The sequence below is a fragment of the Parus major genome, chromosome 5 (assembly GCF_001522545.3).
Source record: "Parus major isolate Abel chromosome 5, Parus_major1.1, whole genome shotgun sequence".
Lineage (NCBI taxonomy): Eukaryota > Metazoa > Chordata > Aves > Passeriformes > Paridae > Parus > Parus major.
Genome location: NC_031774.1, coordinates 37,383,927 through 37,456,015, shown reverse-complemented (window position 1 = coordinate 37,456,015; position 72,089 = coordinate 37,383,927). Strand labels below are relative to the sequence as shown.

General features: G+C 37.6%; 1 protein-coding gene and 1 long non-coding RNA gene across 5 annotated transcripts; one reads left to right on the top strand and one right to left on the bottom strand.

Annotated features, from left to right (window-relative positions):
* Positions 1-23,052: 23,052 nt before the first annotated feature.
* On the bottom strand, positions 23,053-33,056 carry LOC117244560. 2 transcript variants are annotated; one of them, XR_004497910.1, is made up of 4 exons: positions 32,763-33,056; positions 31,647-31,827; positions 26,251-26,303; positions 23,053-23,318 (listed from the first exon to the last, which is right to left on the bottom strand). It is a non-coding gene; the product is annotated as an uncharacterized LOC117244560 (long non-coding RNA). The 2 variants fall into 2 exon arrangements; XR_004497909.1 differs by having other exon boundaries at positions 32,962-33,056.
* Positions 33,057-33,194: 138 nt separating this feature from the next.
* MBIP (MAP3K12 binding inhibitory protein 1) lies at positions 33,195-49,400 on the top strand. 3 transcript variants are annotated; one of them, XM_019007071.2, is made up of 10 exons: positions 33,195-33,339; positions 34,467-34,523; positions 37,723-37,842; positions 39,513-39,725; positions 39,831-39,927; positions 41,415-41,480; positions 43,149-43,301; positions 45,856-45,953; positions 47,293-47,331; positions 48,466-49,400. In XM_019007071.2, the coding sequence occupies exons 1-10, from the start codon at positions 33,217-33,219 to the stop codon at positions 48,571-48,573; spliced, it is 1,074 nt and encodes a 357-aa protein (XP_018862616.1). In that variant the 5' UTR covers positions 33,195-33,216; the 3' UTR covers positions 48,574-49,400. The 3 variants fall into 3 exon arrangements, with proteins under 3 accessions (XP_018862616.1, XP_018862615.1, XP_015486932.1); XM_019007070.2 differs by having other exon boundaries at positions 48,463-49,400; XM_015631446.3 differs by lacking the exon at positions 34,467-34,523 and having other exon boundaries at positions 48,463-49,400.
* Positions 49,401-72,089: the final 22,689 nt, after the last annotated feature.

The window sequence follows — 72,089 nt, the reverse complement described above, 5'->3', positions numbered from 1 at the left end:
GAAACCAGGCTGCTGTGAAACCGCTCCAGCAGAAGCATTTCGGTGTGGTTATGGAAGAGCAGGAGATCAGGCCATTGTCTCAAGTATCATTAACTGGCTTTTCTTGAGGAGTGATTGTAGTCCAGAGTGAGTATCCATTTAGCTTGTCACTGACTTTTGTCTCCTCATATCAGTTTCTTTTCTTATTCCAAATGACTTATGGAAGAATCTATTTGGAGAGAAGAGGTTCAGGTAGGAAGGAAAAAAAAATGCTTCAAAAATCACTTTCTCAACTACTTGCCCCCATCGTGGCTTTTTCAACAGATTTTTCTCTCTTCTGCTCATTGAAGCAGTAGAAGACAAGGAAGTATATTCATATTGATTATTAGCATTTGTTTAACAACTGCTAGCATTCATGAAAGGATTTCAGACCCAATTTCATCTTGCAATTATCTTACATCTATCATCTAGATATATTTCTATTAAGAATGTTTTTAGCAAGGTGCTTCATACAGGATAAATCCTTATATAAGCAAATAGTAGCAGACATTAGAGCGATTTGCTCAACTCTTATTTTTCATTCCACAAAAAATCATTATAAGGTCATAAGAATTTGCTTTAGGTATATATATTTTTTTATTTTATTACTAAATTTATCAGTTTCCTGAATTTTGTGTCTACTGTCTAATAATACATAAAGCAACATAATTATATTGCTTCTTTTTCTTATGAATAATTATATTGCTTCCTTTTCTTATGAATAAATGTACTCAAAGGTCAAAGTTGTTTTTTTCTTGAATACTAAGTAATTAACTCTTTGCTATGAGCTTAGTCAATTATTAAAAATAAACCCAAAAAGCTTTCCACAAAACAAATGACAATAGCAATAACAACAAAACTTTGAAAAGTGATGTTTTTCAGATATCTCAGGTAGCCTGTTGGAGCTATATATTCACACAATATCCACATAATATTCCCAGAAGTGTGCATTGTACCTATGCTGTGATTTCTGCATTTGCATGCTCCACAGTCAGTTGTTTTTCTTCTCTTTTGGAGACCAGATGAAGTGGGTGATATGCTCTGCTCAGTTCTCTTTAGTCCTCATCCCATGCCTTGACAAAAATCCTTTAGTGTGTCTTCAATTTGCCGTTTGACATGAAACACAAGTTACGTCAGTTATCGGCGATGAGCATCCCACACTCTTGCAGTAAAGGCTACGGCAGGAGAAGACAGCAATAGCTGCAATGGAGACTGTGAGCATGGCCTGCCATTCATATCCCCCTTGGCACAGCACCAAATAACAATTCTTCATTTCTAGTGAAATTAGGACTACTAGGGCAACAAAACAAACCAAGGGCAACGTCAGGGCAAAGACCAGTCTTCATCTCCTGCATGGTGAGGAAGTTTTGTTTCTTAGAAGAGGTTCAGTAATAGATCCTTTCAGTAGCAGTCATGATTCTTTCAACTTTTCTGCAAATGCAGAAAATGCAAATTTCACTGCTATTCGGGTTTTGTACTGACAAGTTCTGAAAAGACCGGAAAGTCAAACTCAGAATAATTTATTCTAAAGCCTGTGTTATGAGTTTAATTTTATAAAGTAAAAATAGTGATCCCAAAATGCTGGGAGCATTTTTGACGAAAGAGCTTCTTACTTCTGCACTTTTAACTAGACTCCTTTTTAAATTTCTGCTCAGATTTATTATTGCATGTGCTAATTTCTTTCTCCATTTATGACTGGTTTGACAGAAAAATTTATCACTTGCATTTGGCTTGATAATTTGTACTTTGGCAAAATTTTAGCAATTTATTTGCACTAATATCAGTAGAATAGCACCTGCCTCATGCTTGTCCCAGTCAAGAAAGTTCTGGCTTTATATTCCAGGACTTTTGGTAAGTGACAACTTTTTGTGGTGTTTGCTTGAAACTCTAGCAAGGATAATACTGAAGGAAAATTACTCTTTTACAGTTTTATATTAGGAAACAATGGCCACTGAGAAAGAATAGAGTTGGTCAGTAGGAAAATAACTTCCACCTAGTGGCTTTCGAGAAAACTGCCATAATAGTGAATTTCTTGAGAAACTCAAATTTCTATTTTTATGTAATTTGGAGGTAATTCTGCCACCACAACCCATTTTCAGTTTTCAGTGACCTCAGATACATTACCTACACATATATAGTGCTTAATATGTAGTTCATGGTAATTTTAGTAACACCATGCTTTTGGATTTATCATATCATCAACATCATTCTGAAAAACTTTAGACTAAAACTTCTTATGATTGCTCATGGCAGACTTTATTCCAGCTTTTCTATTTCATATTGATAACATATTTAAACACCAACTATACTAATATCCCCATACCCACTTCAGAAAAAGCTCTCTGTATTATCTCTGTACTTAAACTACTAGCTCATCAAAATTGTATACACAACCATTTGGGTAGTGTAGCTTAGTGGAATATAAATGACACATAAATCTGGTAAGATGTGAATCCACTGTTTAATTTAAAAAGGAATTATTCAAGAGTTTAGTATTATACACCTACCAGAGCTGAATAAAGAAAAACTCCTGGAAATGAAAACTCAATACATTATTTCTCATGCCATTGAAACAATAACTATTCTGGAGCAGTGATTTCAATATTAATTTGCATGAGCTAAAAACCTGCTACTAGGATACTCTGAACATTTTCTTTTCTCTTTAATGCAAGTAGTAAGAAATTATCTAGGCAGACAGAGGTAAGTTTCTGTACGGTGCAATTAGTGTCATATAAAATTAATGTTGATTATCAAGGATATATGTATTGGTTGAAAAGGGACATGGATAAATGGCATTGCCTGGTAATTAATTTCGATTCAATTAAAAAAAAAATTATATCTTTGGGCTAAATTCCAAAACATAATCCAAACATGACTTTGTAACAGTAATTTTTTCCAAACAAAATAAGCAGCAGAAATAGTATAACAAATGTATTTTTTCAAATCTAGGAAGAAAATAGAGAAGCCCATAATAAGCTGTAGTGAAATTAATTTTATAATTCTTAAATGTCTAAGATAAGATAAATGTGAAAAACTAAATAAGCAGAAAAAAATCATAGCAATTACAACAAATTTCAGATTATTTCCTTTTCTAGTAAGCTAAACACTACAGTATTTAGTAATATAAACAAGGGAGGTAACCATTTCCTGCTGCTGTCTTGTCCTTTATAGATTCATGTGTATAGAATGTATTTTTTTTTCAAAATTATTGGAAGGTGACCATGGCATATTCTTTGAATACCGTGGGAAATTATGCAAGATGCAGAAAAATGAGATTGTTCTTTTTAAGTTAACAACGATTCTCAAAACTATCAGCGCACATATTTAACTAATTTATGACAGTGTTCCTGTCAAGAAAATGCATAAATACTAATCTCTTAATATTATCAATATATGGGCACTTGAATTTGCAATATTCTCTTAAGACAGCTGATCACCTTGCATTTAACTATTGCATACTCTGATTACATACACTGTACCTGGGGTTTTGCCAAAAAAAAGAAATAAAAAAATAAAAGGAGCAGAGGAGCAGAGTCAGAACAGTCAAATTTGGTAAAAATGTTTCAACTGCCATTTAAAAAAATACTATTGTATTTTGTGCCCACAATGTTTATACTAGATAGAAAAAGTTAAGTTTATATTTAATTTTGTGTGAAATGGTATGAAAATGAGTTCAGAATCAACCAGCTCTGTGGAAACTTTGATTGACTAATCCAATCTGTTACTTGGAGTGACTTGGGAGTCAGGGGGATGGAAATATTTTAAACAAATTAATTAAAATAAACAGTTTTGAATCAGATAATTACTATGTGGCAATATTCATTAATATGTGACTTATCAGTGATGTTTTTAGCAATTTTTTCTTGCATCACAGCTCTTGACGTATAATATTTAAGCCATTATCTTTCAAGTGCGCACTATGTGGACAAAGTCAAACCTGTTACATGAAGTGTAGCAGCACCATGTGATGAGAATGAGGCTTTAAGTGTATGATGGAAAATCCACAAAGCCAGGCACCTTCCTGAACCCTGACTGTGGCTTCTTTGAAGCTGAATGACCTTTAAATGCAGTAGGAATTCTTCTTACTTTAAAGGGTGGTGAGATCCTATTACTCTCTTTCAAACCAGCAAGAAAGGGGAAGTTATCCCAGCAGAACCAGGAGTGATGGAGAGGACATGCAGGCCTCTGAAACAGCACCTCCCCTCGTCTCCTTCTTACCTCACCTGGGTGTAAACCCATGCAATAATATTTTCAAAATCTTCCATTTGGATGGTGTGTAATGAGATGTCAGGCACAGTTAGAGAACTGCAGTGCATCCATTTCTATCTGTCTTAAGTTTTCATTACAGCTCAGAAGTAGAATGTCAGTACTTGCTTATTTACTATAATGGGTATATATTTATTCAGGCTAGTGAATTGCAATTAATCTTGTTTATGGAAGAAAAAATTAAACAATTAAGCAATCAAACATACTGTACAAATTAATCAGAAAAGATTACAAGAAAAAAAATAAATAAAAGGCATATGATTCCTTGACTTTGTTCCAAAGATTTTAAATTCCATTTTGGAATAAGGAAAATCCAAACAACCGGAATACATAGAAGTTTTTAGACAAATAATTTTATAATTACGGGAGATTTTTCACATCATAAAATGGAATTAAAACTCTTTTAATAATTATAAGCAATATAAGCAATTCTCAGTACTGTAAACTGATAGATTTCATATCATGATTCTGGAGTACTTCAGTGAAAATAAAACCTGCACATTCCCACATCCTCCAAATTAGGCAAATAAAACACTCTATAAGCCATAAAAGCCTTATTAAGGTTGTCAAAAATACATCTGGAAGCATCTGGCTATAAAGCAGGAAACGACAAAGGCTGAATGCAAACAAATATCAGCAGTGAGAGAAATACATAACTGATAGAGTCTAACACCCAGCTGAGTTCTGCTGCCAAGCACTAATCTTAGCCAAGTCCTGCCTCTGGTCCAGGAAGACAGACAATATATAAAGAGCAAGAAGAAGAATATTTTTAAATATTTCTGGGATAGTTATTTTTACAATAGGTATTGAAGGAAGACGATTTTTGTTCCAATGGGAAAAGTGATGGAACTTGAAAAATTTTTTTGCTCTAAAAATAAATACATTTTCATAAGTTTTTGCATTTTATCAAAATCCAGACATATCCATCACCTTTATTTCCTCTCTTTTCAGACAGTAGAATACTAACATTGGTTGAGCTGGGGTAAAAAGAAAGAATTTTATTACTAACTGCTCCCCAAAAAGTTAAGCTTTCCATTTCTTCAAAAGAATCAATGCTACTGATTTTTCAGGAAGGCTACATTTTAACAACAACCCAACTGCAAAATAATTTTAATTGAAAAAATTTGACAGGAGACCTAAATATGCTTAGTTATTATTTTTCATATGATGCAAATAAACACCAACATCTCTGATCACCCAAAATCTGAACTTTGCTGACCGTCTCAGTGGAGGGAAGGGGGTTTTGTGGACGTGTGGTGCATGAGTGTGCGTGCGTGTGCGTGTACACACCTGTGCATGTATCAGGTGGGACTGGTGAATGTAAACATGTTCATACATATGCACACGGGGTGAAATAAGCAGCTTATGGTGAATTTTACAATGGAGAGATGTAGATGTTCTGTAATAAATTAGCAGAAGTATCTTACATCCACTACGACACTCCACTATGTGGTATCACCAGCCAGACTATAGAACAGATTTATAAATCCATTGCAGAAAAGTACACAGAGGCAGATGGTCTTCAAGAACCACGTAAGAGGAATGCCAGCCATGATGTTTGCTCTTTTCTCCAAAACCCAGTTTCTCCTGTTGTCACCAGTCAGGTTGAAGTACTTTATATTTACAGCTTAAAGCTCTAAAATGGATTATTTTATTACAGCATAGTATCATGGCACTAGGATATGAAGGCTAGATGATTTATTCACTTTGATGCAAGTAAGGAAAGCTTTTATTTTTAAATTTCTACCGCTCAGTGCAGTGCGTCAAACAATCAGTTTTAATATCTTTAGGGTTAAGTGCACTCTTGTAATTTAGAATTAAATGATTTTTATTAAGCACTTTTGCTGAATATCTACAAGCTTTACAACTCTGCTGATTAAGGATCTGACAGTGACTGGTAAAGCAGCCACCTCCATGAATTAGGGAAGCATTAGGGAATGCATTCTGTCTGTGTTCCTTAGTGCTTAGGGAGTATTTCAAAATAAGTGCAATTTCTGTAAAATGTAGTCATAAAACTACAAGTGAATCAATGTATGTGAGACCTAGTGCTTGCAATGCATAGTGATATCTTTAACAGATTAAAGGTATGTTTGTCTAGAGTGAGGACAGATAAAATACCCCATGGGTGAAACTTAAAGGGCAGAGTTTCTGAAATATTCCTCTGTAACACTAAAACATCTAAATGCAAAGCTAGCTTTGAATAGCCAAGGTCTAATGGCCAGATTGCCAGTGACAACCCAGATTTGAGGGAGGCCTGGCCCAACAGCCTGAGCACAGGTCTGGGACCAAGGAATGCCCACTGCATGCTGATATTAACTTCCTCTGCAAGCTTGCACGAGCTCCTTTATTTCCGGAGATGTTGCTCCCTCTGCACTCTCATTAACTTCAATGGGAGCCAAGAATGCACAGCACCTTTGAAAATCAAGCGGCTAAACTCACAGCTTCAGTTACCCATCTATAAAATGAGGCTAAACCTTTCTTACCAGTCTCATAGAGCTGTTGTGAAGATTAATTAGATAATGACTGCAAAGCCCTTTGAACATGAAAAGTGCTAAGAATTGTTGTTACCAAATGATGGCAAAGATTGGGCTATTCTTCATTGCTGTCAAATAATAATAAAGAGATGTGCTAGTCTAAGAAAAGGAGAGGTGGGAAATAAAGGGCAATAATGGCTGCTGTTGTTTGCGCATATGGTACTGAATAATCTTTGCAAGAAGAAGCCAATCTTGTGAAAAGCTATCTACTGTAATGGTGCTAGGGTTATTGACAGGTCTGGCTATAAGTGCAGGTTCCATTAGATACATCAGCCACAATGTATTCGCGGCAAATCTCACTGATGATTGCCCTCCTGCAGAGGGAGAGATAAGACAAACTATGATTGAAGTAAAAATGTAAACAGTTAAAAAAAGAAATAGAAGTCAACCACTGCTCTCCCACAGGGGCAAGGACCAAGGATTGTTGCACCTGCGAGGCAGTAATAACATGAAATGTTAATGTGATATACGATTGTAGCACAGATACTGCTTCAAGCTCTTGCTGAAGAATTTATGTTGTTTAGTATTTTTATATGTATATTAAGTGAAGTGCACTTTCCTAGTCTGGGGCAGTTCAGGGCACAATACTGGTAAACTGAAGGGGTTTCATATGAGTCAAGTTAACAAGAGCATTCTTTGGCAGCACAAGTTATAGCCTGTGGTTTTTACAGGTCTCCAGCAAAAGCCTCTGAACTAATACCGACCCTCTTAATCTCAGGGTTGTGTTATGAAGTATATGTGCTATGTTTTTCTCTTTTGTGTTTGAAGTTGATACTAGACCCATTACTGTAAAAATATACTATTAATTCATATCAACGCATGATATAAATTCTTCTGTTTGGCAACTGGAAAGAAACTGAGCGATATCTCAGTGCTAAAAAAGTACCTCCTATTTTCTCAGTGATAAGGAATGTTTACAGTAAACACTGACATTAAATGATGTTCAGATTTGAAGAATGGCACAACATTAAATGCAGAGTTTTAAAGCAATTGGTCAAAGAGGCATTCTAAGGTTGATTTATCTGTGTGGCTTAAGAAATAATGCAGTTTGTGTGGCTGGCCCATCATCTGGCCATTAGTTCTCCTTTCCATCCCCACACTTTACCTCAATGCCCAAATAATTTTCACCCTTTGGGTTAGTTGATATAACATTCAGCAGAGGCACAGAAGTGGCAAAGAGAATTAATTTCCTCCACATTTAATTAAAATAAAATACTGTCTGGGTAGAACAGAAAGCCTATTCATGGCACAGAGGAGAATTCATTGTCCCTTACACTCAGGAGCAGCCAGCTAATTCAGTGATCACACATGTACTAGCCAGCCAGCCAGCATGTCTGTGCCAGATGTGCTGGCTTTTCCCCAGCTGGCAGGATAAAATACAGAGGTAGGAAACATGGAAAGAAGAATACAGAGAGCATGGAGTACATGGAGCTTTTGTTGTACTGGACATGTTGTACTGGAGATGGAAAGGAGCTGGGGAGAAGTACAACTATGTCAGAAATCAAAGACAGTGGAAAGGGTGCACAGCAGTTTTGTGGAGAGCTAGGTGATGTGATGGAGGAGAGCTAGAAACACAGAGGGAATGACATGTACTGGGAAAGACTTAGAGGACATGGAGAGAGCTGGCATGACAGCAGTGAGTGGGTAGAAGATACAACTCCAAAGAAAACATGTTTAATGATTTCTACTCTTCATGGAAGAATCTTTTAAAAATACTGCAATGCTCTCAATGTTCCAGTGATCTGGAAAGTGATTATCATTTTTCAAAAATGCCTACACATTACCAAAGTAAGTAAAAATCTAGTGACCTTATATTTGTTCCAGACAAAATACTGGGATATAGAATAGAATGGGATCTAACCAGTAAGGTTACAAAGACAGTAGCCTAATCCATTTCAGTGAATGAGTTTTCATGGAAAATTAGTGATAGAACTGATTACATCCTTAGATGAAATGAAAAGTTCTGTTGCTAAAGGGAGTCGCTCAGTATAACTGAGCTATTTTACCTTATACTCTGACCTTCTGGTTAAATGTGACACTACATAAAATCTGTGTAGCAAATTTTAACTGGCGTGAAAAGGCTGATACAGCCAGAAAGTAATTGCACAGAGGGCATCATTATATAATGGGGTTCCACATAGATCTATTCTTAGTTCAGTGCTATTCAATATCTTTATCAATGAGACGGAAGAAAATAGAAACTTGTTGTTAGTAAAGGCTGCAGATGCCATATTCATATATAAGAAGTTAGTACGTGACCTGATTTTTAGACGCACTAAACATATTTAGGCAATGAAAAAGGAAGATTTTGGATTAGAAGCTAAAGCCACAAAATATGTGGCTACTGCATTGCCAAGCTTTAAAGCACCTTTTGGGCTAAACTCATTTCAAAATGGGCTTTGTAACAGATTGGGAGAGAAATTAGCCAGTACAGAATGACCCCATTCTTCAGTGCTTAGCCGCCGATTTCTGATCTGTCAGATCAGAAGGAAACTGCTTCATCTTAAAACCTTCACAAAGAATTAAGCACTTAATTGCTATTTCATACAACCAAGCTGTCTAGAAGTGAGGGTGCTCACTTGGCCATGTGGGCTACCAGGGCTGAACATCCCTCTTTGGTGTCAGCAAGCTGGCAGATGCACTTCTCAGGTTCTGGAAAGGTATCTTTGCTTACAAGTTCGTTTGGATGGAGATGCTTTCCAACTCTCCTATTTAAGCTTAGACATTATACAGAAGTGCACATATGCTCAGACAAGCATTAGATGATGTAGTAGCTACTGCCTCTTCTTCCCTCATCAGCTGATGGTGAGAAACAGATGAGCCCAGTTTTAAAATAAAAGTATTCCATGCCATCATGTTTGTTTTTGAGACAAAATCTGGTGCAAGAGAAAAAATGTGAATAGATAAGCTGATGCTGGTGGCTTCTCTCTTTCTATGTATAAGTATAAAAAAATTAAAAAGCACCAGGATCCTGCACCTTTTTGGTGTGCATAGGAACATGACTAGAGTATGCTACCAGCTCTGTTGGTTTTTATATAAAACTTCATTTTCTGTGGAGATAACATAAAGAGGATAGAGAAAGATGGCATCTCTCCACCTCAGGGACATCCCATACCTAGGTCAGAAGACAGAGAAATATCCCTAGTTAAAACAGACAATTAAAACACAGCCTCAGAGAACAGAAGTTTTTCCTCAGTCTTCACTACTTCTCATTATCTTACATGTTCTTATTTGTCCCCTCTTATTAATTTCCTCTCTCAGGTAATGAATGACAGATTTTTCTATCTCTCCTCATAAAACTTTCTTTAGGCCTAGGAGTAAAGCAAAGGCCTGGCATAGTCATTGCTACAGACAGCAGATATAAATATACTGGAGGAAGGCAGTGGAAAAAAACCCAAAGCATTTTTATCAATTCTGATAATTAAATTGGTGATAATAACAAAGCATACTAAGCCCTTTGTCCAAACTACAGGTAGCTAGGGACAGAGGCTGTGCAGACTTCCTGAGCCACAGGTTTATTACAGTGATCCTGGGCAGCTCACTCTCCAGACACATTCCATTTTTGCACTGCTGGAAGTACTAACAAGAGTGCCACATGCAGGTGTATTTTCTATAAAGTAGACCATTACCAGCAAAAAGTAAAGTGAAACTATCAATTCACTTAATGCTGAATACCTGTGAGCATTCAGTTGCTGTCACTTCTGGGCACTGATGGCTACATTTGAATATCTGTGGATGTTTATGACCTACCTTCTGGGTTGTGAACACCTGATGAGCTGGCCTCCAAAGAGCTGGCTAAGCTCCTCTGTGGGCATTGCTGCAGTGCAGGACAGGGTCCCTCTGTGCTCTGAGTGAATCACCAGTAGCTGTATCTTATCTCTTCTCTCAGCTTGTGTAGAAGTTTTGGAATCTAAAAAGTGATTTTGGATGTTGTTTTCAGGGCCATTTTATAGTCCTGTTGACTGCAGGAGCAAAAAGACCCTTTTCATGTTTTGAGTATGTTCCTTTATTTATATCTGTCATTATTTTTAATAACTTCTGAACCAAATTGTCTTAGTGTCCTGCAATAACAAAATAGCACAATAACTGTTTAGTTGAAGTGAGACTTCCTTGCATAGGGGATGCTGTGTCTGGGCTGTGATGCTGGGTGAGATACCCGAACTGGCCTTAAACGACTTAGCTGCAGTCTAGCCATTCCAGCACAGCTGTCAGCTTGGATCAATTTTCCCTTCCAAAAAAATGCTGCCATCAGGAGGAACGCTTTGTGGCTGAGCTATCTTGATCCCCCACTACATTTGCAGCAGGGATCTAGACTATTTATATTCTTCAGCAAACAGCAAAGAAAGAGCACTCCTGAACTGGGAACCAATGTGCACCCCATTCCTGTTCTAACTAATGTCAGGAGGAGCTGGGTACGAGGAAAGAGTTCTAGATGGCTGGCATGGATGCACTGTGGAAAACAGCTCCAACAGAAGTCAGATATTTTATTAGAAATGGTGGAGTTTGAAATAAAATTGAAATCATTTTACCTTACATGATTTTCTGCCAGTTTATGTATTTAAATACTTCTTCAACAAAGAATGGAGTTCTCCCCAGCAAAGGTAATTAGTAGCTATCAGTGTGCAATACAAAAATGTTTTTCTCATTTTGCTCCTACTAAGAGCACCACTGCGTATCACATTAACACTGTCTGATAGCAACAGATGACAGCTATAAAAAATCCAACAAGAAAATTAACAGTAATGCTTAAAAAATCATCACTAAAGACCTGATCTTGCTAATTGATATTTAGGATGAGCCATCAAATTAGTTCTTTGAAAGAGGGTTGGCTGCTGTTCTTACATTACTGAGATTGCTGTGTTGTAGACTTGTGATGGTATCAAGCTGTCAATAAATGCAAATTAATGACCATTGACACACAGATGCAGAAACAACTACAGCTATGTTATCACATGCCCAGTAGTGTCCTTACCATCTACACTGCCCAGTCACTATTCATCCTTCAGGGTGCACTTTGAGCTCTTCCACTGATAGTGGAAGAAGTGGGGAACCTCAGAGCACCCAGCCTTCAGAGTATTATGGATAGTTCAATGGTATACAGAAGCCTGACTTCATGCTGTCCTGTGAAACCTCAAGTTTGGCCCAAACTGCAGTTCACACTCCACCTCAATACACAAAACAACACAGCACAAATGTTTCATCTTAATAGTGTCAAATGGCTGAGATAGGGGCACACAACTTCTCATCCCAGTAGGAGGCTCATCTGCTTCTTTTCAAATGGAAATTGGATGGAAGAGACTGCTCATTTAAAACAGTTACATCTGTGGAGAGATCACTGCCTGTTCTGGCAAGCTAGTGTGCAGACCAGCCAGGGAAAACGCTGAGACACGCCTCAAGCAAAGCTAAAGATGGACAGTTTGTAGTTGTGTACAAGAAGGTACAGCATCACTCACTGATGAAAGAGGAAAGCATCAAAGACTTGAATATAGGCAAATTCTCTAAACAGCTGCAAATTAAATATTCAAGCTATTCAGCCTGTGCAGGCCCTCTTACAGATGGACTCACAGAAACCTCCACTGTCAAGAGTCACCACATAGCTACAGTAAGACATCTCATGCTGGGGACAGAGTGTGAGACCACTGCCAGCATGGGGTAACTATCCAGCACTCAATAGCCATGGCCAGGAGCCTCTCTGTTCCTAAAAAAAGATGGAAGAACAAAGTTGAATGGGGCCATAAGAGCAAACTCAGCGGAGAAGGATGGGAGTAGACAGGAAACTAAGAAAAAATTGTTTTCCAAAGAGACGGTGGAAGCTCTCTGGCAGGTGGGGAGCAGGCAGTTGCATGCTTCCCCATACATTTCCTTTGTGCTCATGTGGAGTGAATGACTGTTGCTTTAAATCCTCTTTGCTGTCAAAAAAAGAATTGAGAAGAAATGTGTATAATTATACACAGAATATTAATCTTCTTCCTGGTGATCTACAACTCTAGCATATTCATCACACTGGAACTGTGCTCAAAAGTATTTTCATCTGATTAAAACCGCTGATTCATCGATGCATGTAATCCTTTCCTAATAGTATGTATATAAATGGCTCTTAACAATTTGCACATCAGTTTTTCCTCATTTTTCATTGTTATGTGATTTTTTTTTTGAACACTGAGTGCCATTCTGAACTTTTATGTTTTGATTGAGCTTTTTGGAGAAGTAAGGTGCAGTGATCTAGGCTACAGATTGAAGAAGCTTAAAAACCTAACATCTGATTTTAGCTCTGGCCACAAATTCCCTTTGTAGCTTTGAATAATTCAGTCCAGTCTTGCCTGCTCTGGGATCAATGCTACAGGCACCTTCAACCCTGGACCCACAATATTTTTAGGAATTGTGAGTACTTAAACTTGATCACCAGCCATGTACCTCACCATTGCAAACTCTGCCACAGCTCAGGGTATGAAGCTCAGTCTGACTCTCACTGTACCACACCTTTCTACACTTTTGCAGAAATTTGCACTGCAAGATAATTACACACTCTCACCATAAATGTAGCCATTTGCTATTCTTTGCTTCTGAGTCCTTCTGTACCTCCTGCCTTTACTATTTATAGGTGGCTGCTTGCCTAGGAGCCAAGGCTGTCACATGATTCACAGCAGGAAATGCCTTGCCCCACAAGGAAACTTGGGATAAATCTTACTTTTATGTTCATGAAATAGAAATCCTATGCTATCAACTTTTGTTTACACCAAACATCCCATAGATATATGATGCAAACAAGAAAAAATGGCTAATGGGACTTCAAACGTCTGAGAATAACTATCACAGACATATCCTTAGCATATATATTTGTAGTAGTGTCAATACCATGCTTGTCAAACCCTTCAAAGCTGGAACCCAGTCCTATAGGCCAGAGATATTACCAGTTAAAATTCTCACTACTTAAACACCTCTTTCTACACATGTTTACTAATGCTCTGCAGCAGCCCCCTTTCAGCAGCAGCATAAGGCCCTCACATGTCCACTTCCTCTTGTTCACAGCAAGAACCTGGGTGCATCTCACCTAAGCCTTTTGAGAAATCTGAAATAGTAGCTGTGCTCAGTGTATGTGAAGTGTATACCTAGGAGAGTGATTCTGTGTGGAAATTAGTGTTGGATATTTATTTTATTAAAACCAAAGGCATGTACTGACCTGCTTTTTGTACCTTACCCTGGTGATCAGAGCATTTCTCCCAAGTTCAGCTCTCTCCTTAGGCTGAGAGACAAAGCAAGGTCAAAACCACAGCTCCCAAGAGCTTCTCCGTTTGGCAGAAATCTCTTCTTGGGACACAAATTCTACACTGGTTGCCGGAGCTGTTAAATGGCAGTCCTAAAATGTGCACAGTCTTGTGAGTACTTGAGGAAATAGATCATACTCCAATCCCCAGTTCTCTCCATCTCCTTTTTCTTCAGAAATTACTTAAGCATTTCATGCTAGGAAAGGATGCAGAGTTCTTCAGCCCACGTGGAAAGAAGTTTGTAAAGGGTTATTTATACAGCTGGAATTGTGAGAATCTGGAAATCAGTCTTTCTCTTGTGTTAGCTCAGGCAGCTTCGTGCTCACCTGCTGCAAACATTCTGAGTTAATGAACTCCTCCCATGTCTTGATCCTGAGTAGTTAAAAACTTGTAATGCTCAGTAATATGATATCCAAGAGTCTTTATGAATTTAACTACTAGGACAAAAGTTTCCATTCTGAATATGCAAATGTCTTCAGTGCCTCTGAAAATTAGATCAAGTCTCTATCTAGTCAGTGCCTAATTTTACAGTTGATGCTCTGAAATGTTTGCCCAACCTCTGTATTTTCTGGTTTTTGTTTGTAAAAATGGAACATTAATACTTAATTGCTTCTCAAAACTTTGTGGGAATTAATGCTTCTAAAGCATTTCAAGAATGAAAAGGACCACATAAACTGACAACTACTGTAATTAAGTATGAATTATTTAAAATGAAAATTTGTATTGCAAATGAAGTGCTGGAGGAATGTATTGAACAAACCACCAAAAACTTCACAAAAATTACTAATCAAAACACAAGGCTTAGACATCTTGCAGTACCACCTCTTAACAAAGTACTGAACATCAACTGAGCTGTAGCAATTGACCATATATGCACATAGCCTTATTTTGATGGAAAGCAGTTTCATGTGAAATATTTTACCTTGCATTGGTTCAGCCAGGAGGATGCTTACGGTCACTCAGTTAGCACTGACTTAATGAGGAGCCCTCAAAAGTAATTTCATAGCAACTGCTAGTGACTGACAGCCTGCTGTTGTCTTGTGTCCTCTTTTTGCAGTATCCAGACTTTTTTCCCTTCCGCTATTCCAAAAAATAGTTTCTGTGGGGCAGTAACCACTTTTTATTATATCTATATTATTATTATATATTATTATATATATTGTTTTATTATATGGACATAGAACAGTTAGGTTTAAACTCCTGTAGTGACATATGATCCAGTACAGAGAAATGTCAGCGTCACCACTACTGCCACTAAACTTATTTGAAAACAAATGTAACACTTGAGGGGCGGAGCTACCAAGCTATTGGTTTTTATCCGGTGTACATAGAGCACACAGACCATGACGCCTACAAGTGTACAAGAAGCATTGTTAATATACAACTTTTTAAATGGTATTGCTGTACATGTCCTCCATCTAATTTTTTTCCCCCACTTATTTAGTATCTTAGTTTTGGAGCACTGAGAATGAAAGGAATATATATTAAATAGCAAGGATATCTCTTTAACTTTGTGCTAGTGTTCTTTCCAAATCGGTTCCATGAACACTGTCCTTCAGTTTAAAAGACAATGCAGTAAACAAAGTGATTTCACCCTTTTGCATTATTGTTAAATTTCTTACTGGATTTTTTTTAATAGCTCTTTCGATATTTGTAAAACAGCACCTCTTTTAAAGAACATTTAAGGTATGCATAGGATTTACATTGAATAGCTCAAGTGAGTGTACTCTAGATGAAACATGGATGGTTTTGGGAAAGGGAAATGAATAATTAATGTATGTTATAATAATATATTTGCATTTAATAACAACGTTCCACTAATAAACAGCTAACAATATTCAATACTTCTAAAATCTCCCACCTCCAAACGTGGGTGTTATTACTTAAAGTTTTGCAGACACTTCAAAAAGTTGTTCTAGTCAGCAAAAGGCCTGACGGCTGGAAAATAGCCAATATAATGTCATTATTGAAGATGGACTCAAGGAACACTTCAGAAAATTATAGACATTTAGTTTTGATGCCTTTTGGGAGGAGGGAATCTTAAAAAGCATTTCTGGATATTAAATGGGAACCATCTAGGAAAGATCAGCTTGATGAAGGATAGCTAATATTGCCTCAGGAATGAAAGGTCATGCTTCACTACTGAATTTCTTTCAGGTTATACATAATCAGAGGACAAAAAGGTACCATACATTTTGTTTTCATTTTCAGAAAGTATTCAGGAAATTTTTTAATCAAGGACTAATATATTGTACTATAATGTTGGTAGGAGGAAAAAATAAGTAATTTTTCTAAGAGGAAAACTTTATTATTCTGAAACAAATAGGAGTAGAAAAACACAGGTATTAATGATAGGGGTTTGAACTTCCATTTTATATATATTTTGCGATAATAAGAAATAACAACATTAGGCTATCCAAACCCACATCATTTAAGTCCCAACAGAGTACTTAAGCACGTATATAACTCTAAGCAGACGCTGAAGCAGTATTGTTAATGTAAGTGGAATTACTCAGGTGCTTTAATGATTTACAGAGGTTCAGCCCCTTCGAATATAAGGTCCTAGAATCCAGATTTAAAAATAGTATTTTTGTATGCAAAAATAAATAATTTCTGCAACATGTTCACCAGGGAGCTAATCTGATAATTACAGCACACAGTTTCTTAACCTCTCCCTTCTCTACCACTAACAATTCACTCACAGGTTTCTGATCCATCCAGCATCATGATGCTACCCTTTACAATTTGTTGTACCTCAGCTCAGAAAATTTTGTGTGCTTTAAATTATGAACATGTGGTATCATCAAGATTTGTCAGAAACAACTGAAAATTTTGAGTGTCTCTATGCTTGAACACCAGAGAAATAAGCCTTTTAAATATGTGCTCTACAGCAACCAGGTGAGTACTTACACATCTGAAAATCAATCCCATTTTAAAGAAGCCCCAAATTTAACTTGAAAAAATGGAGATACCCAAGACTGCGAGAAGTAACCCTTCTCGAAATCCTTGATTAAGATAAATAAATTAAAGGACCTAAGTTTAATTGTGCAGCACACAAAATAGAAATTATTTTTTAGGATGTGAAATTATGAAATTTAGATTACTATATATCTGTTCAGGTAGTTTCATTATTGTGTCCATTTGCATTAAACATATCACTATCAAAAGACCCAGCTACATAATACACACTGGAGAAGATTTAGCTAAAAAACTTTCCCTATTTCTTTCTCTAATCTTTTTCTATTTCCTCTTCAGTATCAGTAGCAGTTTGAGATTGCAATTTGAATGTTAAATTTCATGCTGGAAATTTATAGCTGACTGCAATTCTGGAAATATTATGACAAAACAGAATTAGTTTGCACAGAAGTATTTTGTTTTTGGCTTCTTCCAAGACGTATGCAGACATTTGTTTGAGGTCCAAATGCTATAGCTAGTATGTTATAAACACGTTAATGTCAAATTGTCCTTCAAACTCTTACTTCTTTTGAGTGTCAGATAAGAGGAATCCTAACTGGGATAAACAAGGTGAAGACTGACAAAATTAAAGGAATGTCAATATGAAAGAAGATTTTCAAAAATTACTCTTGACATAGCCTTAATCTGAGAATTCAAACATTCTCCAAATCATGTGCTCTGAAAATAAAGTACAAGAACACCAGATAGACCTCTGTCTCAAAGAAATCAGAGGAGGTGCTACCCTTACAAGACAGAGTGGAAAAGGAAGCAAATGAGCACTTACACAATACAAAACACAGAGATGTAGAGAACAGGATCAAGACTTTGAGGAGAAAAGACTTTGAAAAGAAGAAAATATGGAATTTCAAAGGCACCAGTGCTAGAAGCCCAACTAAAAAAAAAGGGGGGGATTTGGGTTGGGGGGAAGACTGAAATAGCTCATTTGTGAGCCTAAAATTAATTTCACTGGTGTTAGCCATCTCAGGCAAAAATGCCTGAGAAGAAACCAGACACTGAGTCACCTACATTGTTTGGTTATAGGATTCAAACAAGCAACATATGGTTTTATATGGCCTGGTTTGGCCATAGGATATGGAAGCTGAAAGGAATTCTCTCAATAGGATAGCCAGAATCAAAAATCTGTGATGTTGTCAATAACCCAGAGGATATTGAACAAACCCAGAAATTCAGATGAGAATTCTCTCTGAAGCAGTGTGCTAAAGCTCAACCTGTAGCTCTTTAGTTTCTCAGTTTCAAGAGTTTTCTAAGGATGCCTTAAGTTCAGATCAGGAGTTACATCAAGCTACTGATGTAATTGATATTTCTAGCTAAATGATTCAAAATCACCATCAGGCATGTATTTTCCAGCTTTAAGAATGTCTGTCTTAGGAACTGCATGTTTATCTCAGCAGGGACTCAGTGACACACCACCCGTAATTCATTTCAGCATTGCTTTGGAAAGACTTCTGAAATACTATGATCATGCTGGTAACACCGGCTGCCCAAATCAATATTTTACAAAATTGAGTTGTTGAATCTTTCTAATGGTCTTCTTTGGGGGAGAGGACCCTTATCATCTCTGGTGTTCAGCAATAAAATACAGATTTTCAGTGTGGGACTGTGCTCTCCCCTCATCCTGCAATTTCATTCAGTCACATGCCTGTCAGTAGTTCTACAGTCCAGACCCATAACCAGGCTACTAATTCTATGACTTCTGTGAAACATGTCACAAGAGACAAAATGCTAGCAAGATTCCCTTGACATTCTGCCGTACCTCTATCTCTTCAACCTTTTTCTGGCCTCTAATTGTGATTTCCTTGAAGGTGAGGATTCCATTGATGTTCTTCTATTAATAATGAAATGAAAAGATGTTGGCATAAACTGTTTCCTTCTCTGAAAACTAATTCATTGGAACTAAATACATGAGTTTTAGGAAGAAACCAGCTAAGGCATATGTGCAATGCAGACTGTAACTCAAATAATATAATTCTGCTTCCTGACCAGACCACATGGGAGTATAATCATACTGTATATTTCTAAGAATATAAAGTTTAGCCTGGCCAGATGTACATATGATAATTGTAACTGTGGTGTGATGTGAACTATATGCAGATGTATACAGGAGCACTGAATAATAGTAGAGACTTTTTTCATGTGCTATTGTTTCAGCCTTTTTAGAGGCAGTTTGATTAATTTCAAAGTTAAATTAAAAAATCTCAAGATATTAAATTTGTCTTTAAGTTGAGGTAGTTTGTGTCTTGGATATTTAAAGCTGATCAGATGGGTATGCCTGGCAAGCCAGAGCTCATGAGTTCAAGCACTATAAATTCATATGCTTTTCTGCACACTACCTTCTTTCAGTAAAGAAACACAGAAAACAAGTTAAAGTTGATTCATCCAAGTTCTATGAGGTTTTTACTAAAGAAGGATAAAGATTAATCAATGTCTCTGTTTTGGGCAAATCAATGTCTAACAAGACTTAACAGTTTAAACTAAATTCTACATAAATTCAAACTAGAGGACACTTTTTTTTTTTTTTCATTTTGCTTATAATAATTGAAACATCATATTCAGCATTTTGGTGGGTTTTTTTATCTCTGAAAATTTTATAATCAAGATTAGCTTTTTTTCTCAAATATACACTCTAATTTCCAAAGGAATTAATGCCAGGAAAATCTTATATGTTATGTGGGAGGTCCAGCTAGAGAATTGCAATGGTTTCTACTGGCTTTATACTATACAAACAAGCTAAGAACCTGTGACTGAATAGTTGTTGCTACACCACTCCTGTTTGGGGAATAAGCATTATGGTCACAATGCTCTTTCAGTGGCAAAGCTCTTTTTAACTGCAGGCTAAAGTATTAGAGCTTAGAAAGAGATTTCTAGTTTGTCAGGATCACCCATTCTGGCTCTTCGTATTTCTTTAATAATTTCACATTTCATTCCCATTTTCCTATATCCATGTCACATAACAAAATCACAAAAAATTATCAACACCTCGATAAATTCACCCATTTATTTATTATCTAATATACTGATCTGTCATGTATAAATTAAGCATTAAAGTTTAGTAATTCAGTGATCAATATATGACTCATATGTTTGCCCAGGTAGTGAAACTGAAAAACAAGCATTCAATAATATATCTTGCCCACTATTACAATTTGAAATAATATTGTAAGATGCCCATAGCAAGAAGAAGATTGACTATCACCTAAGACACAAATCAGGTGTCTTCGGTGTCTTTTGATCACAGAAAAGTCATATTTAAAGCTAATTTTCAGTAGTTAAAAACTGAAAAATAAGGCTATTACAGCATTTTCTGACTATACAACAAGGAAGAGTGCTCAAGTATATCACTGTATGTAGTTTAAATATCAGACTTCCACTTTTTGTTCCAAGACTGGTGCAATTTCACCTTGGAGACAGCTTTAGCATAGGGTTTATGCATCAAATCAGCTTTCCTACTTTTCAAAAGCACAGATGTGTCAGGATCTGTCACCCTTTTATCTTTGTGAAGAATGCTAGGCTAAACTGAATCTGATTCTTGGGCAAATGTAAAAACTGATGAGGATGCAAGGGATCCCAACCTTTGTAAACACTGGCATAATCTGCAGAGGGACAAAGAGAGAGAGAAAGAGAATGTGAGACACTGGTGAAAGAATTCACAGTGCTTAGGAGCCCCAATTATGGACCAAGATCCTGTTTGCATTGTTTAATAACAAAAGATGGTTCTTGCCCCAAGGCACTTCAATAAATGTGGATTTGAAATTAATTTTCAAGGAATGCTAGGGTAATTGTGTGTGCACTGTGTTTAACATATAAGGCAACACACTTTTGGAAATGGCATGTATTAGTGGAATAAAGCCAGCCTGAGCCTGTGTATTGTTAAACTCCATACGGAAGATAAAAATTATTGTATGATATTGGACAAAGACATAATCTCTCCATTAATAAAATTCAACTTTTAAATGCCTTTCTATATTAGCTATAGAATTTATGCACCTAACACTATCTGAATGAGAAAAATAAAACGTTTTGCATTCTGTCATGGAATGACCTTGATAACCATAAGAGAAATTAGAAAATATGTTCTATATTTGTTACGGCAAATGTATTCTCTAAAGTATTACAGTAATCATTTTTAAGATCACAGTAATTTAACAGTTCCTCAGTTGTTCAAGTACTCTGGCCTTGGATGATTGCTTGAACCTTCACACACACATTAACTGCAAAGTCTTTTTAAACGTTTTTAATACTTCAAACTGTATTTTCCTGAATATATGTTTAAAGGTAGTGTGGTTTAAGGAAGGCCAGATGAAGATACTTCATGATCTTTCATCCCACATCTAAAGTAAAATGAAACTATGTCCACAGACACAGTGTTTACTCATAATTTTTACAAAAATGTTTTTAATTTCCTCTTCAATGAAAGAAAAAAGTGAGCTCTCAAAGAAGAGACATCTTTCACACTGAGCAGGAAGAAGCATTGTTTCACTCTCATAGGCTTGGATCTAGGAAATAAATTCTTCACCATTAGACACCATAACTCAGTTCTTCTCAGTGCTGGTAATGGGTGAACTTGTCTCTGTTTCTTACTACAAAATCATTACAAACAGTGAATATCACTGCTGGCACCCTTGGGATATTACCATTCCCTTATGCACCAGTGATCTTCCTGATAGCTGTAATGTTTGGCAGAACGCTTTGGGAATTTTCACTTCTTCTTTCCCATGTGTTTTTTTTTTCTGCCACTCTCCACCCCTTTCTGTAAGCTGATCATGTGAAGCTACTCAAGGAAATGCCATTCCTCCCCAGACCTCCCCAGCTTCTTTGGTCTGGAGCACTGTAAACAGCTTCAATGTTTCATGCAGACAATGAAATAATGTAACATATAAAACTACTGGAGAAGCCCAAACCCTTCTCAGATATAAGTCTTTGGCTCCACTTATGGTCCCTGAAAGTGTCAGTGACAGTAGACACCATGCCAGAACTCCCTCTCACACTCCTACTTTCCTTTTTTTCCCTGAGCTATTTCAAGTTCTTGGTCCTATACAGTGCAAACCTCTTCTTTCCAAAGCTATTTCCTATGTAAGCCATCACCTGGCTTCTTTCTTCCTCAGATGTCATTCTCCCCTTCAGCCAAGGTTCCCAATCTCCAACCTCTTGCACCTGTTTGCACATGGAGACCAGCAGCATTAGTCTGGAAGTGTTCGTGGGTGCGTATCTGCATGTCTACAGAAAAGTGCATATCTCTGGGGACAGTCACAGGATGGTGCATGTATTGGACCACATCACTTCTTGTGAGACCTAATTTGTGAGCCTCAATCAGAAAGGAGCTGTTGGACACATCTGAGCCCTAACAAGAGGAAGAGAGTTTCACAGAGCTCTGACTGACATAATACTGCACTCCCAAACTACAGAAGCCGGTTGTTCTCTCTTGGCTATTACAGGACCACAGAATTTCCTCCTTAGCTCGAAAGATTCATCTTATTTTCTCTACCAGAGTCCGTCAGCAAACCTGAGCAGATCTCCCACAGACTTTCTCTGAGTAGAGGTGATTATTTATATATTTTTATATTTATAGGTGATGTATTTCTATAGAGTCTACACTTTCCCAGCATTTTACATCCTCAAGCCCACCCTTTGCATCCACAGCAGAAAATGCAGGAAGTACTTCTTTCTTCTGAGCATTCACAATGAATTCAGAGCAAGACTTCCTCTGTTTTCTGCCTGCCAAAGCATTGTGTACTTGAGTACACTCTAAAATTTCCCAGAGGTACTTCCAAAGGTTGTGCTAGGCTATGATTCAGAGAAATGGTGCTGAACATCTATGTCAGAAAGTGAGCTGTGCTCAGCTGTGTACATTGGCTCAGCTGTTATGCAGACACCTGGCAGATAGAGACCTTCAGCTGCCATCTGTGCTGCTTGTATTGTGCAATCACATCTCTGTAATCTAAGAGTAAAAATGGAGGGAAAGAAGTAGCAATAATGGTGGAGAAAGGAGAGAGCAGTAAGTTTCATATAACCTTTAATATCAAGAAGTGTAGGTCATGGAGCAGTTGATTTTGCTTGCCACAAAAGCAATTTTCATAGTAGGTGATATACAAAATTATCCTAGACACATTTATTTTTTTAGAATAATCAAGGAGAATTACACACACATAAAACTCTTGTCATATATAGGGAAGTAACAGTCATTACCAGAGGAACTGTCAGAAGCCTTCTTCCATAGAATCCTTAAGAGACATCACAAGGAGAATTGTTAGGTTTGTGTAATCTGCAGAGGGTAATAAATTTTGAGTGACACTATTGGTAGCTACTTTTTACTGCAGCACCTCTACTTGCTGATAACTATCCCTTACCTTCTACTGTAAAATGAAGAAAAATAAAATTTGAATGTCTACTGGCAAGAGGTGGTTTTATACTTTAATATCTAGCTCTGTATCACATACACAGGAGCACATCCCAAACCCAGAAATCTAAGACATGGAAAAGCAGTAGTGCAGAAGCAATGTTGTACAGTGGTGGTCTCCTCATGTTTTTTGGGCTAAAAGGGAGACAACCAAATGCCCAAACAGACTGAGAGTTCTTGCAGTTAACATAACCTCTTCTTTACCTTCCCAGCCTTTCACAGAATTCCTCAGAGCTTTCCAAGTTGAGCTGGGCTTCTCTCAATATTAAAAGGTTTCAGAAAGGGGCTATGTGGAATAAATGGGGTAAATTAGTAAATTCATTTATACAATGGCAATCATGCCTTCAGCTTTTGTAATTGGGCTTTTGTTACCAGGCCTTTTCATATGTCTTTTTCTTAGAGGTAACCTTATGTGTGAGAGCTAAACCAGTTCTCCTATAGACAGCCCTCTGCTCCCCAGATGCCAGGTACACATTAGCTAAGAAATTATTTCTCCCTCAATTTTCATCTCTGTGTTTGGTTTCTGTATCTGGTTTTGAGCAGATTTAGATGGATTATATGTTTATTCTTGTATTTAGAAACTTTTTTGGACCATATGTGTATGTTAATCCAGAAACACATACTAATATGAATATATATATATATAATTTACTTTCACTTGTTTTTTACAAATTACTTATTGCATCTAGTCTTCAGACCAAGACCATGCTCTTCCTACTTGTTAGTACATTGAATATGTAATGCAGTAAGATTGAACATTAAGATTATACTTCAAACTATTCTACAGTTCTACAAAACATTAAATAATATTTCATAATCTGTGATTAATTTTGGTTCTTTACATAGTTGCTAAGGTAACATGCTGGAGTTTGTGATTCAGTTTTATTCATTACATTTTAAAAATAAAAGACTTATAACATTAAGTTGTATTTATTATTTCTATAACCTCTGCAATTCTCTATGGACTTCTGTGTAAGAGACAAAGGCAGTCTGGTGTTCTGGACTACCTTTTCTCAGAGGAAATAATGTAGGGTGAGGTAGATAGCACCAGACATTAGCTCATTAATGTCTTACTGCTCTTCCAGAAGACTCAGATATTGGAGGATTTTATAATCCTATCAAATTTCCTTTGTTTTGCTAGTACATGCTTGTCCCTCCTGCACGATTAGTCCAACATTTTGTATCATTCTTTGTTGAAACCCCTCTCCTCATACATGTCTGAACCAGGTACATCCTTTCCCCATCAGGAGAAGCAGCAAGCTCCTTGTGGCCTGACCCTGCTGTTCTGTACTGAAGTGTCTCCTATCTTACTCCTTCTCAGGCAAGCTTGGGAAGCATCTCTATTGCATGCTAGGCCAAGCACAATCATCTGGGAAGGTTTTGCTGCCAGTGCTTTTCGCCCTGCCATTTGTGCCTTCAGTTCCTTGTGTTCAAGGGTTTCTGTGCATGCAACACACTTCAGTATTTATTTTAATGATTCATTAATATTTTAAACCACAAATCTCTTGTAATCACAGAATTTCATAATTTATTTAGGAAGTCAGGTGAACACCAAATGTCTACGGATTGTAGTTTCACCACACGCAGGCTATTCTGAAGACACAATTTTTAATTTTAAGCCCTAGGAAAGACCTTTCTCACCAATCACTTTAGTAACTCAAACTTGCTGCTTCCATTGAATTGGGAAAATAGTATGACAGCATGAAGTAATTATTAAGTTTAATGTTTTTGTTCACCTAGTTTACTGCTTTCCCATCTACCCTTTACTTGCAGAGGACTTAAAATAAGATAGAAACTAAAGGAAGCACTCTTATCCTGCTGTTGTCTATTCAGCTTTCATTAAGGAAGTTGGTGCACAGTTCACACTCATTCTCAAAACCAGCCTATCATCTAAAAGTATTTAAGTAGGACTCTGCATTATATACCAACCTCTGCAACACTAGTATTAACTACTGACATCTGCCAAGGCTGACTAGTAAGTGCTTTACAGTATCAATTCATCCCAAGCAAAATGCATGTTTGAGTGCTGCAGTGCTCTTGTTAACACCAATGAGAAGTATCAGAGCTCATATGACACCTAGCAGAAATTAGTACCCACATTCAAAGAAAAGCTTTTGTTATTTTCCAGAGTATTATGTGGACTTTATTGAGATGACTGCATCTGACACCTGCTGTAATATAAAATGCAGCTATAATTAGCCAACTGATGCTCTCCACAGTTTAGGTCGAATCCCTTCTGTGGGAATTATGCTTTAAAATATTCAGAACTCCAAGTGGCTCTCATTACATTTAATTTTTACTTAGAATTAGGTGGTCTAGAAAAAAAATTTAGGATTGTAATAGCCCCCCGCTGAATGCCACACAGCAACGTGAAAACCCATAGATTTTTTTCCAAATAAAAAAATGAGAACAAGCAGACTACACTACAGCCTTCAATTGAAGTCTGGCTTTGCTTAATTGTACTTTTTGCACTCATCAGTCTCTCCTCTTCAGAGCAAGCTACAAAAATTGCCTGAATAGCCAAAGAAAAGTTTCCCACAGTCACTGGTCACAGAAAAACACCATTGTCCTTCCTCACAGTTTGATGGACAACATTTCTATAAATGGGTAGCCAGTCTGTCAATGGTACCCTTGCTGAAAAGGCAAAAGAAGAGAACAGATTCTGCCAATATCTGACAAAGCATGTTAACACATAATCAGGCATTCACTAGTCAGGCAGCTGCCCCTGGGACCTTCATAACACAGGTGCCTTTAAGCCATTTCCTATTCACAGATAAAGGAAACAAGCAGGAGATACCTGGGAAAGGAGCAGTCTATTGTCGCCTGTCAAATGTCCATCTTCTAGGCTGCCTGTATAAAAACAGAAAGAACACAAAAGAAACTTCAGCCTGAACTGCTAAATTATAAAACAGCAAAATACTCTGCAACTCCATAACTTTAATCTTCATTTAAATAATAATTTAAAAGGTTACTAAAGGAACACCATGTCTTATAAGATGTACTTTCTTCATTCTTTTTCCTGCATCAAACGGAGCAAAAGATCAGTCATGCCCCCAAGGCCAACAACTAGAATAAAGTCAGCAGTAGCTATCCCTGGACTCTCACCTTCACTCTCTGCACCTTTGGTATGGTTTGTCCATGCCTAACCTGTTCTCTTCTTCACCTAGCTGAGATTCTTAAATTAATCTTTACACTGAGGAAACTGGAATTTTCAGAGAGAATCAGTTTAGTGTGAATAAAAGTCAATTAAACTACAGAAAAAGACTCTTTTCTTATTTTTTTAAACAACTTTAACTTAGCAAGCCTAACAAACAAGTGACATTTCATAGCCAATGTAATTTAAAGGCCACTGAGTGACCACTTTAGCAGCGACTAGATCATGATAAGACAATTAGCTTTAAGTAAGGGAAAAGATTTGTATTTTGTGATGGTGCAAAAGATGTCTATTTCATACACTCAGCATATTAAATGCTAAAAACTATAGTCCCAAGCAGGAATTCAGTTTATATTTAAGTAGTTTCATTTCTTTTTCATGGTAATTTTAGTAGCATTGCCTGTGTGTTTAATGCTAAACACATGAAACACATTAAAAAGCTTCATCTAATTCTATGGAAGTTCTTGGTGGAAGCAATTCATGGAAGCAATACCTAGAAAATTGTTTTAGGAGATGCATCACAGCAACTGGAATTCCCAGATTTTGTTGAGAGGCCCCTGCAGGTAATGCACTGTCTCTGAAACATAAACTACTGCCATGCAGCACAAAACACTTGAAGCAGAAAACGGAATATTACACGGTACAAAGAAATAAGTGTGCAAAACTCTTCTGTACACTTGCATATGAAACAGTATTGATGTCTTGCCTCCTCCTCAAGCAAGTGTTCCAAAGAGCCTAGTTATGATTTCTCGCAACTACAACTCTCATAGCAGATCTACTCTTTCATAAAGGCTGTGTGTGTGCATATATGCATATATATGTATATATAAATATATAACTGAAATATAAACAGGAAAGTTTCTAAGTGCCTGCAAGAAAGTTATTCAAATTGAATTCACAGTGATAATGAAATTAAGAGGAAGTGAATAATTAATAAGCTTAAGGTAAAATTCAGTATGATAAAATGTAAATAAAAAAAATATTTATGATAACTTTTGCCACCTTTTCTTGGTCACTTTTCGGAGTTCTGTACTATGAGGTCTCCTAGCATTGCCCATACCTGTTCAGCTTAGCTACAGTGACACTTCTCAACTTTTTAGAAGGTCTGCTTTTTCTCTGTTGAATCAGTTTCAGGTTTACAACCTAGGCCCAGTCTTGCAAAGGCTTTTACACACAGGCTTAGCCTTATGCACATGAATAGTCCTTTAGAATTCATTAGAATGATTTGTGCACAAAGTAAGCAGGTGCATGACCAGCTTCACTGAAAGTTTGGGACCCAAACTTCATATTCCTTATTAACAAATGCCTCTTCTGCTTTAGAAAAATATTGACAGTGTAAAAGATGAGTGTTATCCTTTATTCATTTATTATAATACAAATAACTTTAGAGTTACTTTATATCCAAAACAGGCATTATGTATTTGGTATGAACACAGAGGGATATATCCAGAGAAGCTTACAGGATTCAAGTACTTATCTTTGTCATATGGATATATGAATTCCTTAATTTGAAAGGCTCAACACAGCTACATAATACAGGCCCCTAATTTCAACTATTAGTTTACAAATCTCATATCTAAACTAGATCTGGATCTGGTTTTTTGAAGTCTGCCAGGGGGCTGCCAGAACATGGAATGATCAATCAGACCAATAATGACAGATGTGGTCTATTTGATGATAACAGTCTAACTCCTGGGGTATAGAAATTTATAACTTGAACTGTTGAAGCAGGAGATAAACTTAGATTTTAGTAATATAGCTGTTCCACAGAAAAGGCTAAGAAGACTGTAATGTTTAGAAAAGGACTTGGCTCTCAGCTAAGCTCAGTGAAAAGCTTGTACACGGCACAACTGAAGAATCTTATTTAAAACATTCCTGAGCATCCATCACTATTATTTATTTTAAAATAATAGTCAAATTATACTAATAAAGATGCAAACTACAGCTTTTAAAATCAAGCACTCAGTAATCAAAGAACCCCAATAGTTAAATTTTCTGTGAAATAAATATGCTATATTCCTGTTTCCTTGTTAAATATAGATTTTCAAGTGTCCCGTTAAACTTGAGTTAAATATATAATACGTACGGCATGTACATATTAATGCAATGGAAAATTATTAATTTTTAGTCTGTCTTCAGCTATGAATGCTTAATTTCACAATGCTTGTGTCAAAGTACTGACAGTCTGCAAAAAGGGGAAACACTGTGAGCATAGACACCTACTCTGCAAGGCACCTTCTACATTTTTATGTGATAGTCTCACAAGAAAATGATAGGAAAGAGATTTATAATCAAATCTTTCAAAGTAGCTATAGAAGTCTAGAATTTGCAAACACAGAATAATTATAATAATGGGTCACTGACTTCATAAGAAGAGCTGTTGAGCTAGGACTTGCAGGGGTCAGTCCTCAATCCCAAATTATATAACTGAACTGAAGGATTTTGTGCAGAGTGCTAATCACATTTGCAGATGGTAGTAAGAAAGGGGGCAGGCAGGTATATAAAATTCAAATATGTTGTAAAATTACTAAAGAAAGAAAATGAAAATAAAGACCCAAGTAAGGAGGAGCATGAAGAAGTATTAGAAAATCACAAGGGTAAAAAAAATTCAGAAAAGAAGGGTCATGGGTATATGTGTGTGCCAGGATAAGGACACTAAACAGAATGCAGGCAACAGCATTGTGAATGTTAGGAACAATCAAATTACTGCAAGTCATAAATACAAGATACTTATAGGTTTATTGGTTTGCCTTTCTTTTCTAATGGCAAATCAGGGCTGTATTTCCACCAAGACATTTTGTAAAAAACCCCATTCCAACCCTGTCTGAACAGGGCTTTCTAAACTTTGATAAAGTGAAAGAAACACCAAAAGGTCAGCAGAGACATTTGCTTTGAAGGAATTCAGCTCCTACTGGAGAACTAGATTTGCAATTCAGAGCCTTATTTGATGAAGTTAATAAGCACATGACTACATTTTAGGGATGCAGGCTGAGTTTTTTTTCAGCTGGGGTAGTGCTTAAAATTAGGCACCAGTTTAAGTATCTTGTGAACCAGGATCTATAAACTTTGCTGGAGTGATGCCTTTTCCTGGGTACTTGGGAAGCAACAGAAGTGATGTGCTCTTAATTCTGAAATCAATGCTTGGATAAATAAATAAAATCTTTTATTTTGGAGGGACTTGGTCATTTCCTATTTTAACCCTAATTAATTATTTAATGAATATGATACTATCAATTTTCTTTTTATAACTTAGATAATTTAGAGCACTGATAATCTGAATATTAGGAAAAACTACATTTACAGCAGTTGGTGTCAAATTGAACCATTTTCCTGGGGCACTGGGCAGGATTCAGAGTATTGTTTTAATCTTTGAAGCTCCAAATTATTTCAGTTTATTTATTTTTTTTTCTGAAGCATTGCTTCTTTTGCCTCTCTCTGTGCTACAGCTGACATAAGCAGAAGTACACAGCTTAAGCTTTTCAATTCAGGAGAAAAATCTGCTTATATGTTACACAGCCTCCTTAGCTCAGCACTTCACTCTTTGGCACAACAAACCTCGATGACTGGTACATTCTGCCAAGCACCCACCTTTCTTTGGGTATTAGTTAGGAACAAAGTTCAAGTGTGAGATCAGAAATTATCGTACTTTAATATTCAGCAGAAGAAACTGCTAGCAATTATGACAGCAGTGACCAACAAAGAGAACTTGTGTCAATTAACTGAGGTTTACTGTGATTTTAAATTGCTTAAAGGCACCTACACTTGAAAAGAGGTGAATATGTTTATCATTTTACAAACAAAATAAAAAGAAGCAATAGTCCAAAACCAAAAGAAAATGGTTTCCTACTTCAAAACTTTTTTACTCAAATCACAATATTTGATATTTAAGAACTTAGTGGGTTTGTGCTTATATTTTTCAAGGTGATTTCAGTGGGAGAGGCTTTTATATGCCTCAATATTCCATTCAGGGATCAAAGCTGCAGAAGATTTAACATTATCACGACAACTCTATCCCTGAGTGTTGAAAACAACTCCAGATTACTCCCACCCTTGTTTGTCATATTATTAAAATATCTGGACATTACTGCCAAGTTAGACATTTTTAAATCTTCTGATTCCTCTTTCTAAACAAGTATCTCTATCTCTGGCAGTCCACTTCTTGCCAGTTTTCTATAAATTTATTCCAAATTACCAGCATCTTTCCAGCAATGAGAGCTTCCAAAATTTTATTGTTTCACCAGCTTTAGTAAGCACGCCATGTAATTTCCTCTGTCTTTATGGAGGCCTGGATTTGCTGTGGCCAGCTTTACTTCCAGAGGCGATTACAAGTGCATTCATTTTTACTGAGCACTACATGCAGCGAGCATATAATCATCTTCTGGAACCACTCCGCTCTGGTCTGTCTCTTCCATTAGATATGAAGGTTTAACATCTTTGCCTTAGCTGTATTTGCACATTCTTTTCCCCATGCACTCATTTTCTCACATGCTCTCATTTTCCTAACCTCTAAATCAACTTGGATTATTTCTGTTCTATTCATGTTTGTTTAATGCATTGCATAATTTAATCTGTGAAACTTCAGATGATACCAAATTTATTCAACTAGCAGTTGAAACCCAGATCAAGGTCTTCTGAGACAGAGCAAGTAGGAAGAAAATCTTTCCCCATAGGAATCATTACCATTTCTCTAAGAGAAGACATTTACAAACAGGAAGAAGGCCAAGATCCCGTTTCTGCTTAGGAAATTAAAGGTGGGCATCAATAACTCTACTGACTACCTCATGGTCTTTTGCCTACTTTTCTTGTAATGACCACTAAAAAAATAATAGTGTATCACCCCCACTGTCTCTTGAAATCCTCCACGTTCATTAAATCTCTCTTATATTTCAATGTATCTTTCTGGTATTTATATGCTTATCTGTTTATTTTTCATTTGAAATGCCTTTTGCCCCAAAACAACCTCTGGCTACAGGTAAAGATAACATGTTCAAAAGCAAAGGAAAGATCTTAGGTCTCTCAGTTAGGAAAGCTACACATACCCATTGCTAAAGTAGACACATCTGCTCCATCACTCCTGGAAAGATGGATTTTTCCAAACTGGAATCTGTCAGGTAGCTGAGCACTCATCATTTGAAGTTAATAATTGGTTCAAATGCCTGGACTTGGTCAGTCTTTTCACGTCATTGGGAATTCAGTCAGGACAAACTGTCTCCTGCAACACTGAGAAACAACAAGCGGTGCCAGGTTGTTAACATCTGTGGTCCATATTCTGCTCTGGCCAGCAGATCATTTATGTGTTAATTCAGTATTGTAGTGCTGGTGGGGAAGGGGAAAGAGCAATGTATTTTCCTTTATTTTTGAAAGCTTCATGATTTGATCCAAATGACATGATTACATTTTGCAGGGTTCTCCAGCTGCATGTCCAGAGACAAAACTGCAAGAGACAAGGCAGGTTGAAGCAGACCTTGATCACGAGCTGGAATTAGTATTGCTGCACAGAAATGCAAAACAAAATTTCACCAATTTTTTTAATTGACTACCATATTCTGTGCATGTGGGGTTTTTTTACAAAAACTGTGTGTTTTCAGGAATTAAGTAAATTTCTACGTGTTTCAGAGCTTCTAAATCACATTCTGTCAAAAGTATTTCTGAATCCAAAGAGTGGCCCTCATCAACTGAATCCAAGCAAATGCCTTCTAGTTCACCCTAGATACGATATTCTTGCAAAATGCAGATATCCATGCAATATATTTGTAATCATTAGCACTGAAGTCCTCTTTGGAACTAATTTTTCTCTGGAACTGAGCAGAGCTTTCTCTGCTTGAGTCTCCTCAAATTTTGTGGGTTGCTGGTGCTGAAAGCCTTGTTTAGTAGGATTCATTTTCACTATATCAAGGTATGTCTTATCTGGAAAGGAACCCCCAGAACACCTGATTTTCATCTGACTTTCTAATATTTTTATTTAAGAGTGTTTTAACATTTGTGTTTACAACTGCACTCACCCTTTTTCAATGGAATTAAAAAGTATTGGTAGAGGGTCAGGGAACAGAAAGTACAAAGATCAAAACTAGGCTATCAAAACAGACATCAGGTAGGAAACCTTTATAAGCATTTATACTGTCTTAGGAAAAAAATTTACAAGTAAACTGTCTTACAGGCAGAGAATTTTGCAATCCCCATAGAGTGCTCTGACAAGCCCTGTAGTCTGATTTAAAAACAACCCTGCTGCAAGCAGAAGAATCAAGGCTTTGACCAACACAAATGAACGCAAAAAAGCACCGCTGAAACACGGGCGGCAATCTGATCTACTGAAATAAACACTGCTGATCCTCTCCCCCACGAAGGAGCACTCACTGCAGGCGTGCACACCAAGCGCCCGCGCTGGCAGCGCCCGGAGGCCCGGCCGGAGCTGGTGCACAGCCGAGGCTGAGGGAGCGCGCGGCCGGCCGGGAGCGCGCCCCCGCAGCGGCCCGGGGAGCGCGGCCCCCGGGCCGGGCCGGTGTTGGGAAGCCCCACCATTGGCTGCCTCTCCTGTCCATCAGCGCATGGGGCGGGGACAGAGCCAAGCGTTCGTCATCGCGGGGCGACGGCGCGGCCCGGCCCGGTGTCATGGCGGCGGCGGTGGTCGCCCCCAGCCCGCTCCCGCCCGGCGCCCGCGCTCCGCAGGTCGACCCTGCTGCCTCCGAGGTAGCGAGCAGCGCCCTGCGCTGTCTGGCCGGGCTGGCGGGGCAGGTGAGTGAGGGGCGGGCAGAGGGAGAGGTTCTGGGCGGAGCTGGGCTGGGCGCCGTGCCCGCCTCACATCACTTCGCTCTGGGGGCCCGCGCAGGGCTAGCTGCTGCTTCTCCCCGGCCTGCGTGACCCTCGTGGGCTCCAGGGGTAGAGCACGGCGCTGGAGAGGACATAAGTCCGCCACAAACAAGGGAGCTGCCTTGTTTGTGGAGATTGTTCGCGCCTGGCTTCTGGCTGGGGCGGCGGTGCCGCCTGCCTCCCCCTCTCCCTCCGGCCGGGGCAGCCCCAGGGTGCGTGGCTGCTGCTGCTGCTGCTTCTCTCCCACAGCCGGGACCGGGCCTTTGCCTGGCAGTAACGGGACGTCACTTTGTAGTTTGACGGATGATCTCTTCCATGGGAAAGTGCAATTTGCTTAATTGCTGTATCTTAATTAATTTCTCTGAATTGAAAAGCCACTGAAAGCTTGCGGTGCATTAAATCAAGATAAATGATCAGGAGGTTGAAGTTAGCCCTGCCTTGGTAATAATATGCTATGAAACATACAGTTTAATTGAGGGTCAGACTTTTTAGAGGTACTCTTCTCTATGGTACTTAAGTTGAAACGCCTACTTTTTATTTAGTAATGTCTGTGAATTGTGTAACACAGTTACAGTGGTGGTGGAAGGCCCTTATCAGGAGAAGGTTTTAGTAATAACTTAATTATTGCTATAAACAATTTGAAGATTAATTTTCTGCTATGGAAATATTTATGTAGTTCCATGAAGGCAGTAGAGACACACTCTTATTTCAAGAATTACCAGTTTGAAGGTTCGAGGCCAGATGATACACAATATCTGCAGGAGCTAGTGTAACTTAATGTATGTTTGGTACGGAAATGGGCTCTTAGATGCAGAGGCGGTTTAGGAGTAGCTGCTGGCTGATTTGAAAGTGTTTTTTAGATTGTTTCACCTCTCATCTCCATAGAACTCTATTATATTTGCTTCTCACCTCCAGGTATGCTAACAGTTGTCTCTGCTTTCAAACAAAAGGCAGTCAAAATTAAGGGCTTGATAATTCAGGCATGCACTTAAGAGTCTCAGTTTTCTTATCTCTAAAATTATTAAAAACTACCTTTTTTGGCTTTTGAATAGGAGTACAGTGTTAAACAGTGTGATGTTCAGACACAGCTAACTTGTAGGACTACTAAGGTATGAAAACTATCTGTTGAGGTTTAAAGGCTCCATAATTATTCCTGGTGAAAATTCTGAATGTGATCAATGAAGAGCTAGTGACTGTCAGTTTATCTAGTTGTGAGGACAACACTATGAATGACAGAACACATCAGAAAAAAGTTGGAGCTCTTGTATTTATGAAATATACAGACTAAGGAGAAAGTTTCCTAAGCTTTTAACTAGGCTATTCATCACAAGTTTAATGAAATGTTTCTAAACCTACATTAAAAGCTTACTTTTGTGACTTCAGCAACTTACTTTTTCTTCAGAGCTGCCTCTACAACTAGCATGTTACTGGAAAGGCCCTAGTGATTTTTAAAAATAACTGGGCGTGCACAGACAATAGTGAGAGAGCCATTTAGAGTTGCTACATCCCCTCTGTAGAATTACAGTAGCTATAGTGCAGAGTATAATTGTCTTCTTTAGTGTTTGGAGTGTCTTCTTTCTATGACAACAGACATATTTTACTGTCCAGTGTACTGGTTAGATAAGGATCTGGTTGCTCCATCTTAGCTGTGAAAGTCCTTTTAATTACTCAGTTATGATCCTTTCCAGTTGCTGAGTTACACACTTGTCTGCCACTGCTTGAGTTCTGACAGATTTAACTGCTGTGTTAACCCCCTTGTAGATTCTAGCGAACTGTCTTGCATTTTTGACTGAAACTACTGATTCCCCATTTCCCTTTTATAGAGATGACTGAGCATGTGCCAAGTTGTTAGGAGTCACAGTTTGTGATTCATTATAATAGTTTAAGTTGGATTTATGCTAGTTAAATTGGGCTGTAACCAGCAATATTTCTAGCACAGGAATTTTTTTACTGGAGCAGTCAATGGCAGTACATGGCCAGGAGAACATCTGAGAATAACAACTCTTAAAACCAATATAGCTGATCCTAAAAAGTTCTTTAAGTTTCAAGTGATAGCCTGTGTTTTCATAAAACAAATTTCAAAGGGCTGAAATTACTTACGATCCTGTAAATTAAATAGGCTGTAATCAATCAGACAAAGGCTTTGAAGTTATCAAAACACTGAATTTATAAATCTGTTTGTAAGAGTTCTAATAAGCAATAGGATGTGAACTGAGAACTTACTCTATTGTACTAGAAACTTTCGTTGATGTAGGAGGGCTTTATTCTTTACTTTTATTTAAAAGCAGTGTCTGTGAGTTAAAAAAATGACTGGCCTCTAAATTATTCTAAGTTAGAAGTTCTGTTGGTTTTTGTGCATTGAACCACCTGGACAGGAGTTTTCCATTATGATATGAAAGCACATATCAACTTACTCTTTTTGAAAAAAGAGGCTTATTAGGGAATTGCAGTAGCACTTCTGTTTTGTTTCATTTGGATGACTTATTCTACACCTTTTTTACCCTGTCAATAGACTGTAATATAGCATGTAGGAGATACTACTCTAGAAACTTAGGACAGAAATATGTGCATCAGATGATCACATGCACAGTGGCTTAATTCCTAAAATAAATTTTATTCTTACTAAATTCTAAATACATTCTTGATTTTGAAACTTGCTCAAGACTAGTATATCCTAGAACATTGCTTTTCCTACATCCTGTGTAGTTCGCTTAGGTACTAAATAGGAATAATCATTTGTGTGAAAATTACCTAAAATACTTTATGTACTTAGTTAGACTGTCTCCTTTGCTATGTAATTTGGGAACTAATCCTGAATTTAGCACAATCTTTTACTAAAGAAGGAAGCTTCAGGCTTATAGTTCTTCACAAAATGGTCAATGCTGGGATTTGAAACCAGCATGGGAAGCTTATCATCGACAGCTTTGCCTTCAGAGTGATGTAGGCATTCTTGTGTCCAGTTCTCAGAGTTTGCTCATACACTTTGTGGTGGCCTCACGACACATGTTTATACACATTTTGTGTTCATGTTTATAGTATTTGATGCTGTTAGAAGTTAAATGTCTTTAGACCATGAGTTAGAGGTCACTTTTGTCATCTTCCTGAGGTGCCTTTTAATGTTTCCACCCCCAGTTGTTTTTTTTTTAATGGAAGGAGTCAGGAACAGATGTACAAATATGAATATGAATTGGGATTTCAGTGTTAGATGCAGAATATCTGTAGGTCCTCTTGATTTCAAACAAGAATTTTACCTGTATTTAGAACTTGTAGGATGCTTGGTTGGAGAACAAACTACTTGGCTTTGGGAAATGAAGGGAATCATCTCTTTAAGATCTTGAGAAGAGCTTTAATGTAACAAAAAAGACAAAATTATGTGTGAAAGTATTTTAGCTCATTAGTTTATGGACAATCATCTTTGTATTAGAAAGTGTATTTTTAGCTTATAGAAGATACACATTTCTTTTAAATAATACTTCAAATTCATTATGTGTGTTTTTCTTTATTGTCTTGGGAGTTAAACATTGCAGTTCCTTCACAGTGAGAATAGACTGTGGCAATTGTTCATTTCAATACGAATGCATGTACAGGAAAATAGTGTGATTTGAAAACTGGTTTAATAGTGGTCCTGTGTAATCTATTGAGATATTTAAAAAATACATACTTTTATGCACTTAATTTTAATATAAAATTCCTTTGTATTAGCATCTAATAAAAATTCAAAAATGTGCCATGGTCTTACATCAAGACATAGGTCATGCGGGCATAGATAATCTTGCAATCTTGGAACAAAATATGTGAATTTACAGGAGACTGCTATCCTGGGTCATGTTTCTTCATATTGGTAGTTCTATGGTAAGAATAATATATATATATAGTATAATATATATATTATATTATACTATATTATATATATTATATACTATATAATATATATTATTGTAGAATTATATATATATATAGTATATATATAGTATAATAGTATCTATTAAAAAAAAGATGGTATGAGTAATTAACATGAACAATATCCTTTCATACAAGAATTAATTAAGTAAAGACAAGGACCAAAGTAATACAATGAAAGTATGATGAATTTTTAGTTTTAGAATATATTCTACAAATACTAGCTTACTGGGCTCTATGATAGCTGCTTGGACTATAATATCAAATCTTTCTAATGTTCTCATCTAAAATTGAAATGGGTCTATATGAAACGGAGCATAATTGTTATTTTGTAGAAGTTTTGCATGCTTTTTTGATGTTAATACAGAAAATACATATTTTTATCATGTCTGTTTTGCCCTGTTGAAGCTTAATCTCGGAGAGGATATTGTGAAAGTTGTAATCGATTGGAGCAAGCTTCAGAGCACATCAGCACTTCAGCCAGCCTTGCTCTTTAGTGCACTTCAGCAGCATATTTTATGTTTACAGGTAAATATTTCATGGGACACATTTGACTTGACAAAAGTGATCAACAACTAAAAGTAATCTCAATTGTAAAATTCCAGTAATTTTGATCATCCGTTGCTGTGTTGAACAAAAAAGGAATGCAAAAATGTTAAATGCTTGGGATTCCACTATGCTCCATAGGTACTTACATTTACAGATTTTTCAGATTAGTGGTGGGAATAGCCACTGTAGGTGAGCAGGCTGAATAAATGCAGCCTCATTGATTTCTAGACTTGCATTGTAAATGTGATACATTTCCATCTATGGTGGGTTATAATTAAGCAATAAGACACGGCAGGTGTGTGTCATGCTATGATAATGATTCCATGCGTTGGGTGAGTTTTGAGGCTCATAGAGTGCTTTCAGTGGTTCAAGAAGTGGCATTATCCCAGCATGACACATCCTGGAGTGTCTTACTGCAATTAAATATATTTTCAGCGTAGGTTTTTTTTTTTTTAAAGAGTAATTTCTTTGACATTAATGTCTCATCTTGCCAAGTAGCCAGTCACCATTACTGTCATTTCTTTTAACTATTTGAAACTTTCTAACCCTGCCAAAAGTAATTTAGTTGCATGGCAGGGAGGGCGAGCTGTTTGTTAGCTGGTAACTGAGCAGTGTTTTGACCTTGAGAGTTCATATGTAGAATATGGGATTTGAGTACTACTTTTTTGCTTCAGCTAGTCAATGAATTATTTGAGGTGCATAGTACTGAGAGGATGAAAAGGGAAGATTCTGTATTTTCTTGTTTGTAGGTAAATGGAAGACCCTTTGTTTTCCAGACATCCACCACACATCTTTGGTGTGATGAGCAGAAAGAGAAAATATGCAAGATAAAAGCAAATAAAATTTGTATCCAACATGTAAGAATGCTGCAAGTAGGAATTTAATTCCATTTCAGAAAATGTGACTGCTAAATGTCATGTTGTCTTTAAAAAAATTAAAATAATTTATAGAGAGAAAATGAGCAGTGAAATTCAGACTAGATGAAACTGATGGAAATTAAAAAGAGACAGGAACTTATATATGTCCTGAGGTTTTGATGTTATAGGTACGTAAGAGTTATTGCAGTAAAATAAGCATTTTTCCTGCTACAAAAGTCAGTGCCTTTTCTCATTTAATTCATGACCTAAGCAGATAATCAACCGTGTCAAGCAAAGCATGTGTTCATGGTAATGCCTACGAATTTCATGTCTGTGCTCTCTCATTCACTTGGGCAACTATGGTTTCAAGTGGAGAATATAGTGCTGATGTGATAAAGTAAAGGCTTTACAGTGTAAGAGTACTGGATTTCATGTTAAGGAGGAAAAATACTAAGCCTTACTGTTCTGAGTGAGCATTTGAATGACATGTTAATTAAGTGGCATTGATGCCAGTGATTGAAGCTTTGATTTACCTAGTAACATGGAAGTATGGGCAGATTTTTACAGAAATTTGGGAGTTTTCCTCTACAAACCTCTAAAAGACACCGGTCAAAAAGGTCAGAATTGTGGTGTACTCAATATTTGTAACTTCTTTTTAATCTTATAATGTTGTAATTCCCAAAATTATCTCCACTGTTTTGGTTTGGTAATTATAATTGTACTCATCTTCTTGGCTTTGGGACTTTTGGATTTTTATTTTTTTAACCCTAATACACTGTTTTCTTTGTTCAGCCTCTCTTAGAAAAACTCCAGTCATTGATCAAAGAGGAAAATATAGGCCATGTTGAACCTGCAGGTAAAACAGAAAGCCGAACATGTTTAGATGTTTATGATGGTAACAGTCAGACTGAAGAAAAATATGGAAGTTATGACTTGAGAGATCTGAAGGATGCTCATTTTAATTTTGATCCAGAAGTGGTCCAAATAAAAGCTGGAAAAGCAGAAGTAAGTGATTTATGTGAGTTTAAAAACAGAAAAATAAAAGACCTTTCTAAATTTTAAATTTAAAGAATGAAAGAGATATATGCCATCATGTTTATTTACCTGCAGATTGACAGGAGGATATCAGCCTTCATCGAGAGGAAACAAGCCGAGATCAATGAGAATAATGTCAGGGAATTTTGCAATGTTATTGATTGTAATCAAGGTAACTGGCTAGCCAGACTTTAATCTTCATACCAATTTAAGTTGTGTGGGGTTTGTTTGGTTTTTCTTGTTTGTTTTCTTTGTTATTGTTTTGTTGGGGTTTTTGTGGGGTTTTTTTTTGTTCTTCTTATTTTTCAAAAGCACTAATCTGTATTTAAGATGGAACTTTTTTTTAAGAGTAACTTTGTTTTAAAATTAAATTTTAAAATTTAGAACTTGCATGTGCACTGCAGATGTCAGATAGAAAAATAAATAGAGTAGTCACTGGATGACAATGTTTAATGCATCCCATACAGAAAGATTATATCTATTATTGTGTAAATTTGAAGAACTGCTATCTTAGATCAGATGATTTTGTAGCTTTTGTTCCCAGTGTCTCAACTAGATGTTCCTCCAAAGTAAATGGAATTTACAGAAATGTCTTATGAATTGCGTATTTAAATTGAAGTTAATTTAGTGCTAGTTAAATTACAAAGTAGTATTTTTTACAATGAATTTGAATTACTAGCTACTTGAAATGACTTTTTCTTTTTAACATTGTTCACATTGTAGTACAATTGGCTGTATCTGTAACCAATCTTAAATCCATCTGGCAGACTGGATCCCATTTACAGGATCAGTAACTGTAGCCAAATGCATCTTTGAAGTTAAGACAGTTTTATGTATATAAAACTGTAAGTAGCACAGAGATATTTTCTAAGTACCTGTGAACCCACATGTGCATTGTCTCTGAGGTACTTAAGCTCTTAGAGATCAAAGCTTATTGTTCAGTAAGCTTCTTAGAGAGTTTGACTGCTTGAATGTTAGTTGGAATGCAAAGGACATCTGAGGTTTAGTAGAATATGCTAGATAGTGAAATGCTGTTTCCCAAAATTGTTAATTATGTACAGAAGAATTGATAATAAGACCTGTCACATTGTTCAGACATAATAAAATATGTGTAAAGCTTTGGTGTAATGAACAGAGATTAAAATACAAACATTAGAATAAATTAAGGTTGTCTATACTATAGGTTTTTATGGTTAAGCAAATGAAAGAAGTCACATAGATCAGAATAAATGCAGAAAAGTTTAGGAAAGAATGCTGGTGAGTAAAGTGGATCAGTGGAAAAATAGAGTTTCAGAAAAGGAATAAAACCAGAATAACAGTGGTAAGTAGGAAAAAGGCTTCTGTACATGAAGAAGAAGATAAGTTCTAGAGAAATACAGTGAGAAGTAAGAACCAGATACACTTGGTCCTGATCCAGTAAACTTCTATATACACATGTGCCTATACTTATATAAGTGACTTATCCAATTAAGAGCAGTAGGTCCATGCGAGTGTGTGAAACTATTAATGGGCAAGTGTTTACAAGTATTTCTGGGGTTTTTTATTGTTTGAAGCATTTTAATTAGATTTGTTTAAAGCATCAAAGCTGATAGTGGTTAGAATATTTTCAATTACAAATATGTAATTTGGACCTCACTTGTTATATCATTATTTATTTAGAAAATAGCTGTGCCAGAACAGATGCAGTTTTCACACCCTATCCTGGATTTAAAAGTCATATAAAGGGTAAGCAACTCTTTTAATACCTATTTAAGTGTCCAGATATAACAGCAGTGATAAGTTTTTGATATCAAAACTTTTTATAGAATGCTCAAAAATGCAAACTTAACATATTGATTTTTGACTCCAGTGAATACTTTTACATCTTCTTTTATATCTTCAAGGTTTTAAATCCCTTAACTGCTTCAGTAAATTAATGTTTAGGCACTAAAGACTGAAACAAAGTAGCCTATTTTCATTGTTGGAAAGGAAATGTGGAAAAGATAAAGCAGGACAAAGAGACTGAACAATACTTAGCTTTTCTTCTAAGGTGAAGCCATCAGTAAGGAATTGAGATTGAATAGGATTATCTTCTATTTTTCATTAGTTGGTGTAAGTGTATTTTGGGACAGTTCTAAGACATAGATTTATAAGAAGTGACAAGCTGGAGAATGAGTTTTTCACTGCATTGTTTTTTGGAAAGGAATTAATAATATAAAAATTATGTCTAACAGAAGTTGTGTATAAAATACTGGTTGTTCATCAGCTACTCTCTATGTGTACGCAAGTTACCCATCTTGACTAACAAACAAAATACCCAAAATGAGAATGAAAGTAACCCTCTTTTGCATTTTTGAGAGTGGCAATATTCAGTTATCTTCTTGATGTTGGTCGTAGAAACCAATTAATTATTTTGAGTTCTATAATCCAGAATAATACTGTAAAGCACAGTAAAAAGTCTTGAAGGGTATGGTGAGCTGAGAAGGAAATGGGGAAATGAGTTTGATTTTAGAATTTTTCACAAAGAACCTCTTTCAATAGTCACTGTTTTAAAGTGAGTGTTAATTTGTTGGTTGGATGGCAGCATAATACAGGAAAAAAGGGAAATTTGCACTTCAAGGAACAGTTCATAACTGAAACGTGAACAACACTTAGGAAGGAATTGGAAGTAAAACCAGCATAAATTAAAGCAAGAATGTGGCATGTGGCCTTCATGAAGTATTAAGTAGGATGGTGTGTGTGTGTGCTTCAGCATCTGGCCAATATAGTCTTTAAATCTGCAGTACACTGCAGTAGTTCTGTGAGGAGGAATTACTTAAGTAATTACTTAAGGAATTACTCTGATTTAGTGAGAAGTGAGCAAATCTTCTGATGAAGACATGGCTCGGCATGGGTAAAAGACAGTCCCAGAAGCAGCTGAAGAGTCACTAAAGCTTTTACCCAAATGACAAAAATTAGAAGTGAACTTCGTTTGTATTGGTTCTTCCAGTTGTGTACCTCCCTTCATCTTCATGTATTTACAATACTTCCTGTAATATTAGGTCTGGCCTTTTCTTTGCATTCATAAAAGCTCACATGTACAACTGCTGATATAGATATCAAGGTTTCTGCTGTTTATCAGCAGCTGATGACAAATTCTTGACACTGCCATTCTCCATGACTGTGTATGACTAATTCTTTTACTTTGCATATATAAAATCCAAGGCTTATGTTAGGTTTAGTTACTCATGCAAAAAAAAAAAGAAAATGCGTTTACTTGAACTTTTGATCTCAGCGTGTGGGACCCTTCACATGCAAGACTTCTGTAAAACTGATTTAACACAGCTTTTCATGCTTCAATATTTTGATTCTTTTAGTTAGATCTCCTTTGTGTTTCATGTGCATATATTTGAAATTTTTTTTCTCTGTATCTAGTTTCTAGGGTAGTAAATACATATGGACCTCAGACTAGATCTGAAGGAACGCATGGGTCCAGTCACAAAGCCAGTGTACCCATGCATGATTGTGGAAACCAAGCTGTCGAGGAGAGATTGCAAAACATTGAGGCACACTTACGGTTACAAACAGGTTTGTATGATGTTTTAATTTTGACATTGGTGTGTATTTTTATACTGCAGTTACAATTACTGTGGTGAAACTGGGCAAGTCCATAAAAACTGATGCTGTAAAAAAAGTGGATGGATCCCCTGAAGGGTTTAGTTCACCCCAAGTACGGTGATCTAGTGTTTAGGGCTTTATGCCCAAAATGGAGCCCAGGTTTATGCCCAGTTTGAGATGCTGAGTTAGTACACTTGTACACTTTCTGTAGCAGCAATAAGAGAAAGGCACATCAGAACAGGATTTAAAGTAATATGGAATATCTGGAGATTTGGGTTCTCAATAGCCACTGGAGTCCTGCCTTGACCCACGAAAAGCTGGCTTTAGGACTAAGGGCTGCTTCATGGACAACGTGTGGGCTGGTGGTAGAATCAACACAAAGGATGACCTGAAACCTTTTCCTAAAGATGGATGTTTCCTGAAATACATTTAGGTGTAAAGCTTATTTCCCAGAATGTGGTAAGCTTGTTGTCACTATTTCTCTTCAGACATGCAAACGTGAGTCCATACCTTTCACTAAAATAAATCCCATAGCCATCAGGGTACTGATGTTTCTTAGGTAGATTCTTTCCTCATCCCAGATCCTGTTTTCCATAATATGGCACTGAGGCACAATGGTGCTCTTATCAAGGAGGAATTAGTCTTTTATTAAAATTATTTTCAAAACAGAAGCCAAATCTCCATCTAGTAAAGTGAATTTTCTACACATGATACTGTGGACACACTTGATTTTTTTTGTCTTCTGAATGCTGAATAGATGCCAATCCATTATCTTAAAAATATTTGAAATGTTGACTAGTTTGCTAGATTCCTGTGATTGCATAGTGGATTAAAGTTCTCTGGCAGCAAGGGGAGAGTAAGATACGCATGGATACACTTGAGGCAGCAGTTAGAACTTGATGCTTAGCTCTATAGCTGTCTCAAAAATGCACTGGCTTTTGTGCATGGAAGTAGAATTTGGAAGTGGCTGGCCAGCATTAGGGTTACAGTGTGTAGCTTTGGAACCTATGCATATCAGGGACAACGATTGGAGGTAGCTAAGGAGGGATCCTTGCTTCCAGGTTGTGCCAATAAAAGGTAATTGAATTTTGTTTGAAGGAATGTATCAGCTAAACTAAACTATAGTATAGGTTAAGAAGATGGAAACATGCAACACCAGCTCAGCTCCTGTTCAAATCAGCATTCATGGGGAACGTCTCAATATATTTGATGCATACCCCAGCAGCTGTGCAAAAAAATACTCATCTAAGCAGGTAACATACCTCAGCTACCTGTTCCATGAGTTTTTGCTTCCAGCAACAGAAAGAGTTAATCTTGACTCACTGGCTGCTTTTCAGAACAGCTTCTAGTGTTAGTACTGCTCTTTTCCCTTTAAATTAAGAGAAAGCAATATTAAGAGTGATAGGTTAGCCAATTTAATTAGTAGGTGCTGAGTGTTGAGAACAGAACTGAAGGAGTGAAGCTACCTGCACGATTGTTTCTTTGAAGAGACTAAATAGATGAATGGCAAAAGAAAGAAAACCAAAAAACCCAAACCCCACATTAGTGCTTATTTTGGTCGTTTGTGGACTAGAACTGTCTTGTCTAGCAGACCCAGAAATAATAGGAAATGAGTGTCAAAAAGTAAAAGCTTGCTATGGCCTTGGTTGTCAATGCAGTTCAGAACCAGACTATCATTTTAATTGGAATAGCCAGTACTCAGTTGTGATAAACAGTTATTTTATATAGTTATTTAATTATAGAATACTATGGAGTGCAAATAAGATGCTTTCTAAGGCTGATCCTTTGATCGGTTCTATTTTTACACGGGGAAACATGCCCAAGCTTCTGTAGGATAGATGAAAGCAGCAAACGGGTTGAGGTGGGATTTTTTTGGTGTTGCTTTTGTGGTATGAGTGGGTTTTGTTGTGGGGTTTTTGGTTGGGGTGGTTCTTGGGTGAGCTTGGGGCTTTTTTGTTTGTTTGGTCATTTTTTTGATTTATTTTTCCAGTCCTCTGTTATTCAATTCAATACACACATTCCCCACTCCTGTCCTCCCATCTATGGTCAGGCAAAAGCTGTATTCTTTGTCAAGCACAACTCATACTTGTCCTCTAACCTCTGATGCTCAGTGGAGATTGTTCTGAAAGAAACCTATCTTAGATATCAAAGCTGAATTAATGTGTGGTCTGCCATCTCATCTGTTCTCTCCTAATGCTGGTGTCAGCTTTGAAGTGGCAACATTTCACATATGACCAATGTATTGTAAGAGTCATCATTAGTTGTTTCAGGAGCCTTGACAGACAGACATATTTCAGCCAACTACATGGAGTTGTCTTACTGCTTTCATTGACTGCACTGGCTTATCAATCAGGTTTTACCCTGGATCATATTAATTATCCTTCCTTTATATTATTCCATCCATTTATTTTGTTCAGCTACTGGTTGATAGCTAATCTTGAAGAATTCAAACTTTCAATCTTTAGTTAAATAAATTATTCAAGCGCTTTTCCTGATTTCTTTGCATTACTACTGATGTATTTAGGTGGTCCAGTTCCAAGAGACATTTATCAGAGAATTAAGAAGCTTGAAGATAAAATCCTTGAGCTGGAAGGACTGTCTCCTGAATATTTTCAATCTGTAGTAAGAAATTTTCTCACCTTCTTTCGGCATATCTAAGTGTGTTTGTGCCTTTTGTGCTTGAATCTTTGATGAGATTCAGTGGAAAACTTAGAGAGCAGACACTTTTAATAAAGAGCTCTGGCTTGGTGTAATGGTTATATTGCATGTAGACCATCCAATCAAGTTCATATTTAACTAATTTCTTACTCAAAAGAAGAAAGTATCTGTTGGGGAAAAAATTGCTGCCACCCAAGCTTAACTAATTTGTAAGAAATGTGTCAGAGAGGTTGTATTTCTCCCCCTTGCCATAAAATCTGAAGTGCTTCTTATGTCAAGAAAATTGACTGAAGTTTTGATTTTTGATACAAATCATTAATGGCTTAAAACAGCTGAAATCATTCAGGCTTCTGTACATGATCTGATTGCTAACAATACATGAATAACTTCCAAAAGGATGAGAGAGTAAACTGTTTAAAAATTGCTTCATGTAATTCTGTGATTTAGTTTTCTTTATTTCTGGTTTTCAGGAAGGGTTCTGTCTCTCTCTGAATAGTACACCTTAACCTTCACTCACCAAAGGGTATTAGGGCAAAGAGAACATTAGTTTTTACTACATTAAGCTTTGTTTGACTTTAGAAATTTCTTGTCTGTTATCTTGCTCTTCTTTGCCTATGTAGCAATAAGAATGTTTCTTTTACTGTTGATTGCATTTTAATTTACATCTTCTCCCTTGAGACCAGCCAAAGCAGAGTCAATTAATAAAAATCAATAGCAATAGTATGCATTTTGTTTAATTTTTTAATTTGTGTTGGAGATCAGTAAAGTTCTTTATTTGTGAGGCTATTCCTTCGAATGGCTGAAAACCAAAAGTTAAAACAGTTACACTTTCATAAGCTGAAATTTCTATTGAAAATGCTTTAGGATCTCTAGAATGAGGATCAGGGAAAAAATTGTGACAGTGGCAATAGTAGTGTTGCACATTTTTAGTGCAACAATTATGCAATTAGCACATTTTATCCAAATTTTTATTTTTTTGCATAAATACTGGTGTGGATATAGGCAAATTTTAGGGACAAAAATATTGACAGTTTCAAAAGCTCAATTCTGTCTGAAGGAAGCTTCAGTTAAATTGATAGTTGTTGACTGCCAAGTATGGGGAAGCTTCAACAGCTTCTGACTGCTCTCCAGTAGTATTTCTCATGATCCAAAGTACTTAATTAGAAAAAAGGTTTCTTTAATCTATGGAATGGCAGTCAGTGTTTTTTCTATACTTTAAAGACTCTTGACAATGCTGTTACAGAATTATTTATGATCTTCTGTCAGTGCAACATTAAGTCTGTTTTGATTGTCTTTTCTTCAGAGCTGTTCTGGCAAGAGGCGAAAGGTTCAATCTCCCCATGTAAGTGCTATTAACTCTTGTTTTTCTTTAGTTTTGAGTGGAAAGTATGGAGAAGTTCTTTGAAGCAAGTATGTAAGTTCTCAGAAGTAGCAGCATCAGTATTGGATAGCTTGCTGCCAAAGAGAGGGAAGGAGACAGAAAGCTAATGGAGGTTACAAGGAAATGAGTTTTCTAAGAATATATACTAGGGTTTTCACCAGTTAGGAGGATGACAGAATAAAACAAATGTGTAATGCTGTTAATCAAGCTGCGAGTAACAGGCAATTTCTGTATTCTGATCAGCCCTCTATTAATGTCTTCTGGGCTTCTTTTGTGGCTTAGTGGTTTTTGTTGATTCAGTTTTTTTTCTTTCAATTTGCTTTATTGGTTTATGAAAATACAAAAGTAGAAAGGCTGGCTTGGCAGAAGATTTGCAGAGGGACCCAACATTATAGCAGATATTAACCTGTCAGTAAGACTTGCCATTTTCACAACACTTTTACATAAGGGATTGCATTTACCATGTACCTCTTAGGCCACAAGAGAGAAGTTATCATTGGTGCAGGTGGGACTATGGCTGGAACCTTGTCTGCTCCTAGCTATCACCCTTGGAGACAGATGGACTGGAGAGAATGCTTAGAATGGAATATGGATCATCTTGGACTTGAGAAAGTAGGCTTATTTAGGAAAAAAATGACCTGCATAGAGTGAAATATTTTTAGAAAAAGAATGATGACCAGCTTGTGTAAGACGACATAAAAAAATTGTCAGGTCAAGTGGCATAGAGGAACTCGATGTTGGGCAGTAGGGAAAAAACCACCTTTAGCTATAAACCCAAGTTCTGCAAAATCTAGGTAGTCTCATCCAGAGTTTTAACATGAAGGGATTTCTTGGGTTTTTTTATGAGCAGATTAAACAAGCGTCTAATAGAAGTAGCATGAATATATTGATCCATGATTAGGACTGTCTTTCTTGCAAGTTTACATTCTTTTTCCTTCAAATTCAAATAGGCAAAGACTAGATTCAGACAATTCTGCAGAAGTAGTTCTGTCACTTAGTGCAATATGCAGTGACCTCAAGTATCAAGTGGTAAGCCACTTCTCTAGCAATTATGAGATGTAAATGATTGTGATTTTTATTTTGTTCTTTTAGCAGAGCTATTCACTGGCTGAACTTGATGAAAAGATCAATGCTATAAAACAGGCATTACTGAGGAAAACAAAAGAAAGCAAGTCCAAGGAGGCTGAGCAGCTTCTTCGATAAAAGTGTTTTCAGAATCCTCATTGTGATTTACACATACCTGAACCGTAGATCTGAGTAGTGTTCATCAGACATGACTAGCAATGAAGACAAATCATTGCACATAAGCTCCTTTCGCATGATCTTGAAAGCTTTCAGACTAACTTGTTTAAAAGCAGCTTTATTAATGAAATAGTTACTTTAAAATGAAGAATGTTTCAGGAATAATAATAATAATCTGTTCCCTTCTGTTATAAAGGAGGACTGCAGCATTGTTAGTATTTGAAAAGTCTTAACCTGCACACAAAAGCTACATCTCACATGCAATTCTTGGTGATTAAGTATTCAAAACTACTATCTTTTGGATACTGTTCGTGTAAGTAGTTTGCATAGACCTGTGAAATTAAATTAAATACTTCCTCAGAAGTAAACTGACTTGGGGAAAAAAATTACCAAAACCTTGCAGAAGGCATGCTTACCTGTGGGGTTTTTTTCTGTATTTATCACTGTTTTTACAGCTGTTAGAAATGCAGCAAATTGCATTTTTGTGTGACAGATATTTATGGAAATCCTATATGTGTAAATAAAAACAACTGTTCTTCACTTTCAGTGTCTTGTGGCAATTCAGATTTCATAACCTTTTCACAGTGTATTCTAAAAACCATCCCAGAGGAGAATTTGAGGAGCATGCCTGCAAGGCACCAACTTCCATTCCATATGCATGCTTACATGACTTTTGAAGCATGAATGTTAGCTTAAAGTCAGACCTTTGGCCAGACAGTGGAGATTGTGTCGTGACTTTTTGTTTGGTTTTGTTTGTTTTTTAATAAACCGTTTTCTATTTATACAAATTCTTTTATTTACTGTCTGTCATTATTTCAGTTTAGAAGAAAAGTGGCTGTTACTGAGGGTGTTTCACATAAACTGCTCTGCTTACAGCTGTCATATTTTTGATGTCCCTGTATCAGTTTCTGTGACAGGTGATATGAACAGTACTGACTTGACACAGCCTTTGGAAGAATAAGTAGGTGTTTTCTGTGACCTTGTCTTTTTATCCAGAACAACATTTGTTATAGCAACTGCAGCTCATGTTTCTCTGGAGGTGAACCAGCAGAGATGGGAGAGAAAGCTACTTGAGCTCTTGTCTTGGGCTCCAGGAAGGATGAAGTATGCTAGTAACCTCTAAGGTGCTCCTTCTAGGAAGATATCTCAAATACAACAGTGGATACACAGAGGTACTGGTGCAGTTGGAAGATTGTCATGTGTGTTATATATCAGTACAGTCTCCTACAGAGACAACTTTTGTTATTTTGCCATTGTTGAATATCCTATTACAGTATTTTATGAGGGATGTTTTTGTGAAGCAGCACAGTGAGGTGCAACTTTCTTACTTCAAGTAGATAAGCTTTACTTCTTTTTTTAGCCCTCAGGCAGGGGAGCCAGAGCTTGAAAGAGTATACCACAATGTGGGTATAGTTGCTACACCACACACTTCAAACAGTAATTGAAAGAGTGGTAGGAGGTGGCTGTTACAGGGCCAGGAGGAATGCCTGAAGGGATTTAGCTTTTATAACGCAGTAGCCTCCACTCATGTGCGTTGTAATACTGGTAGCACACGGTGCATTTGCTGTAGAGGTATTTCTGCAGTAGGTCATTTCCTTTGGAAAATTCTGGAGCGAAGCTCTAGAAGATATTACTTGGCAGATCCTAGGCCTAAAATATTTGTCTAGTATTAAAATTCTGTGTTGTTGGTTTACAATTGGACAAGCTCCTATGTATATATACATAGGAAAACCTGCAATCCTCGTCAGGGGCCAGTTCTTGAAATGAATTGCAAACTTCTGATTTCCTCAAGAGATACTGGTTACTGATACAAAGACCACATTAGCTGTTTCAAACTGGCTTTTTCTGTAGTGAATTACTAGCTATTTGAAAGATTTCTTGCTTTGTAACTCTCCTCTTTCTTAAGATGGCAGTAAGGTAGCAGTTAAATGTTAAAAACATAATGAATGGCTAAGGAAACAACAGCAGATGTACTCTGGATGGTAATTTATTAACCCTATATAATCTATCAAATGTGTGTGACAGAAAAACTTGATAAAAGTCCTGTGGCATTCATCTTTGTTCCTAGTCTTTTGCCATTCTTTGGTTTCAAGTTCTTACTTTCTTGAATGCTTAATGTCAATGTGCCTATACTGTAAAAATTCAGGGGCAAGATATTCTCTGCTATGAGCTGAATGTTAAACAAACTTGCGTATTTCAGAGGTTTGCCAGGCTGTTGCAAGTTTCCCTTCCTCTGCTGTATGACTTTATGCAAAGACACATAGAGGAACAGGCTGCTCTTCTCTGGTTCAGTGCTACTGGTCTTACCAGTTTATTCTTTCTTGCCTTTTGTCTCCTTGGGTTTTACCTTCTCAACTAAATTCCACTGTCAGGACTGTTTCTGCAGATTGATGCGCCTGTTGCTATACAATAGATGTTCCTTCCATGTTGCAGCCAAGTAGAGGTGTACAAAAGTACAGAAGTACAAAAGCACTTAGTTCTTGCACAGGCAAACTTCAGAGAAATAGACTGGTGGAGTCACACCCTTCCATCCCTGAGAGAAATGCAGCAGATGGAAGCTGAGCAAGAGTCAGAAGAACCCTGAGCCTCTTGCCATCAGGCAGAAGGAAGGAACCTAAAAGACAGGAGGGATTGGAAACAAGTCCCTGTTTGAAAGGCAGGAGAATCCCCTACCAGCCTCTTGCCTTCTCAGGTACACTTGTAGAACTCAAGCAAATGCTAGTGAAGGTGAAGGTCCACCCTAGGGTTTACCCAGAGCAAGTCAGTCAGCCAGACACATTGCAACTATGGATTTTAAGAAAGGAAGAAGGGTAATTATTGTAGTGATGTCCTTCTCAGGGAAATGGGGGAACTGTGTATGCTGGCTGGATCCATCCCAAAGTCTGCTGCTTCCCTGGGGTTCAGGTAAGAAATGTTATGAGGTGATGAATAACATCTGAATATTACCCACTTCTAATTGACTTGTCAGTCAGGGTTGTCAGTAATGAGGCAGAAGAGAAAAGTTCCAGGGCAGTTAAAAAAGACTTCAGGATGCTAAGATAACTGGTTGAAGAGATAGGATCACAGGTGCTGTTTTCCTCAATCCCTTTGGTAACAGGGAAGAATGATAAAAGTGAGCTTTTTGCCTTTCCAGTTTTCACTGTAAATGACTTAATGGCATCCTTGTACTCTTCCTGAGTTGCCTGCCCTTTTTTTCAAAGGGTATAAACTCCTGGTTTTCCCCTGAGTTCCAGAAAAGCTCCCTTTTGAGCCAGTCTGGTAGTCTTCCCTGCTGGCTTGCCTGTGAGCGCATAGGGACAGCCTGCTCCTGTACCTTCTTATAGCATGCCAGTCTTTACACCACATGTTGATCAGGTGGGTTCTCCTGTTCCTATTATCATTCTTCCCGGTTACCACCCATATTTGTGTTACACAATATTAATTCTGGATAGAAGGTGTTCCCATTTGGGAAATCTTGCACCAGACGTAACTGCAACCGATTGCAGGATGATACATTGCAAGGTTCAGATGAAATCCTGCAAACCTTTCCCTCACGTGTCCAATTAAAATTCCAGATAATTAGGAATTATTGCTTAATTAATTTACCCAGAACAGGGTTATCATTTTTCTAGTGTACAGATATTCCACACTATCATAAACTGCAACCTTACTGTGCTGTAAACTGACAAGAAAAGAAAGAATGACCATTGAATGTATGTCCTGCTGGAGAGAAATTGCAAAGCCTTCCAGGCTGCCAAGGCACTTACCTGAGCCACATCTCTACTGCCCCGGTGTTTGCAAGGAGCATGCTTTGAAGGAAATGCTAAAAATCCCTGTAGCCAACCAAGAACTGAAATGATAACTTTGTTTCCAGGACAAGGACTCAAGAAGGACTTTACTCCAAAGTTCAATATACAAAATTCACACATAAAATTCTTTCTCCTTATTTATGCTTACTTGAAAGCTGATCTATTGATTTTTCCAGGTTTTGTCAGAGTCCAATAGCCTGTGTTTCATGCTGCACCTCAGTTATTAAGGGCTTCCAGTTACAAGATAAAAAGGATAATTGTACAACACTGTAAATTTGGAATTAATTATTTGAGTAAAATGTCTAAGAGCATCACTATTATGCCAAGAACATTTGTCTCACATTGCTGTGAGAGATGTAGTAAAACATTGGAGCTTGTGTTACAGTTCTGCAATGTGTGCATGATCAGTTTCTTTGCTTCAGGCTCCCCTGAGTAGGGAGCGATTCAGCTCTAGGAGGCTAATTTCTTACAGTTGAGTGCAGGATTTTAATAAATAAACCCAAAAGTGAAGTGCCCTTTTGAACAGCCCTCATATCAGCAGGTAATATCAGTAATTTAGAAAACTCAAACCATTCACCATTCTATCCAACGTATTGTGATCAGTCCTGGATTATTTATTTATTTATTTAATACATCACAATTTATCTCTTTTGTTTTAATTAAGACCTTACAACAATACTGAGAAGTTTCAACCCCAGAGTGCTGAAAATTAATTTTTTGAAGGACGAGTAGTCAAAATACTGAATAAAAGTAAATTTTTGATTGATCAGTTTACAAATCATTTGCACCAGTGAGAAAAAACAATGCATTTTCTACAGAAGCAGGTGCTGTAGCAGTAGCCATCCTCTCCTCAATGAAAACCTGGAGGGCTTTGAAGGGGTAATAAAAAGTCTCTGGAAAGATTCCCTTACAGATACCTTTTCCCTTGCCCCATAAAGGTGTGTGTTTTCCATAACCCTTCCTGTTGAAAAGTTGTCAAATGCTCCAGGCTCCTGTAGCTGTAGGGCTCTCCGTTCAGGCATTCTCTCACAGGAACCCACATAATCCTCTCACAATTGCTCATTACCTCAAAGCATGACAGAAAGTGGATGAAACTATCCCCAGCCCTGCGGCTTCCTAAGGATCCAGGCAACCCAAGGATCCAGCCTGGGTCCAAAGGGGGTGGGCTATGTCTTGCCCTTGCTGCCAGCATTGCACTAGCCCAGATCAGGTGCTCCTGTGGTTAGGAGGAGGGTTTGATGCCACATCAGATAATCTATCCCACCCAAAAGCAGTGAGACCCAACTCAACGGGTCTCCAGGAGACAAGTTTTCTTGACACTTCATCCTAGGATATATGAATTTGACTTCTGACTTTAAATGTTATCTGATGAAGGAGAGGTGGGAGAACATACTGTAGAAAATTGATTCAGAAATAGGAAAAAAGAAAGCACAACTACTTCTGTAGATCTAATGAAACTGCTTTGTCATGGACAAAACACTTAAAAATAACAAAGAAAAGAATAGGCATTGTTTGAAGGTATTATCTAGAAATCATCTAAATTTTTAAAGGTTAATTAGTGTAATTTACCCATCTTGATTATTAAAAAGGGTTATTCATGAACAATAAACGTAAGAGTTCAATCCATTTTATTTCCACAGTTGATTCATCCACATCTGATTAACTTTTTATGACCATCTAATTGATTTGTAGAATTCTGTCCAGTACAGATGGGCTACTGTTCATGACTACTTTCATAGCATTTATATTATTGTTGCTCTGATTTTTATTCAAGGCCAAACAGAGGGGAATATGAGAGCGTGATGCTCACCTAAACATAACAATGACATTAAATTTCTATTTGGCTCTGAGACAAGAATAGACTTGTAGAGACAATCTACTATGAATACAAATAAGTTGTTTATACATAAATATAATAACATTTCTTACTTAATTATGAACTATTTCACCGGTTCTACAATGTGCTGTTATCAAGTTTTGTAGCAACAGCCAGGCTAAATCAATTGTCACAAACTCATTTGCCTCAAAACTAGAATTATACACCTACTAATGCTTGTGAGAGAAAACAAGCTGTGCCTCTGTAGCCTGTTCTGTGATAATTCTAATAACCCTCTAATATGCAGTCTCTTATACAGCTATACATGCATATGCTACATTATTTCATACATAGTTAATACATACACAATTTTCCATTTAATGGAAACTGTTACTCCCCCTTGAGTCGTCAAGGCTAGTGGAGGCTGGATAGCAGCTTCCCATCACAGTCTCTTCTCTTACTGAAAACACATAGCATGAGCAGGTCTTCACCAAGCTCTGGTCTGTAAACCTGTCTCTTGCTCTGTTTTGTTTCTGAGTCTTCTGAGTATATCAGGAATCGTATGAAAGTCCCACACTGTAGTTACCTTTATACAAAAGAATTGTCAACCTAAATTATTTAAATAATGAAGAAACTTCCCTTAATTTCCTAATACTTTAACCTCCACTTCATGTTGTTGGAGCTTCATGCATATAACCTGTGTGTGTATTAGAAAGAAAGAAAGATGTCTGCAAAGTAATTACAGTAATGAGAGGCACACTTTATGCCGGTAATTTTGTACACCTCATGTTTGCTTAAACTAACCAGATGCTTCTCTGGCCAAGAAGGTATGTAGTATCAAACAAGGTCAAATCTCGAACTACAGCCTTTGCACAAAACTCATGAAAGAAAAAAAATACACGGATTGTTGCCTTCATGTATGCATTAATTTTTCAGAATTTGTTGTCACAAGTATAGAATCATAAAATGGGAGAGGAAGGCAGAAAGAGCCATCTGTTCAATACAGACTAAACTACCATTGAAGGAAGGCAGCCTGTTCAGATTACACAGATTAATTAAGCAGATTCTACTGCCTCTAGCTTCAGTGACAGGATGCAACATCACACTTCCTGAATTATCTACCACGGTTTAACGGTGAGACAGCACAGAAATTCCCCGGTGCAGCAGAAAACCTTCATTGACGTGTTGCAATGGCTTATGATAAACCATTTCTTACACTGTGGGGATGAGAGACCTTCTCCTCTCACACTCATAATTCTTCATTAGTATATGTCCCAAACAGCAAAGGAGGAAAAATACTGCAAAACAGTGAGTATTTAAAAATTAGTATGTGAGAAGTTGTTGATGATAATTGCTTCTTACCCATGGAGAAACACCCTCCAGCACAGGCTGAGGGGTGCATCAGTTCCAAACTCACACTTGCAGGGAGTGTTTCATCATCATTTTGGTTTTACAAGAGCATGGATCAAATGAAAACTCTTCTTGCCTGTGGATACCCCTTTAATACAGGACTTGTGTATATGGACTTGTCTTTTAGCTGTGCCAAAGTGTTTCACTGAGGGCCTCTAATGCAATTACAAGTCAAGCAAGCAGTGAACGGAAAAAATAGATATAGCAAAGGTGAAAAGCTATTTCAGATGCAATTTGAAACAAGACAGAGAGTCAACAAGAGACAAAGTAAGGTTGTTCCAGGTACTGAAGCCGCAGAAGAGAAGACACTTACCCAGTGCAGATAGCTATACAGGTAGAGAAGAGACCAGGGTGTTACAAGATGTGCCAAAGGAGACTGCCAGAGATTGACCTTGCAGGATGCTACACAGAAGGGCTGTTAGCACAGAGGAGATGAAAACAAAGAAAAGCAGTCTGACAGAAGAGGAAGGAACCAATTCTGGTTACATGACTCTGACAGGTTGCTGCTGCTGCAGGTTGCACAGACACCAAGAAGTCTAAAGGTTATCAGGTCATTAAATGCATAGAGGAGAGCTGTTTCTGTGCAGAAGGAAACCAGACTATTAGTCCCTCAGAACCTCTCAAAAAAAGGCGTTTCTGACTCCTAGCGACACAGAGCTCCACCATTCTGCCTGCAACAGCTACAGGCTTCAGGAACCAATTTTCTCTCAAGTAATATCAATGTACCAGCTTATAACAAGGGTTCATGGTTCTTGGAGAATTAAGAATGGAATTGGCTTCACAATCTAGTTTTTATGGAGATTGTATAGTCATTTTTGTAACTCCATAGACTTTATTAATTACAATATATATTTGTTAAATCCTTTCACTACATCAGTCATCCAAAGATTGCTGTGTAGCAACAGTGAATGTTACTTCCTTGTGTCCTTCTGAGGGAAAAAATTTAGTACAGCAAGATTTAGAAAAACAGGTTTAGCAGGTACTAATCACCAAGAACAAGGCATACCTTCATGGCAAGAAAGAAACGCTGCTATCCTTCTCACCCTGTCCCAGAATGCTCCCCGTGACTCCAGCTGCTTTGTATTTATTTTAGTCACTCCCATTCTTGATGAGTTAGCTATTCAATCATGGGTCCCTTTCCCACAGGCTCTCCCTTGCTCAGATTACTACCCTTGTCCTCTACTTTTCTGCCAAGCTTTTGGTGATCTTCTCATTATTCACTGCTTGGAACATATGAAAAAGCCCACTGGGATAAGGGAAGTCCTTGGAATGCTGGCAGTGTGTCACTATAAGGATGACATGCTGGTCTCACTTTTAAAGCAATGCACCCTCAGTTGAAGTCAGCAAAGGCCTGAAATAAAGGGGAGTAGAAACAACAAAAAACAAAGAATTCAATTAGACTAAATACAAAAGTCAATATTCTGGGAGAAAAGATGTTATCATGGTTACAGCTCTCTGTTGAGATTTAGCAGGGACTGATCCAGCGCTTTACTGGTGAAGCTCTGTGCTAGCCAGTTGATCTTTCCATGTTTTATCCCTCAGTTTCCTGAAAGTAAACGGTGATCATAAAAACCAGCTGTCTTATAAGGTTGGTGTCATGATAGATCAAGAAATGTTCAAGATGCATTTAGGTCCTGCACTTAAAATGGTACCTGGAAAAAGAATAAGCAGACTTTTCAGTATGATCTTTTCTTAGCAATGCTATGGAGTAAAGACACCTGAATTTTACTGTGTTCTGCTGCTGCAAGACTTTAGGTAAAGTACTGGTACTGCAGCTGAATCGAAACAAGGACAGTTTTACAGCTACTGAGACCAAAGAAGTGCAGGCAGAGCTATGTGTGCAGGCAGTTTCACCACGAAATGTCATCACAAGCTCCTTGAGCCACTAGAACACTCTGCTTTCCCTTGTGGCTCCCTGCCTGGAACAAACTTCTTTTCCTCCTTGGCCCCCCTCCTTGGGCCATTCCCAACACTTGGCATCACTGCTTGTTCACTGCCCTGCATCCAGGTGGGTTCGGAAGCAGAAGCAAGACCTCAAATGGGAAATTCATCCAAGCAGCATAGCAAAACTTCTGTTCTGATTTGAACCATTATGTGTGGCTGCTTAAGAATTTACAGTTATTCTGTTCCTACTTTTTGACCCATAAAAATCAGTAAAAAACAATTTGAAAAAATTCATTCCCTTAGGAAGACATCGTTTTTGAAGGCATTTCTTTGAAGAAAAATTAATACCAGTCTCTCTCTCATCTTGATACTTAGATGTCTCAAAGAAAGAAACAAAAACAAAATCCAGAAACATATATGCTGGTTTTATCTGTGCTTGTTTCACAGAAATAATGTGTTCAAATTGAAAGGAATGAAGGGGTGTGGGAAATATTGAAAAGTCATGAATCAATTTCAATCAATTTTAATTCCAGTATAAGAGGAAGTAATGCCACTTGTCGAAAACAAAGCAATCATTTCTGACAGCTAAATTTGCAAGAGATTTATTGCTGTCTGGAGAGTGGTAAAGCTGAATGCTTCCCTGCTTCTACCTCCTCATTAATTGACTTCCAGTGCTGTTTGATATATTTTAGTGAACTTTCTCTGCATCCTGTGACTCCTGCTTTTCCTCCCTTAAATCACTCTCCCATACAAAGAGAATTACTTTCTTTCCCAGAGTTTTAACTTGAAACTTGGATTTTGTAAGCAGCTGTTTTATAAAAATATTTTTATTAATTAAAAAATACATTGATTTAAAACAGTTGTTAGGAAAATTTGGAATGATAGATTAGAATAAAATTGAAAATAAAGACTGGGAAGAGCATCAAGTCCCTCTTTTGTGTCATTTTACTGTGTTTATTTCTGTCTTTTCTGGTCTGTGTGCACTTTATGCTTGAGATAAACCAAAATCCTCTGACAATGCTTATTCATCATTTAGCACCCGATAATAATTTTGACTAGTTGCTGCCTAAACATTTTACTAACTGATTTCCCCCTGAAATCTATGCATGTCATGGATTTTACAGGGATATATTGAAAAGCTGAACAATTTTGCTTTTGTATTACAAAGAAAGCAGGAGCATCCTCTAGACGAACACCACAAGGACCCAGCCCTCCATGAAGGTTTACAAGGAAAACACCTCAGTGGATGTTCTCCCTGGAAGGGAAGACCTTCCAGGGAAATGAAGGAGGTTTGCCCAAGAATCTTCAGGTTGTTAATTGCTTTTGGCCTTTAATTAATTTATAAACTGATTCCTCCACATACAATGAGCATGGGTAAATCGTGAAACAAACATGCAGATGGCAAACGGCACTGAGTATGAGCTGCATTAACCAAACTGTTTAACTGAGTTTTTCCACTGCTGATTTTAGGTTTTTGAACTGAAGAGGCAAAATGCATGCTCAGCAGAGCTGCTACCTTCCTAACACAGTCAAGACCTTGTCTGTACTTAAAGGGTGCTTTTTTCTAGACTATGCTGTTGCCTTTGGCAGCAGTAGGGCTTGAGAGACATGTGTTTCCTTGGCTGTACTGGAATTGTTATCAGAAGTGATCAAATATATTTTTAATGCAATATTATATTATTAAATATTATTTTTACATGCAATTCTGCGCATAGATGTTTTAAAATTAAAATTTACGAATCTTTTCTTTTTATCTGAAACCTATCTTCCCATAATATAGTTTGAAGCAAGTCACATTTTCCACTAAAAATTTAATGTTAAAAGTAGGAGGTTAACAGTGTCTAATTTCAATCCAACAGGTTAACAAGGGTCTAGTATCAAACCTCCATTCCACATAACAGGGCTCCTCTAAACACAGATCTCACCCACATTCTGGCATGTGTCAGAAGCCCTGGACTCAGATGAGAATTGGAAAATTTCCAAGATAATAGCAGTAGAAAACCCTGGAAGTTTTGAATTTGGCAGGAGATGTAAAAAGAAAAAAAAAAAAAAAAAAAAAAAAAAAAAGAAAAGAAAAAAGAGAGAGAGAGGGAAGACAAAAAGCCCTGCACAACAAAACAAACAAAAAACCACACTGCAGTGTGTACTTCATTTAAAATACACAGTAGAAGGAGAGTATTTGATTTGAAAATTTAAACATCTGAGAATAAATTCATTTACTATTCTTGAACAGATTATATCTCTGCCTTTTCTACAAGATGTGTTTTACACACTTATTCATACACACGAAGGAGGAAGCTTGGTCGGTGCTTCTACGCCCATTAATTGTGTAATTCCCTGCAGCACAGTGAAGGCAGCTGTAAGGGCTCCTTGCATCATTAAAGACCCATAGGACTGGGCCCATCTTTTGTTACGGATGTTGAGGTTGAGATCACTGTAACGAGAAACTTTCACAACTTTCAAAATACTGAGAAACAAGTATTTCATCTTAGATTTCACCCCTGAAGTCCGTCATTACCAGTTAACTAACCATTCCCTCTAAAGAGAGCCCACAAAGCAAAAGTATATTTTCAGACATTCAAGAGGCTGTCAACGTGACACCCAGTCTTCCAGGCAAATTCATTAGGCCAGAATTAAATACTTACTGTGGAGGAAAATATAGGAAGAGAAACTTGAGCCTTTGTCACCCATACTTTTGTTAACCTAGACTTTGCCAGATTTGCCGCATGTCACAACCGGTGCTTGCCGGGGCCATTGAGGCAACAGGAATGCATTTGCTTTGTGAAGTAGTTTCCGCTTGCATGTGACAAAGCAGCTAGCTGGCTAGTCAGCCCCAGTCAGTGTCTATTTATGGCAAAATGTCAAAAAAGAATGTCCTGCATTTGTGGCTCAACAATAATGAACATGGCTAAATCTGAAAATGAACAAAGGGAAGTGAACAGCTTTTTAAATCCTGAAGAACATTCGATTCTTGGTGTCCTTTTTGTCCCGATTGTTTGGGCTGAAGGCTATGAAAGGACCACCTGTTGGGCTGCCATTTTGGGATTGTGCTAAATGCAGGGATTGCATGAAAGAACACTTTCCAAAATAACCTGGTATTATTATTCACTTATTTTATAGTAAATCTGCATTCAGAACCTGCAGGAAAGTATAAGGCTTTTTTTTCTAAGTGAAATTTAAAGCTGTAAGTTCTCTATAAACACACTTACTGTGGATGCATGATTTTATAGGGACAATCGTGATTTTTTAAAAGGAGCTCAATTAAGCCTTTGATACTGCAATAAGTTCCTCTGTAATAGAAAACTAACCTTGTGAAGTAATAAGATGAAGATGTGATTAAGTTATGAAGGACTGAGTAACTCTCAGGATTAATTTAGCAAGGACCACTTGCACAAAAATGTAACTTAGGTATTTATTTTGTTCCTGGCACAAACTTGAAATTTTTAGTGAAGGCAATTATTTTTAATATCCATGAGAATATTCTTGGATGTAATTTGCTTTTGCTCATAGACTGCACTGAATTATGTTAGAATCTTACTGAATTTTGAGAAAGTTTAGCATAAACCAGTATAAACATTTTATTTAAAACTATGAAAGTAGTATTCAGTTTTCTATGTATCTTTTTTTTTGCACGGTCAAGTGATAATGATTAGTTACATAGGAAAATCAAAAGAAATGTTGCCTAAATTTTAAAAAAAAGAAAGAATAATTTTTGTTTTATAAACATAAAATCATCCAGCTGTAAGTTTTGAAGTTGAGATATTCACACATAGAAACTTCCACCTGTTTCAAATAAACACACCCGCTAATGTATTAACAAAGCAAACCTTTCTATGGCTCTTGAATAACCTCTCTTTTGAGACAATGTTAATAACATGTAGAAGAGCAAAGAACAAATGTGTTTTCCAAAATGTTTTCTTTTTACACCCATGATGAATTCTGAAGATTTTTACATAGCATCCCATATATTATTTTCTTCTTAAATATGGATGCCAATGTAAATTTATTGACATGTGTAGGGTATTTATGAGGAGGAGCAATGAGCCTTCTCTGTGGGTATCTGAACTTACATTCTCATCTCAAGCTACACAACACATATTTTGAAAAACTTTATATGAATTTTATCTGTCTTCATGATTGGAGCTGGTATACGCAATTAATTGGAGGGATAGCAGACAAGGTTTTCTACATGAGTAGCTGGATATATTTCCAGCTGCTTTCACCAGTTTCAAGCACAAAAGTTATAGCTAAAACTCAGGTAGTAAATCTCTTACGTTTTGCCTATTTTTCATCCTCAGAAAATTAAAGGCAGTTGTATGGCTGAAAACAAGCCATAAATATATTAGTGTAGATAAAAGAGATCTTGTTTCCTAGAAACCTCCTGTATATCTTAACATAGCAGAAACTGAGCTTAATGTACCTCTATTTTTGCAAGTTAGAACAGGATTTTAAATATATCACAATCGGTTAAAGTGACTCTTAGAAAATGATTATTTTGTTGGTCAAACTAAACTGCTAGTCAAACAGATTTTTACATGTGGATTGAACTATATTTCCTCCATTAGAGAAGAATGAGATTTTATGTGACTGTCAGTTCAGAGGGGGAAAAGGTGAGGTGGAACAGTGTACAATGCACAAGTATGAATTAGTGTCTAGGTTTATTGTTCACTGTGCAGTAAATGGTATGTACTACACACAGCTATTCTATTAGAGAATTATGGAAACTGAAGCTTGTGACCAAAAATTACTTATGTCTGAATAAAAACATGTATCTTTGGGAGAGAGACAATATGTTTGGAACCCTGAGGGTTAATGAGAGGTAAACTGGTGAAGGGGGGGAAAAGAGATAAGGGAAAAAACAGGAGCTGAATAGATTAAAGAAGTGATTCAGTGGGAAGCATTGTTGATCACAGCTAGGTGTCAGAAGCAAACTAGAAAAATGGGAAATGCTTTAACATTGTCAGGAAAATAATATTAAAAAAAAGAACTTATACCACATAGGAAAAAGAAAATAAGAAATAATAAAAGGCTTTCAGGCTTTCTTTGTTATGAATCAATGAAAAATAGTGCAAGCAAGCAAGAAAGAAAGCACTGAAATGGAACCTCTCCAAAGGTATCTTGGGGAGAGGGGCTCATTGTCCCATTCTTTTCACATCAAGAATTTAATTTTGCATTCTCTTTGTCTGTCTTGAGATATACTTGCTGTTATTCTACACTGGTTACTTTTTTTTTCTTTTCATCCACTTAGGTAGCCTACACTGGCAGAGAGAGCCAGAATGGGAGAAATCTAGCCACGAATTAAATCCTGCTGTCCCCCGCCAATGTGATTCTTGAATAAAGTTTGAACTGCACTCAAATGCAGAGTGGCATCCTCTTTCCTGAATACTAGAGGGAACTGCAGTTCTTCAATTTCCCTCATTTTCCGTTCCCGTTTTAACATCTGTTTTTAAAGAGAAATTACATGTCCGTAGCATCCAGATTTCATTATACCCCTGCTACACAGGATGCAGATATACCTTACAGAACTTGATTACCCACACTTCACTTTAAGCAACTTCTACAAAAAGGTACTGACTTATATTGTCCCTCTGAAAAGACCTACAGTAAAATGTTATTAGCAGAAATAAAAAAAAAAAACAACCCAAAAGCTATTTGCTTTTTAGTGCCAGGGACATTCCGGTTCTTATGTACGTCAACTGTTTACACCCATCCCCCATGAATTCCTAAGACAGTTTCTCTTATATTAAGCTTCCTTTTGGTGCCCATAGCAACACCATCTAGTACTGAAATGTTCCTGCAGGGTTTGCAGGAGTCCTTTCAAAACAAGATGCTGATTCTGCAGTTATTGCACACCCAGCTACTTGTATCAGATTTGTAGTCTGAATCCTCAACAGCACATGGAAGGCAATTCTTGTGGCCTCTGACTGTCCTCATCATCATCAGGGACAAACACGTCATGTATGTTTCGGTTTGTTTGGATTTTCTCCCCAAAACCAACTTGAGTATTTTTGAGTTTTGCATTTTGAGTTTGCAAACTTAACTGTTTGAAGAAATGGAAGAAGGTGGTGGGTTTTGCAATTTGAGATGATTCTGCTATTTTATTTCCATTTATCTGTCTCTAAACATGCAACTGACATGCAAATTGATCTATGCCCTCTTGTGTGTAGCTTGGGAGACACTTTCTGATCTTAGGACAATGGTGAGAAGGCAGAAAAGGTACACTTGGTTAAGAACCAAACGGGGAGAAGTTCATGGGACGTCCCAATGGCTGGCTCCTGCAGCTGGGGAACTTTTACCAGAGCTAATGTGCTGGGAGCCCAGGTCCTTTGGGACACATGGTAGGGGTCAGAGTCACCTCCACTGAGCTGAAACTCAGCAGAAACCACAGATGTACGTGGTGGGGCAAAAGGGAAGGGCCTGTGTCACTGCCGCTGCCCTGTCTACCTGTGTGCATGGGGATTGAGGAGGCTCTGAAACAGCTGTGTGAGCCTGTCTCCCTCCATGCCTTGTCCCTGCATGCTGGACATGTCAGCAGATTTCCACTGCAATGCAGAAGGCTGAGGAGGTACCCCAAGGTGTGCTCGGAGCCTCAGAGCCCCCTGTTCCAGATCGTCAGGCTGAAAAGAAATGATGCTGCTTTCAACCACCAGAGTCATGCCCACTGTCAGTACCAGTCATTTATAGGGTTTTGGCTAAAGAAATGGAAAGGATCAGGGTAGTGACAATATGCACTTTGTTCGTTCACTTTGAAAACTGCGTTTCATTTAAATTCTGTGTTGTGCCATGCTGCGTGCTAGAAAATGTACCCTAGGATATTTTTAAAGCTATGAAAGTTCAGTAAATGGAGACTTCTCTGCAGGACTCAGCTATTAAATCTTTGCTGGAAAGTGGGAGCCACGTCCATTAAAAAAATCATATTCTGGTAAGACTAATCACATCTTTGTACTACTAAAGTATGCTTGAATTCAGATGTTAATCGCATAAATATTTGCCAGTTATACATTGTGTAGAACAAACGCCGCAGTTTGGCAGAGTTAAATACCCCCTTATCTCTGAAGTTATCTTGAGAACATGGAAATATTTGGGACATGTGTTCAGGGTGAAGGCGGAACACTCGCCACGGTGAGGCAAAAACAATCCCTTCCCTTGCCATCACTTCTCGAGAGCAGAGTTCACCTGGAGTGCAGCTGCACGGACCCTGTGCTGTGCATGGCAGCGCAGGCTGAGCTCTGCTCCCTGCTCTGAGCACACCAGCAGTGCCCCAAGGAGGGCATGGATGCTGCTGGTGGATATAATATGGAGATATTGTAAAATATAACATTTGGCTTTTGTACAGAAAGTGGGCAAGGGGTGGTAAAGCCGCCAAAGCCCTGCTGGTGCTCTGAGAGATGCCTGATGTGTGGTGGTAAGGAAACTGAGCCAGGTGTGCAGCAGGCTTGTGCTCAGAATGGAAAAACAAGGCCTGGTAAAGGGGATAGCTTGAAACTCCTCTGGAGGAGATGGGCCAGAAATCACCCTCCTCTGGATTGGCTTTAGCAGTCATTCCAGAGCAGGAGTTAAGCTGTACAAACAGTGTCTGGAGGTGCAGAATGCACACATTTCTTTCTTGCAACTTTCACAGGTACTGTGAAAAAGGTGCAATTCTGAATAACTAAGAATTTGATTCTAAGTTTAATTTTGAATTTCCTGCTCATTAGAAAATAATAGATTTTTTATGACTCAAATACCCTTTTCAACTCACAAGGAGCTGTGAATGACTTCTAACATTACTTTTGGGCAATCATATTTTTATCCGATATCATTCTTCCTACCCAGCATTAATTCCCCATTCCTGACAATTAACTCCTTGTATGGTCATTTCTATATTGCCTTGAGCAAAATCAAGATCTCAGGAAATTGCCTTTGTTTCAAGGCTGGCAATCTGGTAAGCATTTCTAGCCCATTGGACAGCTTCTTCCACCCTTCTGGGAATACAGCTCGTGCAGAGGAAAACAGAATTGGGGGTAGTATCGTCTGCGTTGCAGGAAGAGAGGATTACAGTGGGGAGGAAAGGATGAATTTGCAGCCCAGCATGGATCTGGCAGGATTTATTTGGTAATTTGATCAAGAAGTGCTACATTAAATTTTCTATACTGGACAGGGTCAGAGCACAAGGTTGGAGTCAGAGGTAGCATCCAAACGTACCAAATTGCTTGATCCCAGCTGGCACAAACAGGACAGGAGTTAGAAAAAAGAGAGATAAAAAATCTGGACCAGTACATTTGTTTATAAACACAAGGGCTAGAAATAGCACTTTTACAATTGGTTTATACTGAATCTTAGGTTATCATCCTGGGTGGGGTTTTGCATTTGTTTATTTGGTTTTCAGTACTCATCTTTTTTTAGGGAGTGTTTCTTTTATGCAAAGGAATCCTGATGCTACACTAACCTTGAGAAAAAACCATTTCTGTTGTGATGGGTTTCAAGTAAAAACTGCAATCTGAAAGAATTTTCTTCCATTTCATAAGAAAATCTCTGCTGAGAAGATGCATTAATCCTGTAATGTTTACAAAATATCCAGTTCACATCAGTCTGCATCTTCCTTGTATTTGTTTGCTATTTAGATTTCAGAAAGATCCAAGATGTGGGGTCCAATTCATAATTTCATTAATTCTGGTTTATGCTTGTATAAATCCCTTGCTTCTGAGTTATTTTAAATTCTTTTGGGTTAATTTAAATTAGTAAAAAAACCACTTATGACATATGCTGCCTTTTTCTGAATGTCTAGAAAGTTCCTGGAAAAACTCACAATTAATTTATTCTCAAGATATTTTCTAATGATAATAATAAATCACATGCAAAGCTGTCTGTGTGCATGTGTGGTAATGCATACTTTAGTTTAAAAAAAAAAAAAGAAAGAAAGAAATAAAGAGAAGAAAAAATACTAAATGTAGGAATTCCCATGTAACTCGTGTCTCTCAGGCTGCTCTCACTGCTTAATTTTGTCCCAGGTCTTAATCCAGACTTGTAGTCTGTGTTTCTTGCAAGGGAGATCCTAGCCTCCCTTCCAAAAAACTGTTCTGCTACATGTAGCTGCTAATGAGAGGAAATCTGGGCTTGTGCCCAGCTATCGTTAGCTTTAAAAAATTCTCTCCTCTGATAGTCAGAATCAATATTTACCAAGTCAAGAAATGCCACTCCTCATCTGAACACCCTGAATGCTTGTACCCAGTCAGAACCCATCCCTTTGTTATCATTTTGCTCTGTTGAACGAACACAGGTTCTTTTCCTAGAATTATGAAAAATCATAATTGTTGATAGCAGAAGTTATTTTTTAACAACTAAAGCAGTAGTCAGGTATCTGATAGAATAGTTTGAAGAATGAAGCATAGTTAATTTAAGAGAAATTATTAATTTCATCCCCTGAAACTATAGAAACTGTGCAGATTAGCTGCTTTTAATCCCATTTAACTACAGCTCCCCATTTCATTCTTCTAATCTTTCCTCACAAAAACATCCTTCCAACTTCTCAGTCATGTTTTCTATCCTCCTTGGAATTTCACTCTATTTGTCTACATATTTTGAGCATAAAGAGAGGCCCATGGAGAATGCAGGATTCTAGAAGGGATTCTGTCACCATTGTGCTAAATCCGTAATTAAAAAGGGTTAAAGTTAATATATTTAAGCTACAACAGCGAAAGCACTTGATCACACATGACAACAGAAGTATTTATAATTATAATGATTGTCTTACCTCTCAAATGGTCAGACTTAGAGTGTTTAATCTGTATAGATTTGTTTTCTATAATGAAGATTTTAAGGACATTTCCAGCACAGTGCAATTTTCACTTGAATTGTGGAAAGTGAACTATTTTTAAAGGGCTTAAAAAACCTTGATTTTGGTCTGCAAATAACAACCTCCCTCCTATCCACGTTCACTTTAACACTGTTCTTTCTATCTCAGTGTAGCAGCACCCCTATGTTGCAGCAGCACCCTCCGTATGCAGCCACAGAGCAGGCAGGATGATGCACAGTAGGAACCACAGCTGCAAATAAAATTTCCAAAACATTTTTCTGCACTTTTTCTGAGATGCTTAAATAACACAGTTGTGATGAGGAAAACCCACATGTTCAATCCATCAAGCATTAACTGAATGCAAACACAATTTGCTTGTGTAAATTTTATTATTTAAACGTTCTCTAAACTGTGTTGAAAAAAGCCCAGCTGTGCATAGGAACCCCAAAGCTATTGACTGCCAGGGTGTAATATTACACTCTGAGACACCAGAAATCACAGTTAGACTACCATAATGTCCTTGGTTTATTACTTTTCTGACCTAAAACTGAAGCTGAGAATAATTTTAAATTCAAGAGCAACATTCATGCCGCTGATGTGCATGAACACACTGCCTTGGAACCCCTCTCATGCATTGGGACCCCAACAGGGTAATGACAGTTCCCACCTTACAAAAAGTCTCTGATCTGAAAGGTTTTCCCCAGGCAAAATTTCTCAGTACTTGGCATTGTCAGACTCATGGGCATGGAACTCAGGAAGTTTGGGGGTTGGGGGGTGATTTTTGGTTTTCTTTGGGGAGTGGGCTTGTGGTGTTTTTTAGTGGAGTTTTGTTAGGGTTTTTTGTTTTACAGAGGTTTTTTTTTTGTTTGCTCATTTTATTTTGGTGGTTTTTGGTTGGTTGGTTAGTTTAGGTTTTGAGGTTGTTTTTTTGGTTTTTTTTTTTTGGGGGGGGGGTGTTTTTTTGTTGTTTGGGGCTGGTTTGGGGTTCTTTTCCCAGCCAGTGACACTATGGAATTAATCCAAACCAGCTAACTTGTGAAAATAAATTGTGTTCTCTCCAAAGACTAATTTAGTGGCACAAAGCACATATGCATGTGTACCTTACCCCACCCAGACACACCTGCACAATTACACACACGCACACATACATTTACATGAGTAGATTAACTCCATCTAAAAATTAATTACTTATCTGTATGCACACGTGTTATTAAGATTTATAAAGACTATGCATAGATTTAGCTACAGGTTCTCCTTAGTTTTCTAAAAATTTGAATCCAAGTATGGTCCTGATGCTTTTCATCCCTCTGCTCTTTACCTACACACCACCAGCATGTGATGTTCATTTGTATACGGTATAGACAGGTGTCAGGGGAAGATGTATACAGACACATCAATCTATGTATCCGTATATGACCGTCATGCATTATTTATAAAATGAGTTTATTGCATATACAAACAATAATTATTCTAAACATGCAATTATATATCCATATTTGTACGTCTATATAGATTTTTTTGTCCTTAATGGAAAACTTGAACTGCAAGCAGCCATGTCAGAACTCAGATGGTTAACATTCACTTCTTGCTGTTTTATTGCATATTACTGTGCGCTCCTGAGCAGCAGGAGCAGATTCAGGCAATTACAATCAAGTCAGGGCACACGCCGTGGCTGAGCAACACGATCATGATGAGGATACTGATGAGGCACTTATCGAAAACCCCACATCATCCACACTCATCAGCCACAACATGTCACCCCAAATGAGGCATCAGCTGCCTTCAAATGGCTCATTGCACACTGTTTACAGCTTTCTTTGGACCCACTTTTGATTTTGCGGTCAGGACTTAGTTCAAACAGCAGCTGACTGGCACTGGCAAGCCTCGGGATTCAGCAGAGCTGACTTCCCAGGAGTCGGGAGTGTTTTGACATGGGGCCTGACCAACGGAGAGGAAAGGTCCCAGTTCAGCCCCCCCAAACATCAGTCCCTCTGAGAGTGGGAAGATAAGTTATTTCCGAAGAGTTTGAAATCAGAAGAGGAGGGGCAGCACTATAGAGGGGAAAAGCAAACAAACAAACAAGCAGCCCCACAGCACTTTCAGCAAAGGTATTTTTTATTTCCTGCCTCCACCTTAGCAAGCAACCAGCAAAGAGGAATCTGCCAGAAACATTTCAGACCAGATCCCTGTCATTTCTGGGACCCCTTGAGTCACTTTGATGGCATGAAAGGGTCTTTAAACTGGGGGCACAAGTCGTGGGTTGTCTATTCAAAACTGTGTGAGACTTGCTCTAAACTGCTCAGAAAACTTTTCCTGAGCTGCAAACGCTTGGATCACTTGGATTCAGGGAGACCTTTCTTTCTTATTTAGTTATTTCTCCATAATGCAAGCAAACAAGAAAAGAATGAGTGAGGAAGGATGAGAACACATGAATGGTTCCTCGGGATCAGCCCCCTGCTTGAGTGAGGGTCAGGGATGAGCCAAAAAGGAACAGCTCCAAAACAGAGCGACAGAGAGAGACTCCCTCCAGCCAGCTGATGGGCACTCAAAAGAGGGATTTAGAGACTTCCTGGAATAGCAAAGACCACATCCAGACCCTTGCCTAAATCAAGTGGAGTGAGAGCTCTGATTGGTTACTGCCGCAGAGCATCACCCTGTGCTGAGCTGGAGCGGAGATGCTTTCTCCTGCCACCACTGCATGGAAACAGATATTTCCGCAGCACAGATTAGAACTAATTTGTTTTGACAAATAGAGATTTTTCTGCTGAGAAAGTGCTGTGTCATGGAGTCCCTGACACTCTGCCAAAGAGAGGTGAAACGACCTCAGGGTGAATAGAAATCCAGTCCTTGAACTTCAGATGTTAGCTGATGAAAACATGTACTAATCAATTATTGTCAGTTCATATCAGTTTATGTGAGAGACTGGAAGAAAAAAAAGCAGCTGTTTTATTTTATCCTTCCTTCTTTTGTATCTCACAGTAGCTCATGAAATTATTTTATTCATTAAAGACAAAGATCAAAATCCCCAGACAATTGGCTTCTATACCAATTAAAAATCTTGTTTTACAAATAGACAAGCTTAGGAACTGAAAGCTGTTTCACGTGATCTTCCAGGGCCATCTTAGGATTGTAAAGCAAATATATTCTCTTCTGAGTTTTCAATTGAGGTGTAAGATTTTATATATATGTATATATAAATGTAGTTAATATATAGTTAATATGTAGTTATCTTTATGGTTACAGTCTGCCTTAATAGTTCTCAAATTCTACAAGGCAGCACATTCCCTCTGGATACCAAATTGTAGCTGCATATTGAATCGTGAAAACATTTGAAGCAAAAACAGAGGATCCATAAAGGTTTTCCTACATTTATGCTTGAGGGGTTTTTTTTTTTTGTTTGCTGCTTTAATTTCTACCCTATGTTGCCCAATGCTTTTTCTCTTAGAGACAGATTCTTTCTGTTGCTTACAGAGATTTTATTTACTGCTAAATAGAGGAAAAATATTTTCTAAAAAGACAAAATAGATGGTCCTAGGAGGGAGAGAAAATAATCTGTACCATCCTTTTATCAGTCTAATTTTTTGAGACCTTTTTCTTTATTTCTCCCCAAGGTTACCAAATTCCTACACAAGTCCCAACCCCACTACTACCCTCAGAATAGCTTTAACTTATTGTTAGGACTCCTATCATGCTATCTTCTCCGTGGTGCTCAGCAATATGAGCAGGAGGAGGAGGAGGAGGTAAGAGCGTGCATGCGTTAGGATGTCACAGCATAAAATCCCTGAAAACTGCTTGACCGAAATAAAATTGAGCTGCTCGGCACAGCGCTGCAAAGACACGAAACTCTGTGTGAATGATGCTAGATAAGAACTGAAGCACCGGTGGTAAAGCATCCTAATTACAAACCTGCGGTGCGGGCGGAATAATGGACAGAGAGGCAGCTCTTGTAGCTGTGTAAAAAGGAGTGGAAGTTTGCGTTTTGGTGGCTGTATCTTGAATTGAAAGCGGGGGCGGGGGGGGAGGGAGGTGAAAGAGAGAAAGAGACCGTGTGTGTGTGCGTGTGTGTGTGTGTGTGTGTGTGTGTGTGTGTGTGTAAAGAACTGTTTTTGGGTCATCATCTTACGCTCTTTGTGATGCACATTCTAATTTAGGCAAAAGGGATGCATCTTTCAAATGCAGATCATGTTTGCATTAGAAGAGCAATGAGAACACTTGTCACTTTCAGAACATTTATGTGCTAGAAGTACTGTTAGCAGAAGAGCAGTTTAGATAAATTCAAGACTTTTTTTTGCTGATCACAAACATTAAGCTTCACACCTGAAACCCTCAACCCCCTGCTGTGCTCTAATCCTAGCACCATTCACCCTTAGAGACTCAAAGTGCTGTGCCACTGCTCTCAAACATTTGATTGCCCTTACTTTGAATGCCACCACCTGCAAAAATGCCTTTTTATTCCCTTTGAGCCTCTTGAGAAGGAAGTAAAAATGATAATTCATGACAAACATTAATTAATTGTTTACAAGATGATCTTTTCTTTTTCTAACTTCTGTTCAGCAGACATGTTGAGCTGCAAGACTCCACGCTTGATGCCAGAGCTTGTCAAGAGGTCTGCATTGTTGTTTATCAGTCAGGCATAGGATAGACTGCAGGTCATTGTTTCTGCAGTTCAAGTAGGACTGTCTAGCTCTTGTTTGAAGAATGGAAGTGCCATGCATGAGTTACCCAGCATAAAAGAACTACCGGTTCTAAGAAGGAACGGGGATTTAGCTTCTACTGCAGAGTAAATAAACATTTTTCACCATCT

What these genes read in the sequence shown, in the direction of transcription:
- MBIP (XM_019007070.2), top strand. Translation starts at nt 33,217, where the DNA reads ATGGCGGCGGCGGTGGTCGCCCCCAGCCCGCTCCCGCCCGGCGCCCGC. An exon ending in TGTTATTGATTGTAATCAAG is followed by an intron (nt 39,928 to 41,414) that starts GTAACTGGCTAG and finishes TTATTTATTTAG; the next exon opens with AAAATAGCTGTGCCAGAACA. An exon ending in ATTTAAAAGTCATATAAAGG is followed by an intron (nt 41,481 to 43,148) that starts GTAAGCAACTCT and finishes CTCTGTATCTAG; the next exon opens with TTTCTAGGGTAGTAAATACA.